General features: G+C 40.0%; 1 protein-coding gene across 5 annotated transcripts; it reads left to right on the forward strand.

Moving 5' to 3' along the window:
• Positions 1-20,187: 20,187 nt before the first annotated feature.
• Positions 20,188-51,602, forward strand: ankrd50 (ankyrin repeat domain 50). Of its 5 annotated transcripts, none has more exons than XM_058411676.1 (5): positions 20,188-20,296; positions 22,816-23,617; positions 31,907-32,139; positions 45,194-48,747; positions 48,982-51,602. In XM_058411676.1, the coding sequence occupies exons 2-4, from the start codon at positions 23,145-23,147 to the stop codon at positions 48,742-48,744; spliced, it is 4,257 nt and encodes a 1,418-aa protein (XP_058267659.1). In that variant the 5' UTR covers positions 20,188-20,296; positions 22,816-23,144; the 3' UTR covers positions 48,745-48,747; positions 48,982-51,602. The 5 variants fall into 5 exon arrangements, with proteins under 5 accessions (XP_058267659.1, XP_058267642.1, XP_058267650.1 ...); XM_058411659.1 differs by having other exon boundaries at positions 20,194-20,429; XM_058411667.1 differs by having other exon boundaries at positions 20,204-20,429; positions 22,820-23,617.
• The last annotated feature ends 20,487 nt before the right edge of the window (positions 51,603-72,089 follow it).

The following is a 72,089-nucleotide window of genomic DNA, read 5'->3' on the forward strand; positions in this document are numbered from 1 at the left end:
GCCTTTGTCGTCTTCTTGCAAGGAACATGACCTTGCAGACTCCTGGAAAGGAGCAGAAGCTTAAGGCGCCTTGGACAGGAGCAGGAGTGTACTCTACTGGGCAGAGGTAGTAGCTTGCAGACACATGACAGGATCAGAAGCTTATAGCCCTCAGGGTACAAACAGGCCTTTGTCATCTTCTTGCAAGGAACATGACCTTGCAGACCCCTGGACAGGAGCAAGAGCTTAGAGTCCCTTGGACAAGAGCAGGAGTATATAGTCTCCTGGACAGAGGTAGTAGCTTGTAGAAACATGACAGGAGCAGAAGCTTATAACCCACTGGATAGAAACAGGCCTTTGTTCAAGATTCAAGAAGCTTTATTGTCATTTCAACCACATATAGCTGACGCAGTACATAATGAAATGAAACAACGTTTCTCCAGAACCTGGTGCTGCATAACATACAACAGAAAGTTCACACACAAAAAACAACACAGAGCTAGGACCGAAGTTTGTCCAAGCCACATAAAGTGCAAAGTGTGCAGCTAGGTGCAAACAAAGCAATGACAACACAGTGCAAAAAACAATAAGTACAAAAAAGACAACACAAAAACACAGGACACTTGGCGCCGAAAAAAGAAAAAGAACATGAGCAATGAAATGTAATGAATTGTCATCTTCTTGCAAGGGGCATGACCTTGCAGACCCCTGGACAGGAGCAGGAGCTTAGGTCCATTGGACAAGAACAGGAGATTGTAGTCTCCTGGATAGGGCTAATGACTTGCAGAACCAGGACAGGAGTAGAAGCTTATAGTCCACTGTTTAGAAGCAAGACTTTGTTATCTTCTGACCTCATAGGTATCTGGACAGGAATTTGAACTTGTAGTCCCCTTGACAGGAGCTGCAGATTGTAGTTTACTATACTGGAGCTGGAGTGTGTAAGCCTGAGGATAAGGGCAGAAGCTTCTAGTACTCTTGTGGAGCTTGAGGTCACCTGGACAGGAGTTTGTAGTCACATAGACTACTGGACCATTTAGTCTCTTCTTTGTAGTCGTCTGGCCATAAGCAGGAACTTGTAGTCGTCTGAACAGGAACTTGTACTGTGGTCCACTGGACAAAAGCTAGAGATTGTAGTCTTCTGAACAGGAAAGTCATGTTGGCCACAGGATTGCAGAAGCAGAATTTGGATTGGAGCAGAAGATTGTGGACCTCAGCAAATGTACCTGTTGACTGGGTTAGTCAGAGAGATTAAAAAAGAGATTGACAATTGTTCTTTGTGTTGAATTGATATACTGTAAATATAGCTTTCTCAAAACGATTATAACTGGTACTCAAACACCTATAACTAATGCAGATTAAGGACCAAACCAGCAGGACTGTTATGAGAAATCCGTGCTCCTTGCATGGTCCTACCTCCTACTTGCAGTCCCAGAATTCAGGTTTTCACCGTTATCACCAGCTCGTTAGCTAGCATCATCGATTTTAGTATCTTACTAACCCCACCCCTTTGCATATTCCCATAATTGGGAATGCTTAAAAAGAAAGAAATTACTGCCATCATCCTTTCCTCTGCCAAGAAAATCTGTGCGTCCACAGCTCACAACTTGTAATTACGACTTAAAAACAAGCTTCATCTGGAACTTTTAGATTGAAAACCTGTATTTACTCTCGTTTCTGTAGCACATAATTGCACCATGAGACAATCAGTATAATTAGACTCATTAATTCATCTGTTCATTCATTCGTTCAGTAATCAGTGAACACATGGCTCTTAACAGTTGACTGGTTCCTAATTAGACTAATTAGTTTTTATTATTATCGTAGGAAACCGGGTCTCTAAATAAATAAATAAATAAATAAACGCCATAAATTCACAGTGTAAAGACTACACAGAGTAAAGACAAATCAGGTCATATTCGGGGATGTAAAATGAATAGTATGTTTAAGAAAATTCATGAAAACGTCCAGACCTTGTTCTATTTAGCAGGATTCTAAATTCTAACTCCTTTAAATATCAGTTAAAGAAAGAAGAAAGTTGAAGACAGTAGATAGGCACAGAAGAGAGAGAGAGAGAGAGAGAGAGAGAGTAGAAGAAGAGAGTAGAAGAAGAGAAGTAGAGTAGTCAGATACATTGTGCCTCTGGATCTTTGAACCTAATGTTATCCCTCATGGCAGACATCTATCACATTTCCTCTTCAAGAGAAAAAGTGAGAGATCCTAGACTATGGCCTTGAGGTGCAACGTTTCGCATTTTTAACATTTTTCAAAAAAAAAAAATAAAGAATAGGACAGAAAATCCTTCTGCTCTGTTCAGGATAAAATAATCCATTTTTCTAATGAACATTAGATTCATTCATTTTTCTTCAGCAATTGTTTTAACCTGGTCAAGGTTGCGGTGTCTATTTACCATGAGTGATCCTTTTTTCTTTTTAACAAAAACTTTTCTAAATTTGATTTAAAGTGTATAGTGTTTCATTTTCCTGAGCTATGTCTGAAATATTTCCCTGTGCTGTTTTACGCTTTTTACCCTTTGTTGATGAATCGGGGCACTAATATACTTATATATAGTTTACTAATAACTAATATAAGTGCAGTTTAAGCACAAAATGGGTTAAAAAATGATAGTGTTGCATTTAGTTTACTCTAAAAAAAAAATCCCAACATTTCCCACAGTTAATTTTTTAAATTACGTTTGTAACATTAGCCAAGTTAGCTAACATTAGCAAGGACCTTCATAACCACGCATGCTGCCTGCCATTTGGAGCAGCCCTTGAATTAATTATAGGGCATTGTTTGCGATGAAGAGTAGACAGAAATCTAAAAAGTCAGCCAGGGCCAGTGGGACACAACATTTTTTAAGTAGGGAACAAATCAGGTCTGAAACAACAAGCACTTTTCTCCAACTTAGCGAAAAAGAAAACATAAAATCCATTAGCTTCAGGAAGTTAGCTCTGACAGACACTCCCATGACGGTGTAGGAGTTGGTGTGATGGATGTTCTGCCATTTCGAACCCAGATGCTAGCTCTGTTACACTAACCGAGTTTTTTATTTCCCTCTTTTCCGCTAAAAAGTTGGACTTAATATCTATTTTTTTAGACCGCAAGGAATAACGTGGATAAAGCCACAATTGTATAAGGATAACTTTAGCTTTCTGCTTTTTTTTTTCTTTACAGACCTCAAGACACACAGGCTGGCCGTTCTGCATGCCTATTACGTGATGCTGATAAAATATGCCCGCGAACGTGCAGAAAGCCATTGGCCTTTAAACACAGGGTATATTTAGAAATGCTTAGTCCTGTAATGTGATAGCATTGCTTTTGGATATTTGGTGGCTTTTTTGCTGACAGGATTCGAGCGAGATTGAGGGAATGACGCACATTGCTGGAAAACGAGTAGCTGTATGTGATCTTGGGAGTCTGGAGTCTAGTACCAAGAATTTTCTTCAGACCTGTCATAGTTCTCCATCATTCTTTCATTTGGTCAAATTATTTTATTAATAGTGTGACCCTTGTATGACAGATGCTCCTCATAATACTAAATTGATTCAAAAGTGTTAGCATACACTGAGTGACTACCAGAGAAACTCTTTAGCTAGACCATCACAGGTATCAGGGAATGTGGTAGCTTAGTGGTTAAGGGGTTGGACTACTGATCTAAAGGCTGTGAGTTTGAATCCGAGGTCCACCAAGCTGCCACTCCTGGGCCCTTGAGCAAGGCCCTTAACCCTCAATTGTTTAAAAAATGTAAGTTGCGTCTACTAAAGGTATCAGAGAAGCTCTAAAAGGACAATAAACTGCACTTCCCATCAGCACTTGGGAGAATATTAAAAACTGTACAGAGACACTCAAACTAGGGGATGAAATACAGACCTGGGAGCTGTGAGATGGCTGATTCAAGTTAGCTAACTAACTCAAGGTAGCTACAGGTTCTGCAGTTAAGGGATAGCAGATTCTCTAATAGTTTGCATATCAAATGTAGACTTTTGAGTTACAAACCGATTTCATACATTCATTCACACTATGTCTTTTTTAATGGAAGTTTCTGGAAATTTACGCTGTTGTACCGGTTTATATGATCACGCTTTGGGGTATTTGATACTCTTCATATAATCCAAGCCTAGAGCTGATCAGCTGAGGTTTAAGAGTCTCTCATTATCCTACTGAAACGGATATTTCATAGTTCATTGCAGCAGATCAGTGTTTGCTCTGTGAATGTGGACTGAGGCGACTGTGGTTATTGAGAAAATGACCATATATGTGTTCTGACTAGTGATATCACTGGATGGAATTACAGGAGAAAGTTGAAGTCTTCCTGTACTGTTCAGATACACACACACACACACACACACACACATGCAGACTTTATGGAACGAAATGGCCTCTGGTATGGAAATGAATCTCTGCTCTGCTGTTTTGTGAAATATGAGTGCACACACACACTCACACACACACACAGATGTAAAAACAAATGTTTTAAAGTATATAGTGTGCATTAAATACTGCATACAACATCTCTAATAAAATATTAGAAAACAAAACAAAAAAATGGCATTGTGCTAAGTATATAGGTGGAGTGTATTTATGAAGGTGATGTTGCACATCTCTCACAAACACACACACACACACACTATTAATAAACCCCATCATCATGGAGACAGTCTGTATTTGTGTATACAGTCTTAATCATTAACCACTTAGTAATTAGTGAACCTAAACTAGTAAATGCACCTTGTGTGTATGATGTATATGTACACCGATCAGGCATAACATTATGACTACTGAGAGGTGCCGTGAATAACACTGATGATCTCCTCATCATGGCACCTGTTAGTGGGTGGGATATATTAGAGGCAGCAAGTGAACATTTTGTCCTCAAAGTTGATGTGTTAGAAGCAGGAAAAATGGACAAGCGTAAGGATTTGAGCGAATTTGATGAAGGGCCAAATTGTGATGTCTAGACGACTGGATCAGAGCATCTCCAAAACTGCAGCTCTTGTGGGGTGTTCCCGGTCTGCAGTGGTTAGTATCTATCAAAAGTGGTCCAAGGAAGGAACAGTGGTGAACTGGCGACAGGGTCATGGATGGCCAAGGCTCACTGATGCACATGGGGAGTGAAGGTTGGCCCGTGTGGTCTGATCTAACAGACGAGCTACTGTTGTCCAAACTGCTGAAGAAGTTAATGCTGGCTCTGATAGAAAGGTGTCAGAATACACAGTGCACGACGGGTTAGGGCTGTTTTGGCAGCAAAAGGGGGACCTACACAATGTTAGGCAGGTTGTCATAATGTTAAGCCTGATCGGTGTATTAGCTGTGTGTGCTTTCAAAAAGAAGTCAATAATCGTTGATAAAATCAATAAAAGTCGACTGTGTGACTGAAGGTTGATCAAATCCTATAAATGATTCATCAAAACTGAATAAAGATTGATTGAGCTGATAGAACTGTGTGTGTGTGTGTTTAAAGACTTTTGTGAAACTGTGCTGAGAGGCGAGTGTGTGTTTACTCCTTGACAGTGATGAGTGTGTGCAGCTCGGACAGTAATGCTGAGGTAAGGTCTCCACATTCTGCTCCGCTGCCACATACCAGAGTGCTGACAGATCAGACATTGGTGCTTCATTTCTCTATCTGTCTGTCTGTCTATCTATCTATCTGTCTGTCTGTCTGCCTCTCTATCTATCTATCTAAAGAAAGAAAGAAAGAAAGAAAGAAAGAAAGAAAGAAAGAAAGAAAGAAAGAAAGAAAAGAATACAGAAAGAAAAAAAAGAATAAAGCAGATATAGCAGATATAATTTCTTGAGAGTTGCTCTTTTTTCCTTTGTCTTGAAATAAAGACACTAATAAATAAAGAGACTAAAAATCCTGAAGAAAACTTCTTCACTTCTTGACAAAGAGCTGACACTGGAGACTCCTTCATCTCTTGACCAAGCTTCACAGTATTTAAAGACTATGTATTCTTTTGTTAAGTGGTTGATCCGTTTTTTATTGTTAGTCTGTCCTATACATATGACTGAGTTGTGACTGTAGAAACAATAACGTAGTACAAGGACGAGAAGAATCGACACCATCTGACCAATCAGCTTTGAGAATTCAGTAACGCCATGGCACAAATCTCACCAATTCATTATTCTCATCAAAGAGCAGTAATCGCCTCTGGAATTGTGGGCATGGTGACATGAATAAATGTCTGATGAATACATTTGTTTAATTAGATTAGCGCTGCTCTCTCATTCGGGATCCTGAGTCTAATTAAATTCTTTCGTTCATCTAAATTTTTGGTTCGTTGATTTTGCTCTTAACTACTAGCTCTTAACAGTTTGGTAGATATATCTAAAATCAGTTATGTATGTTTTCTCTCTTTCTGACACACACACACACACACACACAAATGCAGGCACTTAAGTGTATTCTTTCTCTACAGCTATGTTTTTGTCTCTGTGGGGATTTGAAAAAGGAAGAGCTGCATAATGACTTAAACTATAATGCACCCGAAAATGCAATTACTCCAAAGGCTGCTGTCCTCGCCTGAACCATCCAACTGCATTTATTAGTCTGGAAACACACACACACACACACTCATACACACACACACACAGCTCAAATAGTATTTGTCTCTTGCAACATGGACACAATGCAATATATATGGGGCATTGCACTGTGTGTGTGTGTGTGTGTGTGTGTGTGTGTGCGTGTGTGCATGCAAGAGAGGACTGTCTGATACAATCGCAACCTTGGCAGTCATAACAGTGTCTGGATGTCGAGCTCACTTTCCAACTCATAATCATTACTTAATCATTAAACTATGAAAGAATGCTCACTTCTCACCACTCAGTCATAATGTTATGCCTGTGACTGGGATTCCTGACCATCACAGAGCACACTTATTCACACATTATTCCCTATTGTGAAGCCTGTTGTGAACATTACCTGAAGCTCTTGACTCGTATATGGATCGTTTTATTAGCCACACAATTGACTCATTGGATCAATGTGCATGAATTGTTCCTAATATAGTGGTCAGTAGTTTTGTAGTACTACTAACACTGTAATATTAATATGCTACCATGTACTTGAAGTTACTTACATAACTTTATGAATATGTCTAGTTACTGAGCAGAGTTTATACATGTTCTACATTATAACACTCGGTGTGGAAGTAATCAGAAGGGGGAAAAAAAGAAGAATGGTGTGCTTGCACAATGAATATCACTGACAGATCAGTCCTGCTTTTGAGAAGACCAATGAACCGGCCATGAAGCTTCAAAAAGAAGGATAAAAAACATGGTCAAGGTTATAAAAAGAGCAGCAAAGCGTTTGAAACTTCTGTGAAATCCATTATAACAAAGTGGAAAAATGTGGCACAACCCACCCAGATGCTACCAAGAATCAGGCCGTCCTTTCAAAATGTGCACAAGGGCAAGAAGGGCAATTGTCAGAGAAGTGTCTGAGAGTCCAGCTATGAGACTGAAGAGATACAGAGCTCGCTGACTTAAATAAACCATGGCTCTTCATAGAAAGAAGCCGGATCTGAAAAATGCTAACACTTGTGTATGCATGAAACAGAAGCTAAGTAACAACAATCTGAAAGCTTTCGAATTGTGGTCTATAAGATAAAAGCAGATTAAATCCAGCTCAATACACAGCCTAATGTAATTTCTTACCATCAAGCACAGTGGTGGTAGCATCATGTTCTGGGATTGCTTTCCAGCAGGAGGAAGTGGAAATCGTGTCACCATCGTGGGAGCCAAATACAATCTAATCAGTCAGCAAAACATCAGAGTCTAAGCTGCAAATGAACCGGTCAGTAGGACAATAAGCCAAAGCCCAGAGCAAAATCTGCAAAGCAATGGCTTGAATAAAAGAAGAGGAAAGAAGGTCAGACTTAAACCTGATTGAAAATCGGTGGCATGCCCACCAACATTCTCCATCGAATTTGGGAGAGAAGTGTGCAATGCTCATAGAGACAGCTCACTGGATTTAAAAAAAAAAACAAAAAAAAAACAATGGTCACCATGCTGCATTCCAAGTGAGTCAGATTGTTGTTACTGTGTCATTTATTATGTGTCATGGGTCAGCTGATATACTGTATTTCCCTGAACTAGGCATCTGTGCACTGACTAATTAGCCAGCTAGCTAGCGTCCAACAATGCTAAGCCTAGGTAAATAGCTAATAAAGTGTTAAATCAGGAAGCAGATGTCCAGATGTTGACTGTATAGAAATAGAAAGGGCACATCTGGAAAAAGGAAGTGCACTAACATCACCCAACACACATAGTGTAAACCACTACACACACACACACACACACATATCCTACTGCAGGCTCCTTTCCTCACACACTACCTACAGTACTGCCTAACACACACACACATTCTACTGCAGGCTCCTTTCCTCACACACTACCTACTACCTAACACACACACACACATTCTACTGCAGGCTCCTTTCCTCACACACTACCTACTACCTAACACACACACACACACATTCTACTGCAGGCTCCTTTCCTCACACACTACCTACTACCTAACACACACACACGCACACATTCTACTGCAGGCTCCTCTCCTCACACACTACCTAACACCTAACATACATACTGTAAACTGTTTCACACACACACACACACATATTCTACCGCAGACTCTTCTCCTCACTCACTATCTGCTACCTAACACACATACTGTAAACTGCTACATACACACAAACACACACACACACTATTCTCCCCACTCACTATCTACTACACACACTGCATGCTTCTCTCCTGCACACTACCTACATCCCTAACAAACATACTATAACGTCTGACACACACACACACACACACACACACACCCTCCTTCGCTCTGATCTTTACAAAGTTTAGAAGCAGCCACACATTTACAAACCCACCTACGAAAAGCCATGAGGGCTTTTACACACACACACGCACACACACACACACACACACATACCCTTTTGGAAGTGGTGTGTAATTTTACACCAGTCTCAAAAATTGGAACCTCTCTCACGTTCCCTTCTCTCTTATTTCTTACCGAGACAAAAGAAACCACACCAGAGTTATGACCTTCTGTTTATGTAACAAGGGTGGTGTGTCTGTGTGTATGGGTGTGAGAGGGAAAATGAGAAATTGTCTGAGTGGGTGTTGAACTTCGAAAGGAAGTTTTGACTTTGTAAACTAAGTACGGTATTTTTCAACCCACACAATATTAGAAACTGCCAATGTGGACACTTCAAGCTTACCATCACTGCACTGCATTTCAGAATGCATAGAAAAAATAAAACATGGAGGACAATAGAAGGTTGGACACTAAAAGAATTCCTCTTCCTATCAGTGATTGGACGATGTTTGCTTAGTCTATATTATTTTAGTTTCTCCTCTGAAGGAATCATCAACCTCATTTCTATTTATTTGTTCCTCACATGCAGTTCCTGCTGATGATGAAGTCTTATGGACATGTCACCAAAGCTGGCTTAAATAAACTACCCCAATCTACCACAAACAATCTAGGTGTGAAGAATGAAAAGCATAGCTTAAGGATGAGACAGCTATTTTTTCTCAGATGTATACCAAGCAAAAGATACCCATAAGGCAAAGGAGAAGTTTTACCATCAGCCGCTGCTTTATTCTTTACTGACCAAAGAGCAAAGACTCTCTCTCTTTCTCTCTCTCTCTCTCTCTCTCTTTCACACACACACACAGTCTGGTATGAATAGTCGCCTGTCACTGCAGATCCATGTCTTGCCCCTATGCATGTCAGTTAAATCTCTCTTTCTGTCTCTCTCTCTCTCTCTCTCTCTCTATCTCTCAGACACACACACACAGAGGGAAAGAGGGGTAGAATTTCTCTGCACCTGGACTTGGCAGGTGAACGTGTGAAAAACAGGTTTCCCAGAATTCCTGTTGCTATGGGAACTTGCCTGGGCAGCAGAGAAAAGTGACAGAATCAACGTTTCGAGATGGAAAATGACAGAAAGATAGAGACATTGAAAGATAGACTGAAGACTGTATGTAAGAACAGAGGAAAAAGAAAAAAAGGATGAAAGAGAGGAGTGGAGTGGAAAAGACTGAGAGAGTGAGAAAGAGACAGACTGAAAAAAGAAAGAAAGACAGGGGTATAGAGAGGAAGGAGAAAGGAAAAGAATGAAATAGCATGTGCACCTTTTAACAAAATCATGAAATGATGCATGGATCAGTATCTGCAATAGAAACCATCTCACCCCATCCACATGTTGGACCACATCTGCATGGAACATCATATCAAACTATTCTCTATCTAACTCTCAGGTTTTTCTTACCCGTGCTGTGATGTTGATTGATGACTGAACAGCTTTCTCTGCTCTCCACAGAAGCTCAAAAGGTGGGCCCAGCCACGCTTAGACTCACTTGACGTAACTCAGATACTGAAATGGTACACTGCTTCTGTGTTTGCCCAGGATAGTGGCATCTGCACCCACAGGTGGTAACCTGATCTGGAAAAGGTGCAAACAGCCATCTTCACCAGTGCCAATCATCTCAGTTCCCCCTGGTAGAGATGGACAGCTTGCTGAGAAAGGGTGCACCTGCTTAGGGTTATGCTATACACCCTTCTGCTCTACGATTTTTCATGGCCCCAGGATGGGTGGATGGGTGGCAAAGGTTTGAGTCGGAGTCCCCTGCTCGTATTCTTTCCAAGCAGAAGTGCTATTCTAGATGGACAGAAAGATTTACTACCCACAGCCAGGTCAACTGTACCTGTAGGTTTGTCCCCTAGGAACCAAACAGGATTACAACTTAGCAGATCAGGAACATCTCCCATGCCAGAGTGCCTAGTACCCAGACCTTGTTCTGCAAATGGTATGCATGGCTTTTACTACATCTATTGCACTGCCCAGTTCCCAAAATATCAACTTTTCTTCAGGGACTGCCAGATAGTGTTATGTGGTGCCTCGAAGCACTGAGGGTTGGCAACCCTCAGGGGCTTGTACAACCTTTCTGAAAGGGATAAGGTGGCTCTATTCACTCAGACTCTCCAGAGATCTCTTTATTGTGTTAGAGTCCCTTAAGGTCCCTATTTATGGCCACAGGCTAGGTGCCAAAATGTGGGCAGCTAGAAACTAATGATCACTTCAGCAAAAAGAGTGGGAGAGCTGCATACTCTGCTGATCAGCTCACTGTGCATGGTCTACTGACTCTGCAATGACCTAAACCTGCAGGGTGTTCCTTCTTGTCTCCGGAATGCACCCTACTGTACTACTTGACTGATCAGCAGTCATCGGATTTCCAAACCATCTGTTCATTTGCCTCAGAAGAAAGACTGGGGAGGGGACTTCCCTTGCATAAACAGAGTCTGGACCACAGAGTGGTGGACCATCACCATGGCTTATACATGGTCCACCAGCCCCTATTGTAAAATGCCACTCTTCCTGGGTACGTGTGCTGCTACCTGAATAGCACTATGCATTACAAGATAAACATTACCCCTCCCTGTGGCATGAGTGCAGTAGACAACTCTGAGCATCTTTCCACCTTTTTTACCCTAAAGTTTGTTGGCTCTTTATAATATTGTGGCATATGATTTTCACTTCCTCAATCAGTTAAGAAGTGTGAAATAGGATGCTAGTCACAGATATAACTATAGTTCTAGGTACCCATGACAACCAACAAGGTTTCTACTCATAAAACCTTGACAAGAAGGATGTATGACAGTGGTATTTATTGCAAATATATATCATATTTCACTTCAAGTTTGGCATGTATGTGCACACCTGCTCTAAAAGCTATCAGAAAGGTTTATTTATGGGATTCAAAGCATTATAATAAATCATGTTAAGCTTAGCCACCATATTACTTGCTAACCTAAGCTATACTGCCAACTAACTAGTGAGCTGGACATTTAGCACACACTATGATGGTAATCACATCGTACTGAATATTAAATAATAGTCAAGCTTGTCCAAAACCATAGAAAATACCATAGAAACTACTCAACATGACCAGACACACACTCGACACTGGGAAAAAACATAAATTTTCGATTTGTCCTAACACGCTTCTTCCTACTACACACAATGTAACGCTGACCTCAGGGTTAGTTATGTGAATGGAAAACGTGTGTGTGTTTGCACTGCTGAATTAAGGTCACATTTGGACACACCCACACAGACTGTTTGCGTGTGTATGTGTGTGTGTGTACACTTCCCCCGCAGCCCTTTCTTTCAACTGGGTGACTGAAGCGCCACATTTTCCATACTCTTCTTCTTCTTCTTCTTCTTCTTCTTCTCCTCCACTCTACAGAGACAGTCTGCTCAACACGGCTATGAGTTTATATTTTGTATTTTACTCACTTCCTCTTAGTGTTGTAGTTTAATGTCTGAATGAAGACACTATTCATTTTACCTTCATGGCAATTGCTTTCACAATTGCCATTCTACCATTTTCAAGGGTACCTCTGCAATCAAGGGTTTCATTTTCCCAAATGCCTGCAGAAAACTTTATTAGAAAACAGTATTAGTCGATTTTTATCAAGCACAGGCAGACCTCTCATTAACTGGTTAGAAAAACAAGGCTAGTCACCCTTAACTAGGAATGTGCTTTGGCATTTTGGCTAAATCTGACAAGACTGATGATATTATTTAATTCAAAAAAAGATCACACAATCTTAGTTTAATCCAGCTAGGTAACGTTTGCAGAGAATACTGGCTAGTTAATATAGCTAATATTTATTTTAACATCATTTGACTAGGTAACATGCTAACCATGTTACCTAGCAACACTTATGTACACCATAATTGAGGACCTCTGTGGGTATTTAGCCCATTTTGACCCTCACCAAAGTCAAAGCAGATAAAACCTATTCAAAATGTGTTTCAAGCAATACATTGATGTAAAACTTGTATAAAGTTTGAATACAAAACATCAAAATATCAATGATTGACTCTTGATTGTGCAACTGATTAATAACTACATTTAATTTGAATTTATACTGATTGCTATTCCCTCACAGCATGATTGGCCTCAGAGTCCTGGAGTCTGGCTAGGCTTTATTTAGGCTTAAGTAATGTTAGCCAATGAGTGCGCCTTGCAAATTGTTTAAAAATAAATGACTGGGCTCTCGAGTGGTGCAGAGAAAAAGTGTTGAGAGAAGTGGCGTCTGAATTTCGATGAAGCCACAGCCGTCCTTGATCTGGAGTCCAAGAGATCAAAATTGCTTGCGCACTCTGGTTGGGAGGGATGATATTATTCTCTCCTTTGTCAATCAGAGAGACGAGGGCAAGGAGGGCAGTATGAGGCAGTTTGAAGATGAGGCGCAGTAGAGGAAGAATGCATTAGCTTTTAACCTAGATGTCATGTGGCAGTTAGTGTTAGAGCTAGAGTGATGCTCTAAAGACCCTTTGATGGTCTCTAGTCCATCAACTACTACAAATCAATGACAGACATTCAAAAGATTACAGCTAGCAAATATAATATGTGTCTGCAGTTATGTAACTGTTTTAGACACTTTAACTTGGCTTTTATTTGGAAAAGTTGGGTAAATGCCTGTGGTCATGTGACCATTTGTACCATCCTTATGAAAATTCAGCGTTCTGATTGTTCTATTATTCTGAAGATCACTAGAGTTTGGCGTCCCTCTCAAACCCAGCAGGGAAAAGCTGGACCACACGGCAGCAGCAATCATCTATTATCTAGAAACACAAATCCCCAGCTTAAACTGGGTCACCATCTGTTTGTTAATATAACACACAGACATACTTTCATACTAGTTGTCATGTGGACAATTAATGTATTGCAACATGGATCCATTGAGAAAGAATAAACTTTACCTCAAGGAGGTAAAGTGAGAATACAAATTAAGGACAAATGCCGTTATTATGGAATCAGGCTGTCGTAGTGGAAAACTGTTACACAAGTAACACTCTAGAATCTTCAGCTGGAACTTCCTGTTTGTGAAATGTTTTGTAAACGAGCAATGATTCATCTCAAAAAGATGGGGCAGATGTAGCTCAGTGGTTATGCTGTTGCACTACCGGTTGGGAGTTCAAATGCTAGCTGCCCCTGCTAGAATTGAAGCAAGGCCATCAAGCAATATCCCCCTTCTGTACTAAACATTTCATTCTTTTTCAGAGACTGAAACATTTCTTTTTTTACTTGCACTGTTGAGCCATTTTTTTAGCCAAAAGTGCATTGCCTACCATTCAGGAGTTAGTATCATGGTCTCTGATGGATGACATCCTTGGTTTGAGTCTGGCCGTTTGCTTAACTTTAGAGCAGGATGGAAGTATACAAAACTGAAAAGTTTTATGAAACCAGTATGACATCCTGTGGCTCAACTGGATGAGCGTTGTCACCAGGTCAAGAGGTTCAAACCCCAGCCAGGTCTCCAGGACATGAATGTAGATGGTTCAGGAATGAGTGGCACAACAAGAGTTGAGGAAGGTGAAGGATGGCTGGAGGGTGTGACTCTAGAGACCGGGGGTGATATCCAGGGAGCTGCCCCCCCTTGGTTCAAGGGATCTGAACAAGAGGGATTATGGAGCCTGAAGAGAGGTTGTTGACTTAGTTTTGCATTATATAGGGAGCCATGCTTTCAGCACACTGACTGCTCAAGCATTTCTCCACCCAACCTCCACATCTCTCTCAGCTCAGTGTGAGGACAAGCCAAATTCAATTCGGCAACCCCTGAGCTCAGTGGCCACCACCAACCAAGGCTTCAAAAGCCACCAAGTTTGACACAAAGCAGTTGGTGTTGGGGGGTCTTTGCCTTTTAAAATGAAAATAAAACAAAACAAGAAATACTGCTCTGTTTTGCCCCCTAGTGGAATAACAGATTTTTTTTTTAATTTCAATCTAATTAGGATCCGAAATTAATTTGTTGATTCTAAATTCATTTGGTGGACCATTGGACTGGTACCAGTCTGCAGGCAGTATGTTTGATACCTCTGATTGAAACTAAACAAGGATTAACAAAATTCTACAACCCCAATATTCAAGTGGTCATGTAAACAGGACACTACCATTATCTTCTATTGTATTACAAGATAATGGATCGGAATTATAGCCCAATTATTGTCCAATTCCAGTAATGTACTCTGTATGGTTAACGTAAGAATTTTAGCTTTGTAGATATGGGAAAACGTAATCTAAGTCCTCAAATGGTTGCTGCTTGTTTGTGGGTCTTCAGCTTTGTCTTCAGTAAGTGAAAAGCATACTCAATTGGATTGAGGTCACGGGTCTTACTCAGCCATTTAACAACTCTCCATTTCTTTGCCTTTTGGGTTCCTTTCACAGTATGTTTTGGGTACTGTGAGGTGTGGTCCTATTAGGTTCTGCAGCATTTGGCTGAATCTGTGTAGATAGTATAGCTCTATACACTTTGAATTTTCATCCTTTTCATTCTATCAGCTGTCACATCATCAATAAACACCTGTCACACAGTTCCATTGGCAGCCATACATACCCATGCCATAACACTGCCTCCACCAGGTTTGACTGATAAGTTAATATGCTTTGAATCATGAGCCCTTCCATTCATTTCCAATCTCTTTCATTCCTATCATTCTGGTACAAGTTAACAACAACTGGTCAGGCTTTATTTAGATGTTTTCTAGCAAAGTCTATCCTGGCCTTTCTGTTCTTGAGTGTTAGCACTGGTTCATGAAGATGTCTGTTGTGATTGTAGACTTGTGATACTGATACGCCTACCTCCTTGAGAGTGTCCTTGACTTGGCTAGATGTTGTGAAGGGGTATTTCTTCACCAAGGAAAGGATTAATCAGTGATCAGAGAAGGGGTTGTTCAGTTCAAGAGAAGGGGTAGCTCAGTGGTTAAGGTGTTGGACTATTGATCAGAAGGTTGTGAGTTTGTGTGAATCCCTGGAGCAACACATTGCCACTACCGGGCCCCTGAGCAAGGCCGTTAACTTTCAATTGCTCTGTTGTATAAGATGAGATGAAGGTAAGTTGCTCTGGATAAGGGCATCTGCCAAATGCCAGAAATGTAAATGATCGTGCACTTTAGCTGTGTTCCATGCTCATTCAGGCCTTTGCTGTTGCCCTTCTTTTTAAGAATGTACTAAATTAATGATGGTCTCCTTCACTTGCATCAATACACATATTGAGCGTTTCAATAAAAGGCAACCAAATGCAAATTTTTACGTCATTTGTCATGACGTAATGAGGCCAAAACTGGCCATGAATCTGGCTGATCAAGCAATCGTTTAATTACTTTTGAGCCCATAACAGTGGAAGAACTATGTAAAAATCACTGTAATCCCTAAACAGTTAACCCTTGAATTAATTGTGTTGGTCAAATTATGAAAATCAGGTCACAACTCATTGACCAGACTGTACATGAGCTCACAGACGGCCATGATTTGATAGCGTTGTCTGCCCTTTATGAATAATAATGTGTTTCTAATGAAATATCATCAATAATAATTGATTTACGACCATGCCTCACTTACATTTATGGCATCTTTGGCAGACACCCTTATGCAAAGCAACTTACCGCAGTGCTACGAAGTCTCTGTCAGTAAATACATTCGTGTACTTCTTCAGCAAGTCAGAGATTAAGAGTACTTAGCCCTTGCCTTTTCAATTGATACATCAGTCTGAATCATCTGATCAGCCATCAGCCATCAATCAGAACTACTGTCATGTCAGCCAAAAGATTTATTCAAATTTATGTAAACTGCATTTCTAACTAATCATATCATATCATGGAACCATTATATTACCTACATTAGCATCATAGAGAACGTCTTGGCTTATCGATGTCACCAAATCATCTCTAATATTGTTGCATCCTAAGTGCTTAACCATGACTAAGCAGAAATCTTCAGCGCTGGGGACAAAGAGAGCTTAGCATACAGAATAAGCCTCAAATGTGGCAAGCTGATATTTTACATAATCACAGCACTCAGGATCTCCCCCTCACTGACTGAAATGGAAGAGAAATCACAGGTCTGTTCGTTATAATGACACACGTTGGCGTGGAGGTGCCAAGTAGACCCCACAGGAGGTTTTCCATTTTCTCAGAGGTGGCTGATTAGCACAGTAGGATTGAAACCTTCACCCCCTTTGAGATCTACTTTAGCGTTCAAATTTGGCAACTCTTCTTCTCTGGCCACAAAGACAAAGGAAAATTGCAGTAATTATTCAAATTCCCTTGATTGGGTCAGATAGCCTGGGAAACAGCCAAGTGGGTATCCAGTTTGCTTTAAGGATCGGGACCTGAAAATGGCTGTTGTGCTGAAGAAATTGAATTGGTATGTGCAAATCATGGCAGGCATTTAGTTTGATGTCTAAATTGTTGTGTGGGTGTTTTAAAGTGCTGTGGAAAAAAAAGAAAGAAAGAGAAAGAGAAACAGCTGAAAACAGGCAAATGACACAGCAGATAAGTTTGAGCTCAAAAGGAGAATTATGGCAAAGGAGGGAGATTTTTGACCTGGACACATATGATTCGAATATAATTATGATCACACTGTAGGCTTTCAAACAAAAGCCATTAATGATCACGTTGTGTAGTAAGTAGTGCCACAATTACAATGAAAATATGTTTATATTGAAATATTTCTGATGTGATTGAGATGTAATCGCTAATGTTGTTGAATAAGAAAAAAATCGGTGGTTCAGAAATAACAGATAACAGTCAGCTTTTACTTTTGGGGAAAAAAACAAAACAAGAGGTTTGTTTCCCACTTAACGTTCTTCAGCATCAGCTTATTAATGAGAAATCCAGGTTCCAGAGACTTCTAGAAAGTTCCTGAATGCAGAGTTAACAGTGAGAGTTCGGCTCAGCTAGTTAATGATATACAAGATGGCAACAGGAAGTGAGAAAGACAGATGAACTGATACACTAAAGTGCTGCTGCATTGCTTTCTTTTTCTTTAGGTACATATGAAGTGAGAGCAAAATCTCAATACTGCACAACAGCATTGTGGATAATATAGGGAACCATTAACTACATTTAACAAACTCAGAATTGTATTATATAAAATTCTTGGATGCCACTGAAGATTACAATGAATATTTTCAGGGTTGAAGTTCAAGTGAAAAACTATAAATATCAATTTATGACACCTGATTACGAATATAATTTGTATTATTATTAATTATATAATTATATTATATCATATCATTTTATATAATTTTTTTTTCAATTGGATTTTTCCACCAAAAAAAAAATCGATTATTTACTGGAATATTTTTACATAAAGGTTTGCTAAACATTAATTGAATCAATTAATTTATCAAAAAAAATCTCTATATAATAATAATCTGAAAAATATTCAACCAAAATGGTTTTTTTCTACCTATAATGTCTTGCTTTCTATTTCATAAACAAACAGTGATGTATTATTAATTGTTACACATTGCCTACAGATAAGTAAGCTATGTTGGTGACTCAGCATTTATCCAGGAATAACAGAACCTGTTAATCATTTTAAAGTTACTTATTTTATTTTTTTTACTTTCTATAATTATTTTCATCTTTAATAGTATTCATTATCTGTATAATGTAAGAGTCAAAAAGGTGAAAATAATGTGAAAAGTCAGATATACAGTGTGTAAAGGAGTAAAGGAGTGTGTAAGTTATTCCCTCCTTGAACAAACACTGATTCTTGGTGGACAGCTTCATATAGTCTTCCCTGTGTCATATTTGTTCAATTTCTTTAATAATCCCCGGCAAAACTTTAGGCTTTAGGGGTCAGCCGGTGCACTTTGACCAGTCTGCAGCTATGCAGCCCCATACAGAAAAAAAAAAAAAAGCTGTGATGAAATGTGTTTTCTGACACCTTTCTATTTTAGTCAGCTACAGCAGATCTTTTGTGGGATCAGACCAGAAGGGTTTATGCCCACATGCTTCAATAAGCCTTTGGTGCCCGTGATCCTGTCACTGGTTCACCGGTCGTCCTTCCTTGGACCGCATTTGGTAGATACTAACCACTGCATACCGGGAACACCCCAAAGTAGGGATGGGGGGCAGTGGTAGCTCACGTGGCTCTGGGTCGCTGTCTGGAAGATCGGGGTTCAAGCCCCAGCGCTGCCACTGTTGGGCCCTTGAGCAAGGCCCCCAACCCACCCTGCTCCGGGGACACTGCATCATGGCTGACCCTGTGCTCTGACCCTAACCCCCAAGGATGGGATATGCGAAGAAAGAATTTCACTGTGCACTAATGTATATGTGACAGATAAAGACCCAGTCGTGTAGTGTTAACAATTTGGCCCTTGTCCCAGTCCCTCAGCAATTTTCCTGCTTACCACACTGTCCAACTGACTAACACATCCCACCCCACACAACAATATCATCAATGTTATTCCCTTCACCTGTCAGTGGCTATAAAGTGCGGTGTGTAATTGGACATGTAAAAACCCCAAATCCCAGCATCCCTTACTGGGAACCCCCCCAAACTCACCCCAATCACAGGTTTTGTGATCATTTTAAAAGATATTTCTACTGAAATATCATCATATACCTATCTTACAAAATCTGTTCGCTTATGAAGAAGATGAAAGAGTTTCCTAGGATTAGATCGCTACACATCTGGTCAGTTATAAAAAGGTTATGTCCATGATACCCGGATGTGACGACGGTATCTGATTTGTGCATGGATATGTGGATAAGTTCTGAATGTAGAGTACAGTAATAAGAAATCGTAAATAAAAAACGATCTATATATGTCCTGATCATATTTGATTATGCCTTCTTTTTGGCTTTCTCTGGAGCTTTCTGGTTCGTGAATCAAATTTGAATTCAAGCAACCTTATTCGCTTTCCGATTTGGGAGTTTCCTTCCGGCTTCAGCAGTGACGTTGTATTCAGGGTTGCCAGGTTCGCATGGAAATTCCGATTTTAGCCAAAAAAAAGGAAAAAAAAGAGAGAGAAAGAGAGACTAAGCCCGCAATTTAAATATATACTTGTGCATTTTAGATTTTAATTATATTATTAAATAGCAGATTGATTCAAAAGGATGTACAGAAATCTCATTCATTTGTAACACTAATTCGTTTAACTCAAACACAATGAATAGAATACATAACACTGGATGTAGGTTAATGTATAAAGTTGATATATACATTTAATGTCATACAGGATAGTGTATGAGTAGACCGCTTCATCCAATAAAACACATGCACATAACTGAGAGCGGGTTCAAAAGTAGGTTAAAATATTTAAAAAAAAAAAAAAAAGGTAGTTTAGGCGAGGATCTGGCAACACCGCTGAGCAGTCCACTCTCGGTGTCTGTTTTGTATGCGCGAGCGCTCCGGTGTCCCGCTGGAAGAAAAGAGCGGAGCAACTATAACCGAGCGGGGGCGAAACGCAAGATATGAACAAATAAGAGTCGGTGTTTGTTTATTTTTTTATTTTATTTTTTATTTGCACTAACAAATAACGACGGATATCATTTTTTTCCGGATTTGGATATTTGAAATCATCTCGTCTGCATTTTTAAGCAGGAGTGAGTGAGTGAGAGGTGAGAGAGAGAAAGAAGAAGAAGAAGAAGAAGAAGGAAAAAAGCGTCGGTCATTTGAGCTCAGAAAGAAAAAATTGCAGAGCAAGAGCATTAAAATTAGAAGAGTGGGGGGGGGGATCTGCTCGTGCATATTAGACTGAAGTTAGATTATTTTTTATTTTATTTTTAATGCTAGTAAAAAAAATAATGAGACATGCAGCACTGACTGTTGTGTTTGTTTATAAAAGCCTTTTGCACATATATATGCGGGATCTGTTCACGTTACAGTAAGGAGCTGCAAACATAATAAACATTTCTCTTCTGCTCTAGAAAACTGCTCGAGGGTTAAACAAACAAAAAAAACAAAACAATGTCCATTTGTCTAGAAAGCGATCTGTCTTAATAACTTGCCTTAACTTCTTCGTGAAAGGAATAGATTTCGATGGTGATTTCTGCGAAGGCGCCGCGGTTATCGAAATGATCGATGTGCATGATCGATAGGAAATGAATCTTAGGCACAATGAGGCTCTTAGACATTCATAACACGTGTGATTGCACATTAGGTACAGTTACAAATGTTTCCGACTGTCAAGAGTATTGTTTCTCGTGCTGTATGGGTTTGGCATGTGCCTGTTGTGTTGGTCTGGTATCAAGGTAGTGGTAGTGTGGTATATTTGTAGTACTGGTGTATTGATCCAGTTTTAGACTATCATTGTGCTTTAGTGTTGTAGTATCAGTATAGCTGAGAAGCGTCGTACTGTGTAGTATCCATGTCTCATGTGTCTTAAGTTAAGTTGTCTTTGTGTGTCACATATACATTACGGCACAGCGAAATTCTTTCTTCGCATATCCCATCCTTGGGGGTTGGGGTCAGAGCGCAGGGTCAGCCTTGAAGCAGCGCCCCTGCAGCAGGGTGGGTCAGGGGCCTTGCCCAAGGGCCCAACGGTGGCAGCTTGGCAGTGCTGGGGCCCGAACCTTGCTTTTCCGTTCAATGACCCAGAGCCTTAACCATTTGAGCTACCACCGCCCCAGTATTCAGTATCGTGTCAGTATTGCTGTATATGAAAGTGTCTGTAGTATTGATGTATTGATCAGAGTCTTGTCGTCTCAATGTATTGATACAGATGTGTCATAATATTGTAGTATCAATGTAGAGTATTAGTTCGATGTAGTTGATCCGTTGTATTGATGCATAAATACCTCAGACAATGTCTTAATACTGTTACATTGTATTAAAGTATTGGAGTATTTGTAGTATTGGTGTATAAGCAAGTATCAGAGTGTCATTGTATTGTATCGGTGTGATCATATAGCAGCAGGTACAAGTGTCCATAATATTAGTGTAGTGTACTAAAAATTACATAACATACGAGCAAGCACTGACAGGTGAAGTGAATAAGACTGATGATCTCATCATGGCACCTGTTAGTGGGTGGGATATATTAGAGGGAGCAAGTGAACATTTTGTCGTGCGTTGATGTGTTAGAAGCAGGAAAAATGGGCAAGCATAAGGATTTGAGCGAGTTTGACGAAGGGCCGAACTGTGATGGCTAGATGACTGAATCAGAGCATCTCCAAAACTGCAGCTCTTGTGGGGTGTTCCCGGTCTGCAGTGGTCAGTATCTATCAAAAGTGGACCAAGGAAGGAACAGTGGTGATCCGGTGACAGTTTCATGGGCGGCCAAGGCTCATTGATGCACGTGGGGAGTGAAGGCTGGCCCGTGTGATCCGATCCAACAGACGAGCTACTGTTGCTCAAATTGCTGAAGACGTTAGTTCTGGTTCTGAGGTGTCAGAATACACAGTGCACGACGGGTCAGGGCTGTTTTGGCAGCAAAAGGGGGACCAACACAATATTAGGCAGGTGGTCATAATGAAATGCCTGGTCGGTGTATATATCTCAGTGTTTGTAGTATTAATGTAGTATAGTATTTACATATTGATCCACTGTGGTGCATTTTCATGTATTTGCATTTATGTGTGCCGAGGTGAAAACACACATTTAAATACCGCTATGCTAACTAGCTAGCCAAATAGCTAGTGTGCTAATTTGTTTAACATTACGTAAACTTTCTTGGCATTACATTTAGCTACGGTATTAGTTGCTAATAAGTGCTAATGAACTGGTTATTATAGCTAGCTAGCATGCTATATGACAAGCTGTTGATTACACTCTTACTACTACTGTCTCTTTTATTGGCATGTAACATGTTACCTCGCAGTTAGCAAGGGTTGTGAATAAACAGTTGACGTGTATGGACAGTTCAAGAAAGGATAATGTATAATGAATGTAAAGATTAAGATGTACACTAATGTAATCACTTAAAGCTTAAATTGTTTAGGACATTTGTTTCATTCTGAATCCATTTCTGTGATTGCACTAAAGCTTTCTGATTTTCTTTTTCAGACAGAAAGGCATCAGTGAATTGACTCATGGGATGGACACTATGAACCCTCCAGGAACTGGATATTAAAAGATACCTACAATAAAACAATAATAAAATCAAATGTGAACGTTTACTCAACATGCTATACGAATGGGAAATCTGGGACATCTGCACCGTAGGCTGAACCTGCAACAACCTGCCCTCTTCTGAGCCATTTCAATTCCTCTGATGTGATTTTGTCTTCTTTTTTTTAAGAAGCACCATCACTGAATAACCCGATGCGTCCTCGAAGCCTGCATGTCTGGCGCAATGGCTTGGTGTGTGCATAGCTAGCCATAAATCCGTTACCATGGCTCAGACGAGTTTACTGCAGGGAAAGCGCTTCTACTGCCGAGAGTGGGTTTTCCACAAGATCCAGCACTGCCTCCAGGAGAAGACTGGCACTTCCTGCGGCCCAGGAAGGGAAGGTGCACCTGTCTCGGGTGGTGGCACCTCATCAGGTGCAGGGAAATCAGGATCATGGGGCGTTTTGCTGGTTGGAGGACCGGGAAGCGGCAAAACAGCACTTTGCACGGAGCTGCTGTGGCCAAGCTCGCAGCACGGCAATCATCGCGGTTTAAGCCAATTCTGCCTCGCATTTCACTTCTGCCGCGCCGACGATTCTGACACGGTGTGCGTGAGCGGGTTCATACGTGGCCTGGTGACACAAATCTGCAGAAGCGGGCTCGTACCACAGTACGAGGAGAAAATTCGTGACTCTGCCATCCAGAACGCGCTGAAGCCTGGAGAGTGTGAGAGGAACCCGAGTGAGGCGTTTAAAAGGTGAGTATGAAAATACGCACACACTGCGATCGTTCAGCAACCGTCTAAAGAAACGTCAGTCAAACACGTCATACTTTTTTTTCTTGTACAGCAAGTGCCAACCATGTGAAATGAGGCTTACACACTTTGTGAATGTAAGGGGAAATGAATAGGCTGGCATGACTAGTATGAATAATTATAAAACTACCTGTTATACCCTTACTATGCAACGGCCATGTGATATAGGCACTGCCTTCAAATTGCAAGGAAGTCAACAAGGATTACATGATATTAATAATAAGCTCCAGACAAGTGTAAAAAAGGTCTTATAGTCCGAAGTGTCCACCAGATTTACAGCCTTAACGATCCTGAAGCTTGTGACCAGAACAGTATCCAAAGCATGAGACTGGTATTGGTCTAATAACATACTAATAGCTAATGCAGGCACCGTATGTAAGCTAGTAGGTGGATGGAAATCTAACTAGCCTCTCACAATTTAAAAGCAATATAGGGTATACTCTTGTTTTGATTAGACTTCATGCTAACAAGCTCACAATGGAGAGAAAAAAAAATAAGGAACATAACTTTCTTAGCAGTTTGCAGGTAGCATATGAGATACCTCTGTACATAACTCAACCCACTCAAGCCTGACAGCGCACAGAGACGCTAAACTCAAAAATAACTGTAGCGGCATGTTAGAGATAGCTAAGATTACCGCTGTATTTCATTACACAATAAACCGCCCAGTTCATACATGTGTGATAGTAACGTATCAGCTAAATATATACTACTGAGCTTAGATCAGGAGTCAAGTTATGCTAGCTGACCTGGTCTGGACTATTTGAACACACACACGCACACACACTCGCACAAAGAGCTCGCATGACTTGTTTTGGAGCACTGGGTCAGCTGGAGTACCTCGGACTGGAATGTGCTACAGAAAGCACACACACACACACACCCCTTTGTCCGAGCATCTGGTGTCACTTAACACACACACACTTCCACAGGAGGGGATAGTAGAGTAAATGGTCAACAGAGTTATTGATTCATCTGGCACGTTGCCAAAACATGGTCACTTGAAAATGTCCAAATGCAAAGACGCCCACTCTCCAGTTGAAACCAGAGACTTTGGAAGAGAAGTGTTAGGCTTGTACTAGATAACTGGTTTGTGTTCATCGTCGTTTTATATAATATTTTACCACATATCTTGAATTCCTGAACATCTCGCTGAATTCTTGACTCGGTTGTGTATTCATTTTGTCATGTTTTATTCTGTATTTTGTCCTAGTGAGGCAGCATGTTTTAAGTAGCACTTGTACTCCTGAGGTAAATTCCTAGCATGAGTGTGGCTGTACTTGTATTGATAAAATGAAGAAGAAAAAATAAAAATAAAAACATTGTGGAGAAAACTGTCAATTAGTAATGTATTAAATGATATTCGTAGTATCAGAAATTGGAAAAACCTCAAAAATTTTACCCACTGATCTGAGCTCAGTTTTGTCCCATTATACATCAATATAGGCAAAATTATAAACACTGATCTGAGGTCAGTTTTGTCTCATTATACATTAATATAAGCAAAATTATAAATACTGATCTGAGGTCAGTTTTGTCCCATTATATATTAATATAGGCAAGAATATAAACACTGATCTTAGGTCAGTTTTGTCCCATTATACATTATTATAGACAAAATTATAAACAGTGATCTGAGGAAACAGGTTTCAGTTTAGATATTGCTAACTCTTGAAGGTTAAGATGAAGCTATAAGTAGCTCTTGACATATATATTACTAGCAAGAGTGCAGATGTACCAGTGCCTGACAAGAAATGTAAATATTAATAATGTATTAAATGTTATTATCAGAATAAAAAGTTGAGGAAAGAGATTTTAACATTTTTTTCAATAGTGCTTGTATTCCTGAGGTACATTGCTAGCATGAATGCAGCTAAACTTGTTTTGATAAAATGAAGCACCAGTGTGTATGCCCTTTAAAAAGAATAAAAATAAAACCCATTGTAGACAGAACTGTCAAACTTAGTAACGTACTAAACAGAAATAGTAGTAATAAACAGTTTCAGATTAGATATGGCTAGCTGTGAAGCTAATTCGAAACACGCACTTTATTGTTAAGTTATGAGAAGAGGCGGTTGTATTACAGCAGGGTCAGGCCGTGGGCTAGTAATTGGGGATTCCCCCAACTTTGAATTCGCCTTCACGATGTCACTGATGTCAGCGAACATTAGAGTAACATTAGCCATCAATGATTGCTAGAAAAACGGGCAGAAGGAAATGTTTTCATAATGCCTTATGTTGCCTCCACCCTCTATAGCCTCACTCTCTCAAATAAGTAAGGAAGCAAGAGGAAACAAGCTCCACCATGTCATTAGAGCTAGTTCAGATGCTAATGATTTTTATTAGCTTAATAATCAGACTGATTGTGATAATGCGCTTGATTGTGGATAGGTCGGTGCAGACGGTTCTAACGGCAGATGCTTCAGCTGTTCATGATTCTGTGCCAATGGGTGTGGGAACAAGTGTGTAGTGATGTGTATGTCTGAGAGTGAGTATGTGTGTTAAACTGTAATATTTCCTCTCTATTAGACCCCCATAAATTAGATCTGACGCTGTCTAGGTCACACTCAAAGGTCCAAAAGTCTGAATGCACTACTGTTGTCTGCACCATTAATCCACACTAATGATATAAAGGTGTATTTTTTATCAACACACAGCGGCAAGGCGAAAGCTGCGGCAGATCAGATCGGCGAAACAAGAAAAGAGCGTACGAATGAATAAATACGAAATAAAAAGCTTATAAGCTGCAACAAACTATAAACAATCACCAAATAGATTTTGTTTATTAGATAAGTTCATTTTCTTTATGTTCTTTCCTGTGTTTAGGTATCTCTTCCTCGTTTTATTATATTTTATTTTATAGTTATTACACTGCGTTAACATTATAAGCCGTATAAGTGTAATGAAATGTTACTACTAGAGCAGTTTACTGTATCCTGCAAATCCTCACTCCTGTAAAAATAAAATATATTGCTTGAGACTCAGTTTTATTACAGGATTAGTGTATTATAACAGGTGAAGTTAAACTCATTCTTGGTTGTGTACTCAGAGCTTTCGACCCTGCTGTAATTGGGGTTGCTGGTATTTAGTCTGAGCGTGTGTGTGTGTGTGTGTGTTTTGGTAGACATGATGTCTGCTCCTCTGTCCTTGAACCAAACGGCTCCTGATAAAACCATCTGCCAGCTGGTACAGTTCATCCGAACACGAGCACGACTACAGTGTATACCTCGCTCTCTTTACCTCGCTGTCTGAGGAAATCACAAGCAAGGGATTCTCAATTGAATTAATTGAGATTTTAGAAGATTAGTTCCAGTTTGTTAGAAGGAGAGGACAATATGACAGAAATTCTATAAGGAATTTTGACAAAATTCCTCATGATGCGTTTCATAGGGTTGCTTATTTTTATTTATTTATTTATTTATTTTCTGAAAAAATACAAAGTATACGTAAATAAATTAAAGATTAACATCCTGTTATAGTTAGAATGATTAGAAGTAAAAAAAAAAAAAAAAATTACAGGTTTAGTACAAATCACAAGAACCATAAATGTAAATGTTGGTTACTTGGCGACATGTGCGACCGTTAGCGACTAGACTTGGGTTTCTCCAACGAAGTTGAGAAAAGTCGAACTTTATGCAAATAGGGAGCAGCGACTACCACTAGGAGCGAAGACAGCAGAGCACACGTGATCTGTCTAACAGTCGATCCCTTTAGAAATAACCGTCTGTCATCACCTCAGTCTGAAGAGACGCTATAAACACCGGCTGCGAGCATCTTCAAAGTTCATCGTGTAGGTTTGAAAAGTTTTATTTGCACTTTCGGTGCGTGTTAGCCTAGATCGAACGGACAAATAAGCACATGTTCAAAGTCTTGTCCGTGTTTTTCAAACAACGGCAGGCTTTTGTTTTGGTTCATTCGCAGGCTGTCTTAAAGTGTTTAGTCTGCTGTGTTAATGTTTGACTTCACAGCTTTACTGCATTGAAAGTTGTTTTACGTGCACACTCTCTTTCTCTCTCTCACACACACACACACACACACTACAGAGATCTAGATTGTGTTTTACTGCCATGACCGAATATCTGAATATTACCAGGTTTTCTACTCTTAATGTGTGGAAAAGAGGTTTTCTAAGCATCTGTGCAGCAAATGTGTGGATTTCTGTCCAAATATGGCGCCCGTCACGGTCGACATCCCTCAGCAGGCTGCGTTCACACGCAAAGGATTTTTTGTCATTCCGATCACAGGTTCCTACAGTGCTGTTTGTTTTGTTTACGCTAAGTTGTGTAGAACCAACATGTGTGTTAAGGTTATAGTGCAGGACCGGACAAGAACCTTGTCTGTCCTTTTTCCCAGTGCTGTTTCTAAGGAAATTATCTTGATTGAAGTATTACGTCAAGACACTACTGAATTCTGACCGTTCAGTCCTGACCATTTAGAACGTGTTGATTTGTTTTCTATAACAGCAGCTCTGACAGAATTTTTGTCCATAGGTTTATTTTAATGCACTTGTTGTAGTATGTAATTGTTACTATAGTAACATGGTTTCTATAGTAACACAGGGACTTGTATAGTGGACACAATACATAAATGCATAAATATGTTTAAAATGTATGTATATGTGGAAGGAGTCTCTAGTATCACCAACAGTATGAGGTAAAGCAGAGACATTTTCAGTCACGGGAAGGTAATGTAGCTGAATATGGATTAAACATTATGATGTTCTGTAATAAATAAATATTTGGAAGCATTGGCAAATTGCTGTGGTGGTGTAAGAGCAATAGAACACTCTCAGAGTAACTTACATTTTATCTTCCATCCATTTTCTATACCTGCTTTATTCCTAATTAGGGTCACAGGGATCTTCTGGAGCCTATCCCAGCACACATTGGGTGAAAGGCAGGGGTGCACCCTGTTAAGGTCACCAGTCCATCACAGGGCCACATATATAGACAGACAACCACACACACACATTCACTTCTATGGGCAATTTAGAATTACCAATCAACCTAATGTACATGTTTTTGGACTGTGGGAGGAAACCAGAGAACCCAGAGTAAACCCATGCAGGCACGGGGAGAACATGCAAACTCCACACAGAAAGACCCCTGCCTGTTCGAACCCGGGATTCAAACCCAAAGGAAAGAAAAACTTTGTACTATATGAGACTGTATAAACAACACGTGGGGGTTCTGTGACGGTACAAAGCACGATGTACAATGTACAATGAATTAGCGTCTGTTGCTAAGCAATTCGAACAGCACATCATTTTACACCTCAATGATGGGTAAACACTGCAGAAGCTTCAGAGCATGGTTCTATAAGGTTCTTTGTGTTCCCGGGAGCACAAAATTACAAGTGTGAAATGTTGCTCTAGGCAGGGTTTATATCCCAGGATCAAGGGTAGTGTGAAAAGACCTTATAATTATTTTATCAAGCTTGTAAAATGTCTTGACAATAGATTGGGTTCGAATTTGACAGAGCCAACAATCCTTTTTGTTATTTTTGCTTCCTTGCTACTTTTCTTGTTTACTAATGTTGACTTTTATATTTCTAATCACTCTTAATGTAAAAGAAAAAAGAAGAGAACCCGCAGTAAGAGCTTTGACTCGACGTTTGCATTGACGTGAGGAGACGAAGCAGACGACCACAAAGAACTTTCCGGCTCTTCTGTCGTACTCGAGCGAGAATGTTATCGGACACTGCTGAAGTCTGCCTATTCAATAGAAAAGCTATTAGAACTGGGTTGTGACACCCATGCCGATTGCATTTGACAAATTGATGAAGTGCACTTATTCCTAGTTTCATGCAAAGGCTCTGTTTGGTACTCGTGGTACTGTGGCATAACAGTCGAATCATTAAAATCACTGGAAACAATGACTAGTGACTCGTATCATCCCAAGTGCTGAATTTGTTGTGTAATGTTCTTGTGCGATGACCTAGGTAGGTGTATAAACCAGTAAACAGTGTGTGTGTGTGTGTGTATGTGTGTGTGTGCTGGTTATATCTGTGTGTCGTTTGCTTCTGAATGCCACGTAGTTGAATGGGATCAAGTGTAATCGATGCCTTTGAAGATTTTTCCACTGAGTAGGAGGAATGAGAGAGAGACAGGGAGCTCGACTGAGGGGGAGAGAGAGAGAGAGAGCATTAGAACAGCCCCAGCATTACACTGCAGTCTGTCATTTAGAGCTGGTGGTGAGGGAAAACGAGGGAGAGGCTGAAAAGAGAAATGATGATGGAAAGAAAGAGAGAAGGATAGAGAAGAGAGGCATGTGCTAAGGAAGGATAAAAGGATGCAGGAAGCTCTGTCCGTCTCTCTCTGCTGTTCGTTCTTCATCCTCTTCCTCATCAATTCTTCACTTCACTTCACTTCTCTCTCTCTCTCTCTCTCTCTCTTTATTTTTGGACTCTCTTCCACTCTGCGTTTCGTTTCATATTCTCATCTCACTTTTTATTTGTCTCGCTATCTATATCTATTCATTTCTATCCCTTTCTCGCTCTCGGTCTCTCTCTCGTTCTCAGCGACCATCTATTTTCTTCGCACCGTTGCCGTAGCAGCCATAAGGTGACGGAACGTGTGAACTAAAACATGTAAACAGCACAACGCTGACAAAACCAACTCTCATTGTGTTTCTGTGTTTGTCTCTTTGTCAGGGTTGAGTTGACTCAGCATATATGTGTGTGTGTGTGTGTGTGTGTGTGTGTGTGTGTGTGTGCACTGGGTGGCTATAGGGGATGAGGATCAACCTCTCAATGTGATTTGTTGCTTATTTAAAAGATTAAAAAGAGACACAAATACTGAAATTAAAACCGGGAAAAAGTTCCCGGTTGCCAGAGAGACACAATTTCAGCAATTAGTTTATTTATTTAGGAATGAGAGATAGATGAGGTTAATAGAAGTGGAGAGAGAGAGAGAGACTAAAAAAATATATAACATTAATACATCCCCAAACCTTTCCAGATTTTTCTTTTTCAAGACTTTCCATTGGACTCCTCTGACTGGTTGTACTGGTACAATCGGAAAGATAAGTGCGTAAATCAAATAAACTAGGACAGAGTGCCTACATGTACGCTGAACATCTTTACTAACCGGCGTTCTGCTGATCCATCTCTCACTGTCCCTCTGAGAATAGAAGTAGAGTTAGTTACTGATTACATCCTGTCCCACATGCACCACTGAGTCAGCACTCATCTCACACCCATCAATATATCCAAGGACAGGAAGATTGAGAGAGTGAGAGAGAAGTTGAAGCATGTTCCTCATTCAGAGCTACAGGTTTGTCCTGCCTCTGAACTCAATGAAGCGAATTATAGCATGCGTAAGGGCTAAAACAGGACGAGACACGCCGTTATATGAAAATAATCACGGTGTGGCGAAGCGGGGTTACTGTTACAGACAGCACGTGTTCTTGTGTCAGAAAACTTATCGCGTGTATCTTAATTTGTTACACAGCACTGACACTGGAGACTCCTTCCAAACATGCTAAATAAACATCTCCTTACAGGCTCACCATGACAGCGCTTATATATGCGTTCATGTGGAGCATCCACACCTTTTGTCATACAACTGTTATAATAAACAACCTTCAAGTTACAACACAAACAGGACCAACAGGAAAGAGACCAGTTTTATGGGACAGTGCTGTGAAATGTCACTATTTGATACACCGAAGAATATCATTTTATAGGACGGAAGAGACATCTCTGTGTGTATTGAGACACTGATGGGGAAACTAAACCCAAACGTTAGGAAGAACACACCAGTGATCTCCTTAAAAGCTTTTGGAGCATTGCTCAGGATTCATAGTGTACTTTAATACAGATTTTTTTTTTCAGTGGCTGAGAATCAATTTAGACTTTGGAAAGCAAGTTCTAACTAATGCTAATGCTTCAACAAGGTGCTCATCATATTCACGGGAAGTGAAAACGAATTTTTCACTTGGATTACTAGCTCAATCTAGCTAAGATTTTCCTAGACAAGTTATTAAAACACTGCTAAGTTGCTGATGGAGTAGCGATAGATAGCTCTTCAGCTAGCTGGCTTTAATCCCTGAGGGAAATTCACAAAAAGTTTGTTATGTAAGTAGCTATGTTTTTCCATAAAAAAAAAAACATTCAGAGAAAATGGCCATGATGGAAATGCTAATATGCTAATTTGTCCAAAAAAAACCCCTCTGCAGCATTAAGAGCTGACTTATGAGTCTCTCTCTCTCTCTCTCTCTCTCTCTCTCTCAGGTGTGTGCTGCTGCCGCTTTTGAGCTGCGCTCCTCCTCCTCAGGCTCTGTTTTTGCTTGTCGACTCCATAGACGAGGGAATGAAAGGTGGAGGGACAGAGTCCAGCTCCGGCCCCTTGAACCCACGCAGCATCGGCGAGCTTCTGTCCTCCCACCATGAACTCCTCCCACCATGGCTCCTCCTCATCTGCTCCGCCCGGCGACAGAACAAAAACATCACCAAGCTTTTTACAGGTATGCTAACTACCACTAATACATCCCACTAATCACAGCCAGGTAACAACAACAAAAAGAGGCCACGCCCTCTTAACCGGGAATGACATGTTCAAAGGCCACTCCTCTTTTACTGAGACTGACAGGTTCAAAATCCACACCTCCTTTACTGGGACTGACAGGTTCAAAGGGCACGCCTCTTTCACTGGGACTGACAGGTTCAAAGGCCACACCTCCTTTACTGGGACTGACAGATTCAAAGGCCACGCCTCATTCTCTGGGACAGACAGGTTCAAATGCCACGCCTCTTTCACTGAGACTGAAAGGTTCAAATGCCATGCCTCCTATACTTGGATTGACAGGTTCAAAGGCCACACCTCCTTCACTGAGACTGACAGGTTCAGAGGCCATGCCTCCTTCACTGGGAGTGACAGGTTCAAATGCCACGCCTCCTTTACTTGGATTAACAGGTTCAAAGGCCACACCTCCTTCACTGAGACTGACAGGTTCAGAGGCCACGCCTCCTTCACTGGGAGTGATAGATTCAAATGCCACGCCTCCTTTACTTGGACTGACAGGTTCAAAGGCCACACCTCCTTCTGACAGGTTCAGAGGCCATGCCTCCTTCACTGGGAGTGACAGGTTCAAAGGCCACACCTCCTTCACTTGGACTCAGGCTTTGAATTAGTTATATAGTTTGTGGCTATGGTTTTGTGTGTGTGTGTGTGTATTGATCGCTGTTCTATTGGTTTTCAAATTAGCACTGATTTTCCACACACGCACATCCACAGAGCTCGATCGACGGGTTGATTATACACTGTGAATGGACAAGGAAACGAGGTCAAACTGGTCTAAAAATGTGTGTGTATGTGTGTGTGAGAGAGAGTGTGTATGTCCATTAAATGCCTTAGCTGTAATTTATTTGGTTGTCAGGCATCTAGACTCACATTTATCATGCAGTGTGTGTGTGTGCGTGTGTATGTTGGTTGTAATTAATGTGGTTGTCATACAAGTATGTGGCCATACATACATAGTGCAGTTTGAGTATCTACGTCTGTGTGTGTGTGTGTGTGTGTGTGTGTGAGGAGGGGGGCATTAGAGCTGACATTAGTAATAGTGCTGTTATGTATTTCTACTGAGTAAAAGCAAAGAAGATTGCGAAAATCAAGGTTAAGGTGTTTTTAAGTTATTTATTTATTTAAACGCCGCTAATGTTTTCATCCCTGCCCAAAATCCGTAGAAATAACATTCTCACTTGCCAATTTGTCGTACTGTATTTCACGCACAGCGATGCTGTGAGTCAGCGATACTGTCAAATGAAATGAGTTACAGCTGAATGAAACAACACTGATAGTTTCCTGTTACATGTGATTCTTTACACGTTCTCTTTGACATCTGTTTTAATTTGGGAACAAGACGTCCTGACAAAGAGGGTTATCTTTCAGCTCTAACCAGAAAGCAGCACAGGTTTATTGGGCATCTCTCTCTCTCTCTCTCTCTCTCTCTCTCTCTCTCTCTCTCTCTCTCTCTCTCTCTATATCTCTCTCACTCTCAGTCAGAGACAGTAAGAGGCTCAGACGCACTATAGTTTCCATAGCAGATGCCTTAGGCCTGTAATATAGGGTGTGTGTGTGTGTGCTCACACACTAAGCTACAGGATCAGTCAGGGCTCCCAAATCCAAATGTTAGTCAGGATGCACACACAGCCACTGAAAATTATTTCACCATATTAGCATTTAACTGACCTGATGTCCAATTATAAAGTGTGTGTGTCTGTGTGTGTCTGTGTGTGTCTGTGTGTGTCTGTGTGTGTGTGTGTCAGTGTGTGGAGAAGTGACTCAAGTGTGATTCCCCTGCAGCAGTTAGCGTTTACGAGAACGCTGCAGCCCACAGCTCAAACACTTCATACATAATTGCTGTGTCTCTTCTTATACCGTGTGTGTGTGTGTGTGTGTGTGTAATTGTTAACTTGTCTAAAGTCATATGGGTCATAAAGAGAGAGGGGGCGAATATGTACAGTGTGTACAGTATGAATAGAGGATCAGAAATTGTGTGTGTGTGTAACACACTGTACACTCTGTACCATTCCTCCTCATCCTCCTCATCCTCCTTCTCTTAAGCATCAGACTTTTCCCAGTCACTATTTGGTGAATAATTACAGTAACTGGTTCTCTGTGGAATTTGTTGCTTTTAATATGTTTTGATTAATGTATAAGGCTGAATACGAAATCATGTACTGTGCCATACTGATCAGTGTACACCAATCAGGCATAACATTCTGGCCACTGACAGGTGAAGTGATTACCTCTGATTATCTCCTCATCATGGCACCTGTTAGTGGGTGGGATCTATCTATCTATTTATTTCTTTAATTTCTTCATTATTTTTTAATTATTTATTTGATCTATCTATCTATCTATCTATCTATCTATCTATCTATCTATCTATCTGCTTATTTATTCACTTATTTATTAATTTTCTTCTTTATTTTGGTAATTATTTACTTTCGTTCCTATTTGCTCACTTTTTTTTATTTAATTATCTATCTCTGTCTATCTCTGACTTGTTTTTTTTTCTAGATCTATTGATCTATCTTTCCTTTCCTTTCCTTTTTTTTTACATTTTGTTTTCCCTTTTTTTTTTATCTGTTTCTTTTAAACTTTGGCTTCTCTCTATCTTTTCTCTATCTCGTCCATCTCGTCTTTTTTTTTCCCTCTTTTTTCCAAACTCTCTCATAAACGGTTCGGTCTTCTGATTACGATAGGCCTCCAATTTACTTTTCATTCCTTCGTTATTTTCTTTTTTAGTTCTTTCTCTCTCTCTCTCTCTCTCTCTCTCTTTCTCTGTGTGTGTGTGTGTGTGTGTGTGATAGGTAATATTATAGCCCTCATATCCCATCATGCATTTGTACCCTGTAATGGATCTGTGATGACAGATGCAATCCATTGTGTGTGTGTGTGTGTGCTTGCCTATGTGCACGTCTACATGGCTTTTTGTGTAAGACTAATGCCTAAAATACTGTTATTTAAAATGAGTCGCCTAATGACCAGGTAAATTACAGGGCTCTGTACACACATACACACACACACACAGCATTATTGTGTCTTATTAACTTCAAAAAAAATAAAGGGCTGGTGAAGGGACAGGTGTTTAGAGCTGCGACAGCGTAAGTGATAAAAGACAACATTAAAAGGACAAAACATGCTAGATTTCGATAAAAAAGAAAAAATTAAACGACTAAGAAATGATATAACACTCCACGATGCTGAAGAAGGTTATTGAGAAACTTCCGGAAGGTAACTTCAGTTCATGTCAGGACTCATCACACTGTCTTGTTGAGTCATGTTTGATTCAATATTTATTTGACACAAATATTTATTTATTTATTTATTTATTTATGTATGTATGTATGTATGTATGTATGTATGTATGTATGTATGTATGTATGTATTTATTTATTTCTACCAAGGAAAATAGTTGGAGAAAGAAACGCCACTAGGTCCTCACCATGGTTCCTTCTAGCACTTTCTACCTTCTGTTTCACTCAAAAGCAACTCATCGGTTTTGATCAGCAAAACGTGTGCATGTAGTTATACCACAAATTGTCGACATCTTTTACACTCCTGTGCCAAAACCTGCAATTTTCCTAAGCAGCAGACTGGAATCGACTTATCTGACATTTCCAATCAGTACAAAGAGATGAATTCTTTTTATCGTCACTCGCGAGTCTGATAGAAAACGATTCAGGAGTCTGCTGGCTTTCAGTGTGTTTTTCCTCTCTCTCTGTTGGATAACCTTACACAGAGTGTTAGCGGTTGATGATCAATTTTAGCTGTTTGGAAAGCAGAAATGGGTTTGTTATCATCGTTTACTTCTGAAGATAGAAACATTAATGTGAGGGAAAAAAATAACCGATTTTCAACAGAAATACTTGAAACATGAAAACCTACAAATTTTTTAGTCTACTTATATACATCAATCAGCCATAACATTATGACCAGGTGACGTGAATAACACTGATGATCTCCTCATCCTGGCACCTGTTAGTGGGTGGGATATATTAGAGGCAGCAAGTGAACATTTTGTCCTCAAAGTTGATGTGTTAGAAGCAGGAAAAATGGGCAAGTGTAGTTTTGAGAGCGAAGGGCCAAATTGCGATGGCTAGACGACTGGATCAGAGCATCTCCAAAACTGCAGCTCTTGTGGGGTGTTCCCGGTCTACAGTGGTCAGTATCTATCAGAAGTGGTCCAAAAAAGGATCAGTGGTGAACCGGCGACAGGGTCATGGGCGGCCAAGTCTCATTGATCCACGTGGGGAGTGAAGGCTGGTCCGTCTGGTCAGATCCAACAGATTGCTGAAGAAGTTAATGCTGGATCTGATAGAAAGGTGTCAGAATACACAGACTGATTGGTGAATGAGCTTCATATTAACCACCACTGTGGAGTCTGACATGATAAAGACATTCAGTTCTGAACAAAATGCTGACAAGCGCACATTCCATTTTTTTTGGCATCTGGTACAAAGATTTAAAAAATTCAAATGTAGTGTGAACAAAACTAAACCAGGTATTGTATTAGACTAGTGAGGGAAGAGAAGCTAAGGTAGATTTTAGACTTAATGGAATTAGCCCATGCAGTTGGAAATTTAAAAGAAAAGAAAAAAAAAACGTACATGAGGTGTTGCGCCAGTAATGCCGCAGTAATCGTTGTGGTCTTATGTCAGGCATGCCAGCGCCCGTTCTTAATAACAGGTTATCAAATACGCTTTAGTTGTGACTGGCATGGAATAAAAGTGTATTGGCATGAGATTAAGCGCACCAGTGTGTCACAGAGAAGGTGATGTTTTAAGCTACATGGCACTCTCACATTAGGTGAATAAATGTGCAGGTATATGTTGAGCTGCAGACATATTGCTGGCACACGCACACACACACACACGCACACACACCTTTTGAATTCGAGCGTAAATGGAAACAGCAGTGAAGACGATTACTGTATCATCCACACGCGCATGATCGTTGAAGATACACACTGATTTATGAGCTTTGGCAAATCCCAAACTCCATATGGTCGTGCTGATAAAATTACTTCGACATGAACTGTTGGACTGAAATGGAGCACATTTTGCACGCACACACACACACACACACACTCTCTCTCACACACATGTACAAAGGGCTTTTATTAAAAGGATTTAGTGTTTAAGCCAAGCACAAAACCTGTGGAAAAACAAGTGATTAAGCAAAGTGTTTGTCTAGCACTGCTGAGCAAATCCCACACACTGCCAGGTTTACGTGAATTACTGTGTGCCACCGTGACTCGCCGGGCTCACGTGAAGAGATTAAGCGTACATGTTGGTTATGGCATGAGACAAAGTTTAAGAGATGTGGTGTGTGGGTGGGTGTGGGTGTGGGTGTGTGTGGTGTAAACATGATTGCTTGAAGCATTTACAAAAGTGCCTGTATTTATGATCCATAGCATTTTTATAATATCTCATAGACAGCGCAGTGATGCAAGATGATCCCGCCCACTTGGAGCTTGATTGACAGCTGGAATAAAACCGACCACATTGTAAAGAAATAAATGTTGGGGAAAATATAGGATATGGGATAAATAAAACATGTGGACGATGAAAGAGGTGTGGGTGTGTGTGTGTGTGTGTGAGTGAGTGAGAAAGATGTGAAAAATTGCTCTGCAACAGAATTTCTGACAGAGTTTGTGGTTATGTGAGCAAATCTGTCCTGTTTCACTGCACTTACATCAGCAAGAGTGAAAAAATGAAACATCTCAATACTGTACAGTGAGTCTCTCTCTCTCTCTCTCTCTCTCTCTCTCACACACACACACAGCTCCTTTGCCTTGTCTTCCTTCTCATCACCCTCTCTCTCAATCTGTTTCTTTCTCAATCATCGCGAAAGTCTTTCTCTGTCTCTTTCTCTCTTTGTCTGTCGTTCTCAGTCTCTTCTCTCTTCATAAATCTCTCAATATATATTTCTCTTCTTATATTAGATTCTCTCGCTCGCTCTCCTTCCCTTTGTTTTGTTCTTAGACATGCTTAAACCCAGTTTTATCTCACGGTATCACCTTCAAATACGTGGCATTTTCTACATACTTAAAATGGTTGGCTTCGTTCTGAGAACAAAGCTAAAACGATCGAAATCTTTTTTTTGATAATTGTTACCATGGTTACAGTGTGAGGATTGATTTAGAAGTGTGTGTATATATATATATATATATATATATATATATATATATATATATATATATATATACACACACATAAGGATTAAAGCCCACTGTGCTGAAAGCAGCTTAACATCTGTCTGCTACTGGAGACTCCTTTCAACACGCACGTAGTCAGATTAATCGTTTTAGCAAATTAATCAACACCTTCTGACCAATAAGAGATCAGATCTGGTCCTCTGGTTAGCTGGTGATGTCCGAATTCCTGACACGCACTTGTAGATTTGTTTTGAATGATCTCAGCCAATCAGAGGAGCTTTAGGACTCATTAGAGGAGAGTGATTCTTGAACCTTTCGGAAACTGATACAATAAAAAGAAGTGGATTTTTTTTTTCTCCTGTCTGTCCACGTATTCGGGTGTAACGGATGCTAGAAAGAGGAGGGAGGAACACTGTGTGTGTGTGTGTGTGTGTGAGAGAGAGAGAGAGAGAGAGAGAGATAATGTTTCTGTTTTCATTCTGGCTCTGATGGCCTTGAGATGGCTTATTGAGAAAAACAAGGTCCATTTGGGATGCTGCTGCTTCCAAATGCTACCCTGACATCCAAGACTGAGATCCCTTATGGCACACACACACACACACACACACACACAGCGTCTGTCTATAGTTTGTCATCTGATCACTGTGAGGGTTGAACAGTGCCTGTGTGTAGCACAGAATCTGAGGATCCATTTGCCTAAACAGCAGCAGGTGTGACTGAACACACAACTCCATCTCTCATTCCAATCAGAACAGCAGCTGCTAGCAGTGTGTGTGTGTGTGTGTGTGTGTGCGTGCGTGTGTATATGTGTGTGTGTGTGTGTAAAAGAGCCAAGATATTTTTTTATTATTAAAAAAATAATAAATTTTATTTTATTATTTTTTATTATTATATTTTTCATTAAGGTCAGAGTAAGGTCTATGCCTACGGTGTAAGTGAAACGATTTTAAAATATTGATAATAAAGTTTGCCTTAAAAATATCGGCATATGAAGCATAACATATTTAATTACTAATAGCAACTAATAGCAAAAGACAGCTTCTGAGCTGTTTCTCATAACCTTGTGATGATCTGTGAGAACATCCTTCGGTGCATGAACAAAGAGAACAATATTGATGTGATGTTTGAAGAAATTGTGGGCTGGACAACTTTTTCATCATTCTTACACCACTCAACTATTTTGTGTTGCTTAAAGAAAAACATATTGTACTTTTATTAGTCACAGTTAACGTCAAACGTAGACAACAGTTTTTGTGATCACTTATGTTACAGAGGCTATGCGTCTAATTGAATTCCTGAGATGGAAGACTTTTCTTGTGTCCGAAAACAGCTTTAAGTCTGATACTGGAGACTCCTTCCAGGAAAATCTCCATTCACACATATGATCCTTCAACTCAAGTCGTTTACTTTTTTTTCTTTTCTTTTTTTTCATTCTCTGTACTACAATGCAACACAAGACTATGTTTTTTTTTTTACGTTAAACGTGACCTTGACCCACAGGCTACGCATTCGATTTCACACTACACTTGTTTAGCCCTGATTTTTAGTCCCCGAAAGGTTTTGCGAAATCGCAGACGAATGCTAAAAATCGAAGGCAAATTGGGGCTCGGGTGACAATCACGCAGTGTGAATTACCAAAGACGCGATCTGACAGAGTCGCCAATGCCCGTGAAATATTTGGCATGCTAAATATCTGGATCTGTCGGCCAATCAAAATCCTGCTGTGTGAAAGGAGTTCTGAGTGAAAAATACCTCGGAGAGAGAGCGAGATGCAGGGCAGTGGGAAGTTCGGGGAGGAGTTATAGACCACAATATCAGCGAGCATGGCTTCGGTTGGAGCACAATATCATAGTTTAATAGAGTTTATAGGTTTTTAAGGAAAACAATGAGAATAAATAAGCTGTACAATAGCATCAGCATTTGCTTGACCAGCCGCATCGAGCAGCAGCACATTGCAAAATGATTCATTTGTTCAATTATACAGAACACACAGTCCTTGTTCCCCGCACAGACCATTTGGATCAAGAACTTCTTACAGGGTTCCATTTCCAGTCTTGTGCAAGAAATCTGATCTCACATGTGATCTTGCGTTATTTCTTTATCACTTCTCGCGTGCGTCCTATTGTGAAACGCAGTTTGAGTTGTCGGCGATTCTTCCCATTGCGAAGTCATGCAGTGTGAAACCTCCTGTCGCCGATCCATCGTGCAGTGTGAACACACCAGAGACTGAATACTCCCCTAGACAGTCGTGCAATGTGAGCACAACCGTGACCCAATCACTTTGAAAACCGTGCAGTGAACTCGACATTTTAAAGTTTGGTCTCCCGTTCCTTTTCAACACCACGAAGTTTGAAGCAAACCTACAGATGGCTCTCGTGGGCGTTCCCCTTTCAACATCCCCCGTGTGGGCTTCATGCCTTCAGAACAGACCACACCGCACGTAAGCTGATGTCATGTAAAGCCCGGAGCGAGTCGAGCATAATTACAGCTCGGCTCACGTTTGATGATTCAGTAGTACAGTGAGCGACTGAGGAGGACGAACGTGGTAGGATGAGTCGCGTATTGTCCTCCTCATCTCTGACCATGTGAGTCAGACACGGTGTTTTGGATTCACCTGGCTCAGTCTGTATGACTGTGTCCTCAGGTGTGTGAAAACAACAGGACTCTTTCATTCCAGACTATTAATATAGAGTTCACTTAACAAGGGCGGTAGTGCGCACATCTGGACTTCACATTAGTATGTTTCCAGTTCGTCAGCTCATTAAAACACCGCTGTCTCGTTTTAATAAATTCGTGTTCAAAAACATTACTTTCATAAGGATAAGTATCTAGTACTTGTCAGATTTTAGCTTGTATCTCAGCTCTAAGATTAAGGGTTTTACTTAGCCCTTATTATGTAAAGAAAAAAACTTTTATTATGCTGTTAAAGGAAAACATGCAACGACAGGTCAGTGAGATTTAATAACAGCAAGTATTTTTAAGTGTTTTATTCCTGTCAGTACCACAACATTGATTAGAATCTGAAGGAATATGAAAAAAATATACTATTTATTCATTTATAGTGCCGTTTAACGTTGGTGAAACATCCATGAAACAAGTTTGCCATTAAGTATGCTATCAACATTACTTCTTAATTACTGAAGAAAACAAAGTTTGGTATCAAGAAACTGGAAACACAGTTGTTTGAGGAAAAAAAAACTTTTTTTTTTATAAAAAGTGCTAAAACTGGAGAAATGCTAAAGACAAAGAATTTCACCATATCAACTTTATTCGCTTTGTGGCGAATTAGTGATTACTTTAGAAGCAATTATATTAAAATGACTGCATTATGGAACTACTGTCAGAGCTGCTGTTATACAGAATTGACCAATCAAACGCAAGAGTTTAGTAGTATAGTGGTGTTAATGCATGTACACCGGTCAGGCATAACATTATAAGCAGTGACAGGTGAAGTAAGTAACACTGACCATCTCCTCATCATGGCACCTGTTAATGGGTGGATTATATTAGGCAGGAAGTGAACATTTTGCCCTCAAAGTTGATGTGTTAGAAGCAGGAAAAATGGGCAAGCGTAAGGATTTGAGCGAGTTTGACGAAGGGCCAAATTGTGATGGCTAGACGACTGGATCAGAGCATCTCCAAAACTGCAGCTCTTGTGGGGTGTTCCCGGTCTGCAGTGGTCAGTATCTATCAAAAGTGGTCTAAGGAAGGAACAGTGGTGAACCGGAGACAGGGTCATGGGCGGCCAAGGTTCACTGATGCACGTGGGGAGCGAAGGCTGGCCCGTGTGATCCGATCCAACAGACAAGCTACTGTTGCTCAAATTGCTGAAGAAGTTAATGCTGGTTCTGATAGAAAGGGGTCAGAATACACAGTTCATGACAATTCAGCAAAAGGGGGACCAACAGAATATTAGGCAGGTGGTCATAATGTTATGCCTGATCGGTGTTAGTGTATAGTAGTGTATTTCCTTCACTAACACACCTAATTCCACTCCTTAGTCATTAACACAATTGTGTGTGGGTTTGAGGTTAGTTTACCAGTCCTGCAGTACACTTTTTTTCTTTGGCTTGTACACACCCATTTGAAGCACCCAAAGGGTGTTTCAGTGTGTTGAGAAGTGGGAACACACTAGAAGACACGCTAATGCTCACAATACACACCATTTAAAACACACTAACATGCTTAATTCATCCTCAGAAAGCGTGTGTTAACAAAATGCAGAGATTCGAAATAGGTCTCATGCACACTGAACACAAATTCACCATGCTGTGTTTCAGGCCTGTTAACATTCAGTGGAGATTCCCGAAAAGAATGCACAAAGGACTATGGGATGGCAAGCACCGAAAACCTGGAAAAAAAAAAGACACATAACACTGAGCAGTTGTTGCTCACTTGCTGTGTTCTGCTTGCAAATGATGCTCTGTTTTTGCCACATGACTCCAATCTGCATGATAGTAGAGGTCATGTGGCTGAAGGTTTCTCAAACTCTGTGCTCTTGGTGATTTAAAAATAAATTAGCTGGCTGCAGTGTGTTAAACGATTAACCCAGACCAGTCTGCTGTTTGTGGCTTCACCCATCACGGTAGCTAGATAACAGAAATAAAAAAAAAAACTATTTGAAATTTACACTCTGATGATGAAAGAGTTCATTTTGAAGCTTCATTCTGTGCCTCTTTAACACACCAGCGCTTTCAAAAATATCTTGCAGATCTCTGTTCAAGGGGGAAAAAATCATCTCAAATTGCACATTGTGAAAGCTGCTAGCAGATGAATAACAAGAAAGATTCTACAATTTGGACTTATTCTGTCTAATGTCATTAAATTCCTCAGCGGTTTTAAGTGTTTTGACAGCATAGAGTGGAAAAAGGCTGGACATGTTCAGCATGGATGTGACGAGCATCAGACTGCTTTAAGTGCAATTCAGACGCCTCCTGTAAATCCGTGAATTAGCATGGCGCGGTGGATGACTCAAGTGGAAATTGTAGGTCAGCATCTTTGGTTTATGGTATCCCGCTAAGAACATAACACACTGCGTCTCTCTGCCTTAGAAGTATCTCAGGATTGAAACTCGAAACTTTGTTGTCTCATAAGATCGGTGCAAATTATACATGGTCATATGTACTGTATTGTCTCTTTGCAATCCTCCCTTAAACTCTATGAACCCTGTAGCTCATGGAGGACTTCCAAACTAAACATTCAGACAGCATCTTCAAACAGACAAGGAAATTGTTACAAACAAGTACACTGGCCAACGTGGAGAGTATGGGCCAGCCATCAAGCATCACCTCCTTTTCTTACCCCTAGAAGGCCTCTTCCTCTTTCCGGAGACAGACAAACACACAGACCCTCTCTCCCACGAATGGCCAGTGTGTATGTTCGGGTTGAGGTGGAGGTCTAGGTCAATGAGACTGGAAATGGATGCAGTCCGATGGGACGTGTCATGGAAAATACCTGACTAATGGCAAAAACAACTGCTAGCAAGACAGTAAACACGGTCCTTCCTACTGAGAATGTTCAAAATCCTTTCTGATAGATACATGGATAGTTTCTTACATAGATTGATTGTAGTATTAACATATTTTCTGTACTTTTTAACTAGTAAGTCATAAGCCTTTGCCCTGCCAAGGCAGTTATTAAAAGTGGTACGCAAAACTCACATGGCAATATATATTCATTTTCAAACAATTTCACAAGCAGCATCTGTGTTTGCAAACTGTATTTGTATTTATGTGCTTTAATATTGTTGACATTTTTAAGTCAAGGTACTTGATCACATTTAAAGGTCTCAATTAACCAGATCTAAGGCTAAAATGCTCAGCTTAAGATCTGCCTTCTTGGCAGAGAATATAACAATTCTGATACTTTATCACACACACGCAATTAATTAAAAACAAAGAATTCCTTTCATTGCTTTCCCAGCAGCACAATCTGGATAAAGGCTGAGAAATATGCTAGCAGCTTTGTAGGAGTTTGCATGCACTGCTTTTTTTTCCCCAAGCCTGAGCTAGTGTAGGTCCATGGGAACAGTAAATAAAATCCATGCGTATATGCCTCAATTGCCCTCAGGCTTCCAGACGTGCTGAGATGTGCTACCACGGGGAAAGTGTTCTCTCCTTTCGCCTGGCCAGAGATAAAAGTATGGAATTTGCACTTATCAAGAACAAGATGCTTTAGTGTGGTGATTCTGTTCCTGCAAATGGAGATTAATAAACTGCAAGGTTTATAGTGATAGGTTTTCATTCCTAAATGCATCTTTAGTATGCATAGTAAAACTAGGAACAGTTCAGACTCCTTTGTGTTTCATGGTTTGGTTACAGGAACTTCTACAGCTCTTTGGCTGTTTATTTTATTTGAGAAGAAAAAAATTCCATTTATCCCCGCTATATAAATAGACCTTTCATCCTTTAGGGGTGAACTGGAACCGTGTTTTGTACATTGTGCATGACCATGTTGGCTGCCCTGGAAGGTCTGCTTTTATCAGTGTTGTACTGTTTGTATATATTTGTATGTTTGTGTTTAAACATGCCTTAATTTGACTTCTGAGTTCCGGGTATACATCTGGGAAATGTTATAATCCAGCTGGTCAGAGGGGTCATTGGGTGTGTTCAAAGTTACAATGTGATGTTTGAGTATAAAATATAGGTCAGTAATGTTGAATGAATGAACTTCTTAGGGTGTTTCCAAAGATGATTACTATGTTTTATTCCAGCGATCATTCCAGTAGTTTTTACAAGCTTGTCTCCTGTAGAGCTTGTGCAAGACACTGCATCAGTTTTTTGATAAACTGTGCTCAAGGATACTTATCCCTACAATCAAAAGATTACATTTCTTTCTTTCTCTTCTTTTACAGGTTTCCGCAAAATCAGTCTGGATGACCTGCGCAAAGCTTACATTGTTAAGGATGTTCAGCAATACATCCTGCACAGGCTAGACCAGGAAGAGGCACTAAGGCAACACCTGACCAAGGAGACCGCAGAAATGCTGAACCAGCTCCATATTAAAAGCAGCGGCTGTTTCTTGTACCTAGAGCGTGTACTGGATGGCGTGGTCGATAACTTCATCATGCTCCGTGAGATCCGCGACATTCCGGGAACACTAAATGGACTCTACCTGTGGCTCTGTCAAAGACTTTTTGTCCGAAAACAATTTGCCAAAGTACAACCCATCCTGAACGTCATTCTGGCCACATGCAGGCCTTTGACAGTGAAGGAGCTGTACCATGCCGTCTGGACTAAAAACATGACCCTGACCATGGAGGAGTTTCAGAAAAAGATGGACATTCTCTCCAAATTGCTTGTGGATGGGCTCGGAGGTACCAAGATTCTTTTTCACTACAGTTTTGCTGAGTGGCTACTTGATGTTAAGCACTGCACTCAGAAATACCTTTGCAACGCTGCTGAGGGTCACCGCATGATGGCTATGAGCTATACGTGTAGAGCCAAACAGCTTAAACCTCTGGAGGTGCAGGAGTTTGCTTTTCACTTGATCAACTCCAACCTGCAGATTGAACCTTTTAACCTGGCTCTGTGGATGGTGTGGAATGGCACACCTGCAAAAGACTCCCTTTCTACATCCATTCCCAAAGAGCAGGAGGTCTTGCAGCTTCTGGTCAAAGCTGGAGCTCACATCAGCAGTGAGGATGATCATGCTTCATGCATTGTTCAGCAAGCACTGGAGCGAGAGGATTCTATCCGCACTTTGCTCGATAACGGTGCCTCAGTAAACCAAAGTGACTCCAGCGGACGTACTCTACTGGCTAATGCGGCGTACAGCGGCAATCTGGATGTGGTGAATCTCCTCATTTCCAGAGGTGCCAATATGGAGCTTGAAGACAACCACGGACAGACACCACTCACACTTGCTGCCAGACAAGGACACACCAAGGTAGTTAACTGTCTGATCGGCTGTGATGCCAATATCAACCATACAGATCATGATGGGTGGACAGCTTTAAGGTCGGCAGCTTGGGGTGGTCACTCTGAAGTGGTATCGGCACTCCTCTATGCAGGTGCTAAGGTTGACTGTGCAGATGCAGACAGCAGAACTGCCCTGAGAGCTGCAGCATGGGGAGGTCATGAGGATATTGTCCTTAACCTTTTACAGCATGGGGCAGAAGTCAACAAGGCTGATAATGAAGGAAGGACTGCACTCATTGCGGCAGCGTACATGGGACACAGAGAGATTGTCGAGCACCTGCTGGACCATGGTGCTGAGGTAAACCATGAAGATGTCGATGGACGGACAGCTTTGTCTGTTGCAGCCCTCTGTGTCCCTGCTAGCAAAGGCCACGCCTCGGTGGTCAGTCTTCTGATTGACCGTGGTGCTGAAGTGGACCACTGTGATAAAGACTGCATGACTCCTCTTCTGGTTGCTGCCTATGAAGGGCATGTGGATGTAGTGGATTTGCTTTTAGAAGGAGGAGCGGATGTTGACCATACAGACAATAACGGAAGAACTCCTTTGCTTGCTGCAGCATCAATGGGACATGCTTCTGTTGTCAATACGTTGCTCTTTTGGGGTGCAGCCGTAGACAGTATTGATAGTGAAGGAAGGACTGTGCTCAGCATTGCATCTGCTCAAGGGAACGTGGAGGTAGTCAGAACTCTGCTGGACAGAGGCCTTGATGAAAATCACAGAGATGATGCTGGTTGGACACCTTTACACATGGCAGCATTTGAGGGACATAGGCAGGTGTGTGATGCTCTCATTGAACAAGGTGCTCGATGCTCAGAGGTGGACAATGATGGACGTATACCCTTGATCCTTGCTGCTCAGGAGGGACATTATGACTGTGTGCACATCCTTCTTGAGAATAAGTCCTGCAGTGATCAGAGAGGGTATGATGGAAGAAACTCCCTCAGGGTTGCAGCCATGGAAGGACACAGAGATATTGTTGAGCTTTTGCTAAGTCATGGAGCTGACATAGACTACAAAGATGCTGATGGCCGCCCGACCTTGTACATACTGGCGCTTGAGAATCAGCTAGGCATGGCAGAGTATTTTTTAGAGAATGGAGCAAATGTTGAGGCAAGTGATACTGAGGGCAGGACAGCCCTTCATGTTTCCTGTTGGCAAGGCCATGTGGAAATGGTGAGGTTGCTGATTAGCTACCATGCAGATGTGAATTCTTGCGACAATGAAAAACGATCTGCTCTTCAGTCTGCCGCGTGGCAAGGTCACACAAAAGTTGTGCAGTTTTTGATTGACAATGGCACTCATGTTGATCACACTTGCAATCAGGGAGCCACCGCACTTGGCATTGCTGCTCAAGAAGGTCACATTGATGTAGTACGGATTCTTCTTGAGCATGGTGCAGATCCAAACCATGCAGACCAGTTTGGTCGTACAGCAATGAGGGTGGCAGCAAAAGGAGGCCACTCAATGATCATCAAGCTTCTAGAGAAATATGGTGCCACTAGTCTGAATGGTTGCAATCCCTCACCTATACATACTATGGAGCAGAAGACCCCGCTGTCAGTTACAGGAAAGATGCAATCACTTACCATCAAATCCAGTAGTTCAGGCAGTACAGGAGCTGGAGATGTTCAACCATCAGGTCGAGGTTTATCTAATGGACCAGTTCATGCTTTCAGCTCCCCCTCTGAATCTCCAGACTCCACAGTGGACAGACAGAAATCCTCCCTCTCCAATAATTCCCTGAAAAGCTCAAAGAATTCATCACTGAGGACCACTTCATCCACCTCAACAGCTCAGACAGTGCCCATAGATAGTTTCCATGGACTTAGCTTCACAGAGCAAATACAGCAGCACTCTCTGCCTCGAAGTCGCAGCAGACAGTCTATAGTTTCCCCTACTTCGACCACAAAGTCCATTGGTCCACAGCCTGGTTCTCCTACCAGTGAATTTGACTGGAGTCAAGTCAAACCAGGCCTGAAATCCTCTAAAGGAGGAAAGAGTGGGAATGGGACAAACTATTGCACAAGAAAGGAAGGATCTGGAGACAAAAAGAAATCTAAAAACAGTGGTTCCCTTCCACATGGTCAGGTTTTGGAATATGAGATGACTCAATTTGATAAAAGAGTTGCTCTCAACAAGCCAGTGTCCAACTTTGCAGTCAAGGATCCTCATTGCAAGATTGTGCTAGGCGGCTCCAACACTCTGGACTCTGGCCAATCGCAGGAGCCATATTATATCCAACAGCAGAGTTGTGCTGAAAAGAAGAGAAATGGGATTATGACCAACCCTAACTATCATCTACAGGGAAATCAAGTCTATTTAGGGAGAGTCTCAGTACCCAGAACTGTGCACAACAGGAGACATCAGGAAGTTCTTGACAACTACCCATTAGGGGAGTCTGAATTAAGCCTTAAACAAGCTCTGAAACTGCAGATTGAAGGATCAGACCCTGGGTTCAACTACAAGAAAGAGACACCATTATAACTGGTAAGTGGAAGTACTTGACCTAATCTCCATTTTGTTTAAAAAATTTTAAACACATTGTTTGTTGTTGTTGCTTGGAAACTATATAGAGCTGAGCCATTGTCAATCCACGGGTTAATTGGTTTATAGTCAACTATGCAGCCATTGAAGATACTGTAGTAAAATTATGCTTTTTTTTTTTTTGTTCCAAGAAAACATTTTTCCACCTGAATACTAACTGAAACGATTTTGTTTCAGGCATCTTAAACTGAAACCCTCATCCAGATCCAGATGTTATGGAGAATGTGCCAAAGCAGCTGTTTTCATCGGGAAATATATATATCAGGGGTTGTATGTACGAAAAAATTCTCAGAACGAAAGTGCTTGATCTAGAATCAGATTTTATATGTCTTAATAAAGTCAAATACAACGTGAAATGATCGAAAAAGGAACTGATCTCCCAGATCGGCACTTAGCTCCTGCAATGTACAAACATGCTCCCAGAAATCATTGCTACTCAGCCCTCAGTGAAACACCTCAGCTCGAATAAAAAGGAGGAAGAAAAGGAAAAAATTTTTAAAAAACTGTGGAATCCTAAGGGAAGTATCCTGATTGCAGCATATGGTAAATAATATGAACTGAATATCTATGTGCCTACCGATGTTACAGCCTACTCATATTCATGCACATCATCATTTTAATTTAATGTATTGCTATTTAATAAGCCATTTATGCACTTTTTATTTTTTCTGCAATGAGAAAAAAAATCTAATCACTTAAGCTTGGTTTTCTTTTTTTTTCCCTTTATTTTTATGGTGCTTGTTTTTTTTTATTGTTTTTATTATTTAGTTGGGTTTTTTTTTTGGTTGTTCACTTTTACATTAAAATTTGTCCAGTGCTTTTGTTCTACCTGTATAAAACAACTCAAATGTATCAGCTGACCAAGGACAATAATAAGAATATCAATAATCGCCTCTGGAGCGAAAAAAAACGTTTATCAAAATTCCCTCCGTAAATCTTGTCAATCTTGTCAATAAGTCAGTCGGTATGCATTTAATAGTAATGGCAGATACAACTTACTCCCATTCTGTGTAGTTAAATATATTTATTTTTGAAAAAAACTTTTAGTTGTCATACTATTTCATGGTGCTGTGTGCAGGTTTTATTTACGGTAATTTGTCGTCTTTCTCACCTACATTGTCTTAGTTTCGCTTTTTTTTTTAAACCATGTTTATTGTAGTATTACCGATGCCCTGAGGGGGCGGGGTTTATGTGACCCCGCCTTGTATTTTTATTTAGTCCCTGTGGGACCTTTTTTTCTTTTGTTTTGCTTGTTTTTTTAACCATTTATTATTATGTTGAATTATTTACAGTCATATTTAAACACAAATAGAATTTGGTGCTATATATGGTTAAAAAAATAAATAAATAAATAAAAATAGGTTATCTGTAATTGACCGTAGGTTCAATTTTTCGCCTCAAGACAATTTTCCAGACTATAAGACACCTTCTTTTTGAGAATGTATTGTGTCCAGATCTGTACAACTAAATAACATATGTTATACAAAATCCTACCAATAAATGAAGTGAATTTATTTAAACACGTCATCATGGCAAGCACAAATTACCAATTGTTTTTGTTTTGTTTTTGCATTGATGCCAATTTGACTGGTTTGTCAAGGGTGGACATATCGTATCGGTCAAAGAAAATCTCCAAAGTGTAGGTTCTCTGGTTGTTGAACCTACTTGTCCATAGGCTACCGTTTTGTCCACCACTGAATGACATCTACATTAAAATTTACCTATAAATGTGTCTGAAACAACCTGCGACATGCTCAAGACTTAAACAAGAATATTAATGTTAATAATTTAAACAAATTTATTGTCATACTACGACCTAAACTATCGCTAAAATCTGTGTGAAGAAGCGATTGAGGTTTAAGGATGAGAAAATCATCATTGCTTTTTTAGCTACATTAGCCTTATAGTTACAATGCAAACCTAAAGAAATAAACACTGTACACCAGATGCTAATTTCGGGTTTTTTACCACATCGTTCATCACATTGTTCCTTCTTCTTAGACTTTTGAAAGGACGCAACATAGAGATTTTATTTTCTCAAATAAACGTGTCTTATAGTACGAAAAATATGGTATTTAAAATATAAATTAACAAATTTATTTTTCAGTCTAGGCTTCGACCGTCAATGTGACAATTCTGTATCGTTATGCTAAGTCTGATGAAATGTTCTCTTTGTCAAAATATTAAACTGAAGAAAAAAACAAACCTGGTAAAGAGGCTAGAAATTTTCTTGCCTATGAACATATCAAAGTAATCCATAGTTTGGGTTTCAGGGCATCATGTGAAATGTGTTCTCGTTATGCCAAAGTTGAAACAGTAACTAGAAATCGAGTGAATTTGTACGAGTGTATGTAGCGCTTCGTTTTACGCTGCTGGCAGTGAGAGCTGAAGAATAAAAGAAAGGTAATAACAGAAAATAACAATAATAATAAAATACATTTGAAAGCTCAGGATGTCAGAACAAGAGCCTTTCAAACGAAGGTAAAGAGAGAGAGAGAGCCAGTGAGAGAGTGTCTTTTGAAAAAGAAATTCTCGACAGTATTCAGAAACGTTAAGCCATCTGTTGACCTGCAGTGTTGCTTCATTATCTTTTTCTGTTCCTCCACCCTGCATGTCTGTCTGTCTATTCTGTGTAATATCTCAACCTCGGGGTCTGATGAAAGAAGTGTGAGATTGGATTGTAAATAGCTTGACCATGTACATTTAAACTTCACTTTTTTTTTTCTTGTATTATATTAAGGCGATTTTTTCTGACGTATATTAAAGTGCTTAATAAACATATTTGCTTTACTGCTGAAGCTGGTTGTTGTCTTTGAGAGACAGAATTATTGGCCCCTTTTGAAGTAAATGAATCCGTTATACAGTAACACATGCACAAAGTGATATTTCGTTCTGGAAGATTAATTCTTACATCTTCGGGGTCATGTTAGATCCAAACCCTAACCCAGGATCACTGGACCTAAGGACACTAGTCTATCATAGGATACCATAAAGACATGTTAGAACATTTCAGTGTAGACATTCCACCCATCAATGTTTATGTGAGGTGGGAGGAAACCAGGGAACCCAGAGGAAACCAATGCAAACAAGAAGATTCCATGTAGCTGACATAATCTAGATTGGGATGTTCAATATGTTTATATGGGTGTGATGGTTAGGTCCATAAAGTTTAGCCTTTATTTGTCACATATATATTACTACACAGTAAAATTCTTTCTTCACATATCCCATCCTTGGAGGGTTGGGGTCAGAGTGCAGGGTCAGCCATGATACAGTACCCTGGAGTAGGGGGGTTGAGAGCCTTAACCCTTAAGCCTTAACCACTTGAGCTACCACCACCCTATACACTAATATACAGTGGAACCTTGGCATACAAATTTAATTGGTTCTTGAGAAACATGAAAATTTGTATTGCGAAACAAATTTTCCCATAAGAAATAACGTAAATGCAGATAATTCGTTCCAGCACTCAAAATTATGGCCAATATTAGCAATATGAAGCGTATGTAAACTGTACGGCTGCTTACAAAGAACTAACCCAAGCCAAGTATTCCATGTCAAGGGTCCTTACAGGAAGTCGTGCCACCAAGCTTGGGCTAAAACTAGAACAGACCACCCATGTCACCGATATGTCAACAAAAAAATCACCTAGCTTTTGAACGCATGCCGAATGCAACGTTGGTATCGTGGGTTGACTCTTTCCAAACAGATTTTGCTGACTGAAAAAAAATTTGAAAAATCCATAAACTTGCTTCAGTTGGCTTCGCTTGGCCTTCCACTGGTTCGGTTCATTCGTGTGAAAATGTTTTGTATGCTGATACAAATTTCTTGCAAAAATTTCAATTCTTATGGCAAAAACTCATAAGGGATGGGATTCAGATGACAAGGCTCCACTGTACCACTGATTCCATCTGTCTTCACAAGAACCCCTGATCAACCAACCACAAAACCATCAAGGATACACTGCTTATCATCCTATCCTGGCTTATCCTTGCAATCCACAATGGTCAAAAAAATTAAAAATGCAAGCCCAAGAAGCATAGACACTATTTGGTGAGTTGGTCTTAGGAAGGGCTTCATCCTTGCTTTGGAATGCTTCCAAACAGCTTGTTGGTATGTTCTTTAGTGGGGTTTTAATGTTTGATTTTGAAACCACAACAACACCCTGAGCTCATTTGCCTTCTGTTTTAGCGAACTTCACAATAGTGTCATATTCTTCAAGCCCTAATTCTGCTCGGGACTTCTAAAGCTGTATGTACATGATTTGTCAACCCATAACAATCGCAATCAGGGACCATTTTCTTCTCTGTCTCAAGTCACATAAAGATAAACCCTCTGAATGCAAGAGTCACCTTTCAAGTTTTTAACTTCTCCACCATTGTGGTATAATAAAAAAAAAGTAATGCATGCAACAATGCTTATGAATGGATTACCCTGGGATTATAAAGGGCAACATTCATAAAAGGTTTTGTGTGTGTGTGTGTGTGTGTGTGTGTGTGTGTGTGTGTGTGTGTGAAATAAAAAGGAGTCAAACGCATGTGTGACTTGTTAGGGCAAGGTGAGAGACGTAAGAGATGTGTGTTAGATAAAAGGTGTGTGTGTGTGTGTGTGTGTGTGTTAAAAACAAACCAAGAGAGTGTGTAACAAGAGTGTGATGCTGATGCGATAACACACTGCACAGTGACAGCGTATTCAACTTCTGAACTTCATTCCTCTGCAAACACACACACACACATTTATGTTGAAAAAAAAAAGGATCTGCAGATATCTTCAGTAACTGCACATGGGGAATTTTCTCTCTCTCACTCCTTCTGTCTGACTCACTCACTCCTTATTTTTCTTCTGGCTTTCTCTCTCTCTCTCTCTTTTCCATTTTCAGTGTTTCTTCGCCTATTTTTCTTTACCCCCCCCCCTCCTTTTTCCTTGCTACATCCTTTGCATTCTGTCTGTCTCTGACTCTCTACCCTCATTCTTTCTTTTTCTTCCATCTCTCCTTCTTTATGCCTGTCTCTATGCCTGAAGTGGACCATATCTCCCTCTGATTAATCTCTGCTGGGTTTTTTTTTTTTTTAACCAAACCAGACAAACCCACACATACCTGTGCACCTAGCAACCATTGATTCACTCAGGATTTATCTGTATGATGAATTGTAGGTTGTTTATAGTGGGAGGCCAAGTGGATTTACACGTGTGAGGGTGAGTGTGTGTGTGTGTGTGTGTGTGTGTCAATATGCCTCCAGACACAGTATGGCATTATAATAATCTTTATTAGAAAATGTTGCATAAATCTCAGCGGAAAGGTTTAACACAAGTCTTTAATGAAGGTTTAATAAAAAATAAAATACAGTTAAAAGATACTGTTAGATAAGCTAAGCTAAAGATGAGCCTACTGTGTTGTTTTTCTTCCAGTTGAACCATATTAACTCAAATCACTTTCCTGTACTGTTTACTGGTTTTTCTTTAAAGGAGAGGTTCACTTCCAGAGCAAAAATCTACATATAATTTCCTCACCCCCTTGTCATCCAAGATGTTCTTTCTTTCTTCAGTCGTAAAGAAATGATGTTTTTTGAGGAAAACATTTCAGGATTTTTCTCCATATAGTGGACTTCTATGGTGCCCAGGAGTTTGAACTTCCAAAATGCTGCTTTAAACGATCCCAGCCCAGGAAGAAGGCTTTTATCTAGCGAAATGATCGGTCATTTTCTTAGAAAAATAAAAACAATTGTATACTTTTTAACCACAAAAGCTCATCCTGCACTAGCTATGTACTACGTAATCACATGTGATGTAGGCATAACTACAAGCCCAGTGTTTCCAGTTTCCAGTAATGTAGCTCAGCCACTGCAGCTACCACAGAGACACGCTAACTCATTCCTCTTGATATAAGGTGCTCTTACTTTTGTCCTACTTAAACGTCTAGTTTATTTCATTTCAATTGTGCTAGAAACGTAATTGACTAAATTTGAAATACAATAAAAACTCTGAAGACCTTTATTTATTTATTTTATTTTATTTTATTTTTTTTTTTATTTATGTAAATGCTCATACGACTGAAGTTTGCATTGAAGTTGATGTAAATTTCCCATTGGGATGAATAAAGTATCTATCTATCTATCTATCTATCTATCTATCTATCTATCTATCTATCTATCTATCTATCTATCTATCTATCTATCTATCTATCTATCTATCTATCTATCTATCTATCTATCTATCGTTCGTTTGTATGCTAATAGGTCAAAATTTTGCCAAAAATAAAAACATATTCGAGGATGGAAAGAAAGAAAAAAAACACACTACAAATGAAATAAATAATCAACTCTTTTGACTTTATTTCTGAATCCAACACAACTCTCCTTCCCTTTCTCTCTTTTGCTTGCGCTCTCTCTCTCTCTCTCTCTTGTTCACTCTCCCATTTTGTGGCAGCAGCCATAATTATATTCCTCTGCGCTGAAGTGCACGTGGCAGAGAGAGAGAGAAAGAGGGAGAGAGACATAGAAAGAGACAGACAGATAGAGTTATAGGAGCTTTGTGGAATATAGAGTATAGAGTGGCTTCGATTGTGGGTGTGGCTTTACATATACAGGACATGATCGATGTGAATTATGTGTGTGTGTCGACTGGATTTAGCATTTTTGTAACACACACACCCACAAACACAAACCTGCTTTGTTTAACTTTGGCACTTAACACACAATCATGTCAATCATGTGTGTGTGTGTGTGTGTGTGTGTGTGTAAAGATTAATACTTCACAACATGAGTGAAGTTTGTGTGTGTGCTCTACTTTTTAAACACTAATATGTTTGCAGAGGAAGCCTAGCCAAGAGCACAGTAAGCAGCTTTCAGCACTTGGCTCCACACTTTCTCTCTCTCTCTCTCTCTCTCTCTCTCTCTCTCTCTCTCTCTCTCACACATATACACACACACTAAAATGTACACGTTTTCTATCAAACAGCCAGCAGCTGGTTCTGATCATATTCATCTCTTCCTCTGTTTCCCTGTTTGTGTCCATGGAAACTGTGTATGTTCTACATAGACCATTGCACAGTTGTCTTTGTGCATGTGTGTGTGTGTGTGTGTGCATGTGTGTGTGTGTGTGTGTTTATGTTTGTGTGTGTGTGTGAGAGAGAGAGAAAGACAGTGTTATCAAGGGACTTTTAGGAATGCCTTGGCATTACCCTGTTTGTGCAAGTGTGTACCGTGTGTGTGTGTGTGTGTGTGTGTGTTGAAGTTCAGCTAAGGACAAACCTCTGTTCTTCCAGTTACTGTGTCAACCCAAGAGTGATGTCACGAGTGAAAGAAAAGGCGGAGCTGTAAATGACCATATTCGGTTTCCATCTACGCCTCATTCAAACAATTCCTGTGATTATATATCCATCAATCTATCCATCAATACTAAGTGCTCTCTCTCTCTCTCTCTCTCAATGTGTGTGTGTGCACATTAATTTCAGTCCTAAACCATGTGTGTAAGTGACCTCTAACCCCATGCAACCCTCATGTTGACAACCTATTCAGCTCAATCAGAGCACACACACACAGAACAGGTCTTCCCCCATTCACATTAATATGCAGTACAATAGGTCGATGCCTCACACTCCTGTACTAAAACCACACAGAACCCAGCACAGATCTTTTTACTGGGGGATGGGATGGGGGATTGGTAGGGGGTTATTTGTGGTAGGGTTGTTGTGTCTCTTGACAAAATAGGGTCATCCTGGGCAACGGCAATCTGAGGCAATAAGTACATGTGCTATCTATTGGTAATCTAATGCTTTCCAGTGTGCTGTGGTTGTGTTTATTTAAAGGAACAGTTTCCATTTTAGACAAAAAGTGTCGCTCGGACGAGGTTCGTTATTCGACGTTTGCTTTTTTTGCGTTTTGTACCGGAGCTTCGACCAAATATAGAAAAGTCATCTGCCTCCAAATGCATCCGCTACTTCAGTAATGTCAATGATTAGACAGTGATTTTAGCCATAGCATTTGATAAGATCTAGATAGCATAACAATTTACCCCCTTGCTGCCCTTGCTGTAGATAATGGCTGTGGAAGAAGGCAGGACTTTTGTTTGCTTTTTATTGGGTGGTAAGAAATAAAATTAAATAAATAATTAAATAAATAAATAAATAAATAGAGGCACTTATGATTATTATGTAGCAGTCAAACCGGTCTTTTTTTTCTTTTTTCTTTTTTACAGTTGTTTGGCGTACATCCAAAAAATAAATCTCCTTTGGATGAGCCTTATAACTCCAGTGCAATACTAAAAATAAACTTTGTGTACTTCTGAATTTCCTCATAACTGCTCTTTTAGATTTTCCCATGGTGTGTGTGTGTGTAATTATTATCTATCAAGTCACGATTAAAGGAAAGAAACAATGACTAAAGACAGTCTCCCATGTGCTACGCTGCAAATCCACTCCCCCACACAATGGTAACACAAACACACTGTGTCCTTGTGGTTTTGTGCGTATTGTATATAGGTTCAAAGCTGTGTGATGTGTCATTGGTGGGGTGTGTGTCTGAACATGTCTGTGAAGAACTACGAAGCTGAGAAACACTTGCCAATGGATGAATGTGTCACATAAAATACTGACACCATATAACAGAATATTTCACTCTGTCCTAACAACCAACACCTGATATAGATTCATTGTGTAGCAGGTGAGGACATGGTTGAGTACGAGGGTGGTGATTTTGGATAAGCTACAGGTGTAAAGATTGGCATGGCACACTCGAGCCCTGTTTTCTTGTGGTATTACTGTGATGCTTTCTTTCTCTCTTCTTCCCGGAACATTGATTAGCATGTTGGAAGACTGCCAAGCTTATAAGTTAATGTGTGCTCCTATGCTGTAATGCTCGTAAGGATCAGCTAGAATCCCAGATGAGTATGCTGTGGCTCAAGCGGTTCTAAAAGCCCCATTCTTTTGTCTCTTACTACACCACCAATGAGCTGATGATACCATGCCATACCTGGATATGTTAAGGTGTACCACAGCAGTATTTAGCTTGCCAAAGGTAAGTGGTGGATCTGTATCCATTCTCTTTTGATTAGAGAGGGTCAGTTGGATTATTCAGCAATTAGAAGAGTCATGTTTGAGTAGGTCAGGCTGTCCCGAGAGAACCACTGGCAGTTCTGCTTAATGGGCCTAGAGAAGCAGAACTGCCATTCATGTTCACCACAGCGGCTCAGTTCACCAGCTGACCTTTGGCAACTGTCTCGGACTGGGTCCAGCACCACCAGCCCAGCATCTTACTGAAGCCATCTGGCTGGCCAAAGACCACATGGACCCATGATCATGTTTGTGGACCTTGAAGTATCCTGTGCCATTTTCAACCCCCCTACTTCCTAGTTGCATCTCAAAAATCTGCTGCAGTTCATGGTACATCCTGGACTGGCAACCCTGATGAACGGCCAAGGCGTCACTCAACAAGTGCCAGTATGGGAAGTGACTATAAGAACTGGGCACAAACTGGTGCCCAAGCTGGTCTGTTGGAGCTGCAGAGAGCCCACTTCCAAGCATATTTGCCAAATCCCCAGGTTCTGGGACCCTCGTCCAACTTGGAAGTGAAATATGGAGTAGTATTCAAGGGAGTATATAATAGACCTTGGCTGCACACAGACCTTGATCCATCAAAGATGTTGGTTGGAAAAGGTTAGACATAGGTATACACAAGGATGTGAACACCTATCCTCTGTTGCAGCTCAGAATTGACTACAATAGCCAAACACCTAGAATAAATGTGATGGTCTGTCCCCACCTTTCCTACCCTGTAATTTTGGGAAAAGTTTGACCGGGATTTAGTTAGCTAGGTGCTAGTTTAGGACTAGGTGAGTCTCAAACAGTAAAATGGTGTAATGTGTCCTGTGATTAGGTGGGGCCACATACATGGAAGAATGCTTTTGACCTGGTCAAAGTGTTTAAGATGGGGCTTCACTCTTTAATCTTTAACACAATTTTTATTCGTAATACAACTGAGTGTGTTTGGACGTTCTAACAGGGGAAACTGTGATCCAGTTGTTGGTCCCATCATTTACATTATGTACATGAATTATGTAAGTCTTGCCAGAAAATATTAGATGTGGTAAATTGCACCAGTGCATCTTCTTCTACTTCTTTTCTTGTATCCTCTTCAAAAGAATTAGTATGTACTACTTATAGAAAAGCATGGCCAAGGCACTTTATCAGGTAATCCCTAGAATTGAGATCCTAAAGAGATCCCAACTAAACAAGTCACAATAGTTATATCCTTCAGACTACACAAACTTTATTGAACGCAATATTTTTGCGCAATACTTTTTTTATTTTTACATCATCTCACTTTATCTATTTTATTTCACGTACATTCCATTACACATGTTCTTTTCTTTCTTTTCGGCGCTAAGTGTCCTGTGTTCTTTTTGCGTTGTCTTTATTGTATTTATTGTCTTTTGCACTGTCTTGTCTATGCTCTGTTTGCACCTAGCTGCACACTGTGCACTTTACGTGGCTAAGACACACTTCTGTCCTAGCTCTGTGGTGTTGTTTTGTGCTGAACTTGTTGTTGTATGTTTCTGTAGCACCAGGTCCTGGAGAAACGTTGTTTCATTTCACTATGTACTGCATCAGCTATATGTGGTTGAAATGACAATAAAGCTTCTTGAATCTTGAATCTTGAATCTTGAATTGAATCGACCCTAACCCTAAAACTGATGGGTAAATGGAGCACTTTAAATAAGACATTTAAATATCTGAGGATCATAAGTTCATAATTTTGTAAACAAATATAGCTGTAACTTGCATAAATGGTTTGAAGCCTTATTAATTGTGGCCATAAATGTAGCTTAGACCTCCGCAGGGTTCGCCTTTTTGAGCCCAAGGGGTTTGAGGAAAGTAATTAAAACACCCAGTAAACATTTTGTATATCCTGGATCTTCAAGTAAAACTCCACACACTGGGTCACTTAGTATGGGGGAGTTTCTCCTGGCACAGGAAAGAGCTGAAGAGCTGTGTTAATGTGGTCATGAAAGGAGAGGAGCAGAGTTGAAATTGATGAGGGAGCTGGAAAGCTGCCAAACTGATTTGTGTTGTATATAATTTTTTTATCACTATTCCCCAGGCATACACATAAATAAAAAAGATAGCTTAGCTAGCTTATGCCCAACTTTCTCAGTTCCCTAGCAACTATGTTCTCTCGGCTTTCTGACCAATTACTCCACTACATTCCCTTAGCAACATTCATCAACAATTGTATATACCATGTGTGGTGACTGTGTTTCTCACAAAGGAAGGTGTGGCCTGTCTTTTCAGGGCCACTAAAGCAGGCATAACCTCTGTGCATGTCCTGTCAGTCATACTAATAAGGCATGGCAGCCCTTTGTCCTGCGAGCCTCATTAAAAGGAGGTGTATACAGGTGCCTCTGTAATCATGTCAGTCCCACTAAAGAAGGCATGCCTTTTATGTGTGACCTGTTAGTCCCATTAAAGCAGGCAAGTCCTCTGTGCTTGTCCCATATGTCCCAGTACAGAGGTGTGGCTTCCGTGCTGGTCCTGTCAGTCTCAAGAAAGTGGGTGTGGCTTATGACTTGACCTCCTCAGTAGCACTAAAGCAGGTATGGCCTCTGTTTTTGTCCTGGTAGTCTCATGAAAGGAGGCGTAGCCAAAAGATACAAAGAAGGTGTGGCCTATCAGCTCTTTGTAAGGGTTTATCTTAATGAGGGTGTCTGCTTGACGCCTTAAATATAAATGTTCAATTAAAGTGGCTATGGGATGTGGTAGCTTAGTGGTTAAGGCGTTGGACCAATGATTGGAACTTTGTGAGTTTGATCTCATGTCCACCAAGTTGCCACTTCTGGGCCCTTGAGCAAGACCCTTAACTCTCCATTGCCTCCATCAAATGTAAGTTGCTCTAGATAAGGGCATCAATACCAGAAATATAAATGTGTGTCATGCTAAATGGATTGTGGCCACTGCACTAAAGCAGGACTCACAAAAACACCTGCATTCATGTCTGAGCTTTAGATTATGTCATCCTATGATCCTTAAAACCTCATTCAGTGTATGGTTCTGTTTGAGAGACCCACTACTGACAGGAAGCACAGGTGAGACAAGAAAAGACACATCCGGAAGAAAGTGTGTGTGTAAGTGTATAATTACAAGGCTTTTCTGAATGTCACCGTGCGGAAATGGCTGATCAAATGTCTTTCTTCTATTCATCCTTCTGTCTTTTGTCCTTTAGGTACAAACTTATGTTACACAAGCACCCACTACTACAAACACACACCTTTGTACAAAGCTTTGTGAGATACTTCCATTGATAGGTTTAATAATGTTACTAAATAATGCTTTGCCTACACCAAACCTCATGGGGATTTTTTAATACTTTGGGGGTGGATACATTTCTCCACCTGGTCAAAATGGATAGATAATCAAGAGGATATCTGATTCCTGTACAATGGGTGCGTCTCAATCGACTTCCTAGGTAGTGAATTTGTCTACACGAGTTTGGCCACTGCCACAGATCTTGGCTCACCACACATTGGGACACTGAGGCAGGATATCTGAGATTAATTTTAACTTTAAAGTACTTCAAGAAGGATCATAGACTAGCTAGTGAATTTTTTTTTTAATTCATTATACACTTAAAAGTCATTAGACGCAAACAAACTATATATGGGACATCAAATAATGTCCGAAAATCATTCGAGAGCTACAACAACTCTAACAAACTGTTTACATTCGGTAGAGGAAGTTGGCTGAAAGCCATTTTTTCATGCTGAGAGGCTTCAGGATATATGACATGAAGGGAGCATTGATAGTGAGCTCCAATGTTTTGTGCTTTGCAATGTGGAATTTTTTAGGCTATGAATGAAAGAGGGGGGGGGGACTTTGTTTTGTGTCATGTGATGAAGGCTGAGTTTATTGAACAAGGGTCACAAACAGGAAAAAAACACAAGGTCCAGTGAACAGGATACTGGTCAAACTCAGAATGACTATGGCAGTGAAAGCATGGTGTACTTCACGAGGTAGTAGTGGTGTGTGTGTGTGTGTGTGTGATTGACAGTGTGGGTGTGTGTGTGTAATTGACAACAGATGAGTATCGTTAAAAGTCCAGTGTCTGTAAACAAGGCAGTGTGTGTGTGTGTGCGCGTGTGTGTGTGTGTGTGTGTGTGTGTGTGAGTTTAGGGACTGGGTTTGTCCTGACATTAATGGTTAGGTCAAACCCCCAGAAGCATTTTGTCTCATGAACTTTAAGAGACAGAAACAGTAAAATATCAGATTTGAACTGCAAGTTGAATATAATTAGCCTTCATTATTATTCTCAACGAGTGCGATGAAGCTTTTTTGGCTTTTGCCTTAAAATAAACCGCTGGCTATTATCAAGTGTCGTGCTGCCATAGAAAATATTCATTTGCGAGTCAGAGGAAATGATGAGTGCTGAGATGTCATCTCATAATTAGTATCATCCCCACAGGTTAATGCAGTATTATCTAATTATTCAAGCTGCTCCAGCAGAGTCCATTAATACATTCTTTTAATCCTTAGAGACATTTTGTCATTTCAGAAGATTGCTCTTGTTTGTTTGTGTGTGTGTGTGTGTGTGTGTCTCTCTTTATTAATAAAATATTTTTCAAAGTGGATTCCTCTCACACAGAAAAGCAAACATCTGTCCTTTTAAATCTTTTATATGTTTAATGTGTTGCTTAACGATGATCAGTTGAATCAGTCGAAATTCAGTTGAATTATTTAAATACACGTGTTTACATAAAATAAGTCTGATATGTTGTGCAGTAACACACAGGCACGCAAAAATTAATCATGGTTCTAATGATATAATAATAACAATAAAAAAAAATAATAATAATGATAATAGCAATAATAATAATAATAGCAATAATAATAATAATATCTTTTTGCTGTTGTTGTTAGACATATATACATATACTTTAAATGGGCATAAATTTGAATAATGAGCATAAATATGGGAATAAAATATACTTGAATTTTGTATATTTAAAAAAAATAAATAAATAAATATATATATATATATTCTATATATATATATATATATATATATATATATATATATATATATATATATATATATATATATATATATAGAAGCGTAATAAATGCTATTTCATATAAAAACTAAAAACTGAAAATTTTCAAATGTACAAATATTTAATAAATAGAGACTATAAAACTATTTTTTTTAAAAAACATTTTCTTAAAATTATTTTAAATAAAGTACACACTTTTACTCTTTCATTCTTTTAAATACACTTTTAATATTTTGTATCAATGTATTTAAGTCTTCTGTGTGTGTGTGTGTGTGTGTGTGTCAGTGGAGTGTAAAAGGTGAACAGGTGCAGCCTAATCACCTTCTCACTACAGGAAACCACTCACGTCAATTTGGGGCATGGCCTCATGCTGATGCACACACACACACACACACACACAAATACACACACACATACACACACACATACACACACATACACATACACACACACATACACACACACATACACACACACACACACATACACACACACATACACACACATACACATACACACACACATACACACACACATACACACACACACACACATACACACACACATACACACACACATACACACACACACACACACACACACACATACACACACACATACACACACACATACACACACGTCATACATTTTTCATAAGCCTCAGTTGGAATGAAAAGCTGTTGGATGTTTCTCACCCTAGTCACTTGCTCTTTCTCTCCTCTGTCTTCCTGCTTTCACTTTTTGCGCTATCCTGATTTTTTTTCATGCCTCTTTCTTTCTTTCTTTCTTTCTTTCTTTCTTTCTTTCTTTCTATATCTCCTTCCTTTTCATTTTACTTTACACTCTGATAAAAAAAAGGTTTCAGCCAAGTCACATCTCTCTCTCTCTCTCTCTCTCTCTCTCTCTCTCTCTCTGTCTCTCTCCCCCTTGGGCTTTCAATTCAATTTATTTCACATTGTAAGACACTGTTGGATAAATTGACCATATTAAACTCTTTTTAAAGGTATATTAATAAAAAAGGATCAATAAATCGACACAGCCGTCATGATCCTCTCCCCTCCTTCGCTCACATTTCACCCCCCATTTCCATCCCCCCCATCCTTTTCTCTCTCTCTCTCTCTCTCTCTCTCTCTCTCACCCCCATGCTCCTTCTCTCTCTGTGTGAAAGGAAGCTTTAGCCTGTTAGCATCTGTCGTAAATGAGCACAGTGGGTGATGAGTTTCCTCAGTGGGGGGCCTGTTACTACTCGGTGTGTGTGTGTGTGTGCTGTATATGAAAAAAATACATGAATTCCTGCAGGCATTTCTTCCGCACTTAGCCGAGCACGACAGTATCTTTAGTGGTTCATTTAGTTTTGTGTGTGTGTGTGTGTGTGTATGTATGTGTGTGTGTGTGTGTGTATATGTATGTATGTGTGTGTGTGTGTGTGTGTGTGTATGTATGTATGTGTGTGTGTGTGTGTGTGTGTGTGTGTGTGTATGTATGTATGTGTGTGTGTGTGTGTGTGTGTGTGTGTGTATGTATGTGTGTGTGTGTGTGTGTGTGTGTGTGTGTGTGTGGGTGGGTGGGTGGTTGGGTGTTAGGTATATAACTGAATACGAATACTTTATTTGTACTGAACAGTTATTATGTTGTAAGCAAAAACGAATATATATACAGACATTAAGCTGAGCATTCGATTTTTTTGCTGTTGTTTCAGGAGATGAATAAAATTCTGTTTTGTTATAATTTGTGAATAAAAAAATTACTACTTATTTTCTAATAGCGGTGATCTTTCAAGTTTTCTAAAGGGAGGCATTAAAGATCACTTGCAGTTTAAATCCAGATACAGAAAATGACATTACATTTTAAATTCTCGATTCTGATTGGTCAAGGTGTTGATACATTTTGCTGCGTTCGTCTCATTAGGGATAATTTTAATAAATTAAAATATACAGTATAGCCTGAATTAATATACTTCACTAAAGCTGCATTGTGAAAGGGTTAACATTTCTTCAAATAGAATTGAATTGCACTGTTTTTAATAGTTAAATAGTTAATTATTGTTTCTATAGTAACAACGTAAACACTTGACTTACGAAACATGTGAATGGTGAGAGGGATACGTTTTCTATGTTGAGATGTTTATTTAACATCTCATTTTTATAAGTTGTCTTCAGGTGTGAGGCAGGGTTAGTGCTGTAACTTTAGGTTTTCCTCCACATGAAAGTCTTCGGGGATTGATGAGGGCTTCCTGTAACATGACAAGATAGATTCTCAGGAACTTTTTTTGTGAATGTTCCACAACATTGAATGTGCCAATAAATGTAAAATTCTTTCATTTGTAAAAAATAAACAAACAAACAAACAAATAAATAAAAATGGAAAAAATAATTTTAAAAAAGAAAATAAAAAATACAATATAATGAAAAATAAATAAATGAATGAATAAACAAACAAACAAATAAATAACAATAAAATAAAATGGACAAATAATTTAAAAAAATAAAATGAAAATAAATTAATTAATTAATTTAAAAAAAAGAATAAAAAAAATAGATGGCAAAATTATTTTAAAAAATAAAATTAAAAAAATACAATAAAATGAAAATAAATAAATAAGCAAATAAATAAAATGTATGTTGAAAAAATGGCAAGCACATTCATGTTGTATTGTTATAGGGAAAGAATCTCTGGTGCAGCTCCATCACACATCCATCCATTGATTATTTCCCTTAAACAGCACACCACAAGCTGGTGTTTTATTCCTGACCGAAAGGTTTTATTTTACTCAATTGATTGTCAGTAAAATTAGCATTCCGGTACAGACCACACCCACTTCACATGATGGTTATTACTATTATTACAACTATTATCCACGGCTTTAATGTCTTCAGGTCTCATGATGTGATTAGTTAAGACTGTAGTGTCTGAGCGCCGTAATTTTTAATAACGGAAAAGCTTAAGCCTCTTGTGTCAAGCTTTTAATCATGACTCTTGAACTCTTTATAGAATGTTTGTATAAAGAATGAAGTTATCATGTTCAGCTGCTGGTTTTTTATAACTCCTCCGTCTCTATGAATAATATCTAATGTAAACGCTGGCTAAATGTGCATCATGGCTCTCCTCCAATAACCTGATCTGTACTATAATACCCCAGTGAGCAGCAGCTCAGCTATTACAGTGACCCTTGTTATAAATCTATTTGATTCATATTTGTGTGTGTGTGTGTGTGAGTCTGTCAGAGAGTACAGTACTGTAATTTCTTTCTGTCATTACCTCAGCCTGAAGCACATTGCGTACAAATTCCATTAAAGCTTCATTTTGGAGATCATTTTCAGCAACTGGTGTGTGAATTTTCCATTTTTACGCACGGATCTTAAACGTTTCAGATTAGATTGTCAGACATTTTCCGATGGACAGAGCGACTGAGGCATTGAAAATGAGCCAACACAAATGTGAAATTAAAACATATCTCTCACTTTCTCTCTCGTATGTATTGGTAAGTCACTAAGAAACAAGTCCATTTTAAATAATATTGTACTTTATTTATGCTCTGCAGCAAGGCCCGTGAACTCGAAGATGTCAGAAAATTAAGGGCGCAGGAGTAGGCGAGCGGTTTATGTGGATTTTTCATCTCTCTTTTATTTTTCTTTAGTTTTTTTTTTCCATTTCCTTTTTTTTCCTGTGCAGATGTCTAACCCTCAAAAAAAAAAAAACTGGATGAAACTTAGATGATTCAGCTTTTTTTTTTTTTTTTTAATATAAAAACATTTGAAACAAGAAAGGTTTAAGGTTACTTTGACATAGACCAAGCTTTTTTGTTCAGGATTCATGGCTCCTAAAAATACATACACAAAAACAACGGTGTAGCTTTTAACTCACTATATAACTTTACTACATAAAGCGAACACTTTACTTTATGACAGCTACAAGCAGTTATTTCCACACTTTCTCCTGATGTGAATAAGGCAAGTAATGAAGCTTGAAAAAATAGTGAGTGTTACAAGACGCTGAAACCGGAGACTCCTTCTCCTTCCCGAAAACTCCACCATAATAATGGTGTGTTATCATACTGTTTAATTCACCTCGGAGTCAGAGGTGCTGTTATAGATCATTAATCAAACACATTGTGACCAATCAGAATCGAGAATTCAACAGCGTTGCACACATCTGGAACAATAACCAGATGTGAATTGGGACCCAGCCGTGATCTTCTCCTATTTCTCTCTCACTCTAAAACCCACTCTTTCTCTCTCTCTCTCTCTCACACACACTCCCTGTCTCTATCCTCAGTCAGTATAATGTGAAAGCCTTGGGGCAGAGTGAGTTAAAGTGGCTATAAAGGCTTCTGAGACCATTAAACTGCTAATGGACATCCTGACCTTCAAACTCACAAACAAACATGCACACATGTACTCACCGCAGGAGTCCAGGAAATTCACAGATTGTTTGTGTGTGTGTGTGTGTGTGTGTGTGTGTGCGCGTGCATGTGTGTGCGTTTTTGTGAGTAACTCTTGCTGACTTGATGTAGGAAGTGAAAGCATTTAAGATTCCTGGAGTTCCAGCAGAATTATGCTTCATTTATGTTCATGATACTGCACACACACACATCCACAAGCTCTTAACACTAATATAATAAAGCTGTGTGAAGTGTGAAGGAATATTAGATACATAATGAGGTCATCCAAATGCTCAGAAAGGCATTGGATAAAACAATACTGTAATTGTAGGATGCTGTATTTGTATATTTTGCTAAGATCAATGCTCTGTGAGTCATATCAGGGATTTTCAGAAGGTCTACCATGTTTCTCCAAGATATTTAAAGTAAGCCCTTAAGAATTGAACAACTTATGGGGCTCTGTAAATGCTCAACCATGATCCCAGAGCCTGGATTGCTTGAGAAGGCCCTTACAGACCATCTTATTATCCCTGCCTGATGAGACCATTTATATGACATTCAATGAGCCCTGGGAAGAAGCTACTTCAGGAGGCCCTTCGTAATTACTCCGCTTGTACATTCTGTCCTTTGGAGGTGCTTGAAGAGCACTGGTCATCTCTGGGATCAATGTGCTCTAGAGGAAGCCCTGTACATGTTGACCTATGAGCCCTAGTATGGAACTCAGTTCAGGATCTCTTTATAATTATGGTCACCTATAACCCCAGGAATAAAACTGGTTGTGGATCAGCTCAAAAAGCTCATTTCTGCTGGCAGGATGTGCTTAAGCAGTTTGAGCCTTCGAGCCTTGGATGGAGCCCAAAGCCTCTCAGTCTTGGATTGGAGCTGATTCAGAACATCCAGTTTATGTTCTCTATTGAGCTCTGTGACACTCTACAAAAGAAGCCACCATATTTACATGCCTGTTAGAGGTGCAAGAAGAAGAGCCCTATGGTGGCAAAATGAAGCCCTATATAGTCCTTCCTGGGATGGTGTTGCTCAAGAAACTGCTGGATTCAGACTTCTGAGGCCCTTTATAATTATGCTCAATTATACCCCCATGGTCAGCGTTGCTGATGGATCTGTTTAAGAAGACCCTGTGTGACCTTTGAGTCTTGGATTTGTTTGATGACACCCTGTATTTGTCCTCCTGTAATCTCTAAGATCAATCTACTTTGTATGTGCACACCTCTGCCCTGAGATTGAAAGGTCTGTAAGAAGGCTCATCTAATGGACACTGTATGTAGCTGCTTATCTGGTTCTATATATGGATAACCATGGGACAGACTGCATTAAGGGGCCCTATACATTTATGTTAACCTAATAGTCCTGAGGGAAATCTGCTTGTATTTGCTTTCCTGTGAACCTTCCTGTTTGCATTTTTTTTAAATGCTCACTTATGTGAGTTTTGTGAAAAAGCTGCCCAAGGAGCCCTGGTCTATGACTCCCCAGTGGGCTCGGAACAGAGCCATTGCTGGCTTTATTATTTGTCTGAACATTAGGAGCAAACAGTAGTTTTCTATCATACACACCACTAACAATTACTACACAATAAAATATTCAAAAATAGAGCTGAGTCTAATACATGCATTGGAATAAAGCTGCATTAGGAAGTCCATCATAATGAGTTATATCATCAGCAGAGCTTGCTGTTTTGTTTTGTTTTTTCGCAATAGTGCCTCATCAGAATACTCTACTTGCCATACTAAATTGTTGTCTGTCCCCAATTCCACCCTATATACTCCAACCCATTTCATCCTACCAACCCGTATCCCATTTACTCCACCACTATCAATCCCCAATCTGTCATTGACCTAATCTATTTGTACCAAAAAACACATACGATATATCCACCTACTCCACTATACTCTGACACTAATCATCCCCCACCTATCAACACCCATTCCATCTACCCCAGCCCCTGTACCCAATAGACAGAATTCATTACATCTATTCTATTTATCCTCATCTGACAACCTATGTTGACATACCTCAGTCCAACCCAATTCCATCCCATATACTCCAACCCATCTCATCCAGTCACCTACCATCCCAGTTACCTATCATCAATCCCCGCCATTCCATCTACCCTGATCAATCTCTTATCTTGTCCTCTGTACCAAAAATACAAATTATATATCCATTTCCTCCACTGCACTCTGATATTGGTCAACCCCCACCTGTCACCATGGACTCCATCTACCCTAGTCTGTGTACCAAATTCAAAGCGTGGTCGGAGCAGTCATGACAGAAACCGACCTCACCAGCGCCATCTTGCTGAATACACCACAACTATTCTATTCATCCCCATCTATGACAGTCTATCCTAATATACCCCAGTACTGCCCATTCATGCCTCAGTCCATTCAATTTAACACTCATCCATTGTATACTACCCCAGCATCCATCTCACTCCTTCTACTCCCTATATCACATCTAACCAAATCACCCTAATCAATTTTTACTACCCCGGATGTGACCTACCTTGTTTACCCCTTATCTCTTACATCCCATGAACCCAAGCTATCTTATTCAACCTGTCTGTCCCTGCATCTAGTCAGCCTATCCCTATGTGCTCCCATCCACCCTGATCAAGCCATTTCTAACCCCCCCTAAGTTGTTGTAGACACTGTAGGATGTAAATTCCAGATGTTTCCCTTGCCCACCCCTTCAAGCTAAGAGTGGGGAATTCTGCAAGAGGAAACGAGAGATCACTGACCCCCACTAAGCGCTGTAAAATCACACCCACAGTAAGGGACAAATCCAGGAAAAGACTAACTGCATCTTCTGAGGTCAAAGGTCACTCCTCTGGATCAAATCTGCTTTCCCAGCAAATTCTTTCTCAGGGAATGAACTTGGTGACACAAATATAGGTCAGCTCCATTCCAGGTCTGAATTTTATGCATACAATATGAGCCTGTAGCAGAATATTGCTTTGTTAAAGGCTACAGCAGGAGGCAGAGTGTTTTTTTTTTGTTTTTTCTTACAAAGCCCCAGCAGCCTTCCAATTAGTGTTTGGGACTCAGACACATTCTCAATGTTTAAATCTAGACCGAAGACACATTTGTTTAGTCAAGCTTTCATGGGCATAGAGTGTTTGGTGTACTGGGATGTTTGGATGCTGTCGCCTTACCACCATCGCAAGTCGCTCAGGTTTGCTGACTGTGAAGTGGTTGGACGCTTTATGTCCCGGGAGGCCTTCTGCTTACTGTCACCTTCTGGCTCTCCCTTTTAGTTATGCTGTCATAGCTAGTCTTGCCAGAGTCCTTGCCTGCACTTAAAACATAATCTACATTGTCTTTAAACATCACATGATCACAAACATACTTAATATCTTTCTTTCTCTCTCTGTCTTTCTCTGTCAAGCTATATATCCCACTCCTGAGCTCCTAGTATTCTGAGTTTCCAGTGTCACCATTGGCTCTACCATTGGCACCACTGGCTTTACCCAAATGAGGACGAGGTTACCTTCTGAGCCTGGTTCCTCTCAATGTTTCATCCTCATATCATCACAGGGAGTTTCTCCTCACCGTCATCGCCTCAGGCTTCTCATTAGGGATAAAACAGGGATAAAATAGTAACTTTAATTTCAACGTTATATATTTTTTCTTCCATTGTTAAATGTGCTATACAAATAAATTAAATTGAATAGCTGTTTGGTGGGAGGTTTTAGTTTACTGTCTGATTGTTGTGGTGTGGAGAGTTTCTCTGATGTCTGATGTGCGATTGGCTGGTGCTCATTTGATGATATTATGCCATCATTCCTTTTCAGAATCCTGAAGCTTTTAAAATGGCCATATTATTATTATATTAGGTTCTAATGTTAAACTTTCTCTCTCTCTCTCTCTCTCTCTCTCTCTCTCTCTCATTCCTTTCCTCTTGCTCTCTTTCCAGAATACTAATTAAAACCACATGAGTGTGTTAAAAGATCTCCCTCTTGCTGAGCTGAGAATACATTCTCTCTCTCTCTCTCTCTCTCTCTTAAACACACACACACACACAGAAATGTGGGTCAGTCTATCCAATCTGCTTACTGGACTGAACCTGCTGTGTGTCAAACTTGGAGCCACCGTGAGCATGTAGTTCAGTGCAGGCCTGCTTCCAAGCGTCACATAAGCACACAGTACAGAAAAGAATGCATGTCATGTTCCAGTGTGTGTGTGTGTGTGTGTGCGTGTGTGTGTGTGTAAGAGAGGGAGAGAGAGAGCATGTCTTTAAGTGTGTGTGGGGGTGAAGAAAACCTATAAATTCCAATCTATTTTGTTCCTAATTAACAGCCAGTGCATGTGCAATATCACTGAGGTAGGTAGATAAATAAATAAATATGTACATCTGATTCATATTAAGGTAAGTATTCAAATCAGCTTCTCAAAGACCTGAGAGGTACCTGCCAGGAAAGTGTGTGTGTGTGTGTGTGTGATAGAAGTGGGAAAAGAAATGGAATTACTGAATAAATTATTTCCTTAGTAGCAAAACATGCACACAGACTACGCTCTGAGGCAGACAGATGTTGAAGTGCTTATTTAAAAACGACAAAATTCCTCACTGAAATACATTACTGTTAAGCACTTTACAATCTGCCCCCGTCAGAGTAGTAGTCGGTGTGTGTGTGTGTGTGTGTGTGTGTGTGTGTGTGATTTTATCCTATTCTCACACTCGGCATCACATACATAAAATCCCTGCTTTATAGTCACTCCTTTATAACCCATCCAGTTTGCAATGCTTCAGTTCAGACACACACACACACACACACACCTTTATTTGAGAAGGCGAGTTTCTACTGAACCTCCCCCACACTGGCCTCTAACTGAAAACCATCAGTATTTAT

Source organism: Hemibagrus wyckioides, linkage group LG02 (assembly GCF_019097595.1).
Source record: "Hemibagrus wyckioides isolate EC202008001 linkage group LG02, SWU_Hwy_1.0, whole genome shotgun sequence".
NCBI lineage: Eukaryota > Metazoa > Chordata > Actinopteri > Siluriformes > Bagridae > Hemibagrus > Hemibagrus wyckioides.

Excerpts from the sequence above, each read along its gene's own strand:
- ankrd50 (XM_058411676.1), top strand. The coding sequence starts at position 23,145 with ATGGCTCAGACGAGTTTACTGCAGGGAAAGCGCTTCTACTGCCGAGAG. Across the intron at positions 23,618-31,906 it reads CCGAGTGAGGCGTTTAAAAG|GTGTGTGCTGCTGCCGCTTT; the intron begins GTGAGTATGAAA and ends TCTCTCTCTCAG. Across the intron at positions 32,140-45,193 it reads CATCACCAAGCTTTTTACAG|GTTTCCGCAAAATCAGTCTG; the intron begins GTATGCTAACTA and ends CTTCTTTTACAG.